This window comes from Eleginops maclovinus, chromosome 19 (genome assembly GCF_036324505.1).
Source record: "Eleginops maclovinus isolate JMC-PN-2008 ecotype Puerto Natales chromosome 19, JC_Emac_rtc_rv5, whole genome shotgun sequence".
In the NCBI taxonomy this organism is placed as follows: Eukaryota; Metazoa; Chordata; class Actinopteri; order Perciformes; family Eleginopidae; genus Eleginops; species Eleginops maclovinus.
Window position 1 is genome coordinate 19,145,464 of NC_086367.1, and position 62,714 is coordinate 19,208,177.

At 41.6% G+C, this 62,714-nt stretch overlaps 1 protein-coding gene across 3 annotated transcripts; it reads left to right on the forward strand.

Moving 5' to 3' along the window:
* The first annotated feature begins 26,149 nt into the window (after window positions 1-26,149).
* Window positions 26,150-60,036, forward strand: plekhh1 (pleckstrin homology domain containing, family H (with MyTH4 domain) member 1). 3 transcript variants are annotated; one of them, XM_063908001.1, is made up of 30 exons: window positions 26,150-26,356; window positions 30,980-31,165; window positions 38,511-38,573; window positions 39,903-40,052; window positions 40,149-40,232; window positions 40,525-40,606; window positions 41,097-41,276; window positions 41,768-42,453; window positions 43,168-43,246; window positions 44,496-44,587; window positions 44,673-44,820; window positions 45,592-45,728; window positions 46,500-46,610; window positions 46,804-46,890; window positions 47,289-47,450; window positions 49,439-49,519; window positions 49,829-50,008; window positions 50,103-50,214; window positions 51,174-51,286; window positions 52,287-52,463; window positions 52,623-52,720; window positions 52,812-52,989; window positions 53,874-54,029; window positions 55,093-55,190; window positions 55,338-55,479; window positions 55,606-55,748; window positions 56,279-56,408; window positions 56,655-56,738; window positions 57,265-57,411; window positions 58,471-60,036. In XM_063908001.1, exons 2-30 carry the CDS (start codon window positions 31,019-31,021, stop codon window positions 58,621-58,623), a joined length of 4,200 nt encoding a protein of 1,399 aa, XP_063764071.1. In that variant the 5' UTR covers window positions 26,150-26,356; window positions 30,980-31,018; the 3' UTR covers window positions 58,624-60,036. The 3 variants fall into 3 exon arrangements, with proteins under 3 accessions (XP_063764071.1, XP_063764072.1, XP_063764073.1); XM_063908002.1 differs by having other exon boundaries at window positions 26,158-26,356; window positions 30,985-31,165; XM_063908003.1 differs by lacking the exons at window positions 26,150-26,356; window positions 30,980-31,165 and adding an exon at window positions 37,510-37,695.
* Window positions 60,037-62,714: the final 2,678 nt, after the last annotated feature.

Consider the following 62,714-nt stretch of genomic DNA (forward strand, 5'->3'; position numbering starts at 1 on the left):
CAAATACTACTACTACTGAGACTACAAATGAAAACCAGAACACTCCCAATACCACCTTTCACCTGTTGCATTAAGATTCTGCAAATTAATGCGGTATCTGTTTATAGATAAACACATGCATACCTACCTTGGATATTATACATTTAGCAACATGTCCATACCAATGTCACGGTGCTGCTCAATTGTCCCTATCAATATTACAATTGATCTGGTCAGTTTAACCCCTCGTAGTGTTAGCTCAAGGTCTATTCAGAGTAGCAGGGTCATTGTCTTTCCTGCAAAAACTATGCTGCTATTTTAAGAAAGAATAATATATGGGGTGTGATCTGAAAACCCTCACCCTGTTTAATGTAATTCCGTCCTTTGTATGTAGGATATTGGATGAGTTTTAAGAAGATGGCTACATAATCTCATGGACCTTGCGCTTGATACCTACAGCACTGCCTGTTATCCTAGGTCCATGATCATGTGTTTTCATGCATTAATATGTGTTATGCTTTATTCATCAGTCTTGAGACCTTATAATTACAGTCCCAGTGTAATCTAATACTCCCACCACTCCCTGTTCAAACTGAGAGTCCTCCCTCCTCTGGGTCAAGGATTAGGATCGAGGTCGTGCTGAATGAGCTGCACATTACTCTGAGACACCCTTAACTCCTGTCAGGGAGACATCAATAATATAGCAGAGGATTGGAGTTTGTGTAAGACCAGATGATAAGGTGACGGCGCAGTTAACGACAGATGGACAGGGGTTACCTACAATAACTCACACAATTTGTCGTGAAACCATAAACAGAGAAGCAGTGATTTGAAATAATGAACAGTATTGTATATCAGCGTAATGTGGACACATTGTGCACATGCGTGGTTATAGCCTCTCTTCATATATCAGACTACAATGACGCCTTTGTTTTCTTTGCTTGTTTACTTGCAAGCTGATATTTTCCACAGTTTGAGCTGGTTTATGGTGTGAAAACGTTTCTTCCAGTGGGATAGTGAAACTGCATACGTGTTGGATGGATGTCATGTAATTATCCAGTGCAAATGAAGCTGCTCCTCCTGCCAAATCTCTCTTCTTTTTGTTAGCTATAGTCCTCTGTGCTATGTTGTGTCATAGGTCAAAGTTTACAGGGTTAGGGTGGACACTGTGTCCTCACATTCGTCTTCATCAGAGGTCTGGATGTACTCAGTGACCAGACCTCCTCCTCCTCCTCCTCCTCCTCCTCCTCCTCCTCCTCTTTCTTTTCAAAACTATCTGTCCATTTCTGATAAACAGCATCATCAGAGGACGGGGCTTAGCAGTGTCAACACATAGCTGGCTGACATGATCCACCAGTGAGATGCTCTCTGCCATAAACAACACTTACTCCATGATGCTATCTCTGTGGTGATCGAAAGATTGAATTCATCCAGATTTCCATTTGTAGTTAGTTTATTTTTGCGGGGAAACACATTCAGATGATGCACCATTGTTTAAGCCTTGGATATAAACTGCAGGCTCACTCAATATACCTAGTTGTGAATTAAAATGAAGTCTGTTAAACACCAGCAATGTGACTTATAAAGATAAAAATGTACTTCCTTAAAAGACACACATTGCAAATCATGTTTTACAAACACCAACTGGTGATGGAAAATGAGTCATAGCCAAAGAAAATAACAAACTTTTACAACCGCTTTGGTCCCTTTCTGTGCTGCAGCTCAACATATTTTACTGAAAGAACAACTTTTTAAAAGCTGGCCTACATTTAAGTAACACACATGTTTAATTGGTCAAACATTTTGGCAGATTGTCTCCTGGTTTCGTGCAGCAAAATCGTGTTTTTGACATAAACGAATGAAAATGCCTCCATTCAAATGCACAATTTCCAGAAGACACCACAGAAGATCATTGCAAACTAAATAATTATTCAACAGGGTGAGTTCTGCTATCTGCACAGCTTCTATATTACTGTGCTGTACCAACATGTACATGCACGGGTGGGAACTTGGCAAGGAAAGTTTCTGTTTTGTAACAAGATAAATATCATGCAAAAGATAAGAGCTTTTTCCCAAATCCCAAATATTTTAGAAAAAAGGTGGTCAGATGACTACAGGTTAGTGTTGAAACAGACATATTTTCTGTTCAGCATTTAGTGAGTGTTTCCAAACTAGAAAGTATTTCTGAATCATGCTTCACAAAAGTGTAAATTCTTCTGCTTTCTCTTGCAAGTGCTTATTTGGTGAGAAATGCTGCATAGATTAACTGCTTTGGACCTCTTCAAATTACTTAAAACTCCCTTTATAACAGTTTGCGATTAAACATACAAGATATAACATGATTACAGGGGGTGCATGTACTGTAGGTGAATTTAGTTTCCTTCAGACAGAGCCAGGCTAGCTGTTTCCAGTCTTTGTGCTAAACTAAGCTAACGGGCTTCAGGCTGTAACTTCATATTAACTATGCAGACATGAGAGTCATACCAATCCTTGCGTCTGTCTCTCCACAAGAAGAAAAATACAGTATAAGTATTTCCAAATTGGAAAAACATTTCATCAAAGTATTCCATTCACTGGTTATATTACGATGCAAAGCCGTCACAAAGAGCTTTAGGCTGTTGCTACTTTAGATTTCCGATCTTCACTGTTACGTGCATAAGTTCGAAACAGCTGCTGTGGGAAAAAAAAACATACACGTGTTATTTTCCAAAATGTCAAAGCAGTCCTCCAAACCCACTAAATGCAAACTTTATTCTCCTGTGAGAAACTCACTGGAACATGATTACTCTTGTCATGTGGCTTCGGGTACAGAGAACCTCCTGGGTTTCATTCCCAAAGTTTGGGAAACCAAGGCCTATGGTGGTGCATCAAACTAGATCTGAATGAGACAAAACTAGATTGACTCAGACACTCAAACCAAAACCAGACCAGACGCACACACACATGCGAGGGGACTGTCCCTCTTCCTCCCCGTGGATGTTATCAAAACAATGACATCAATGTAGTGTTGTCTGTGTGTGACATTACCAAATCTGTGGTGAGAAAAAGAGCTAAGGAGATGGACGGAGATGGAAAGAGGGATGCATTGACAGAGACAGCAGCAGCTTCAGCGAAAGAGAGGGAATAAGAGAGAGAACGCCTCAAGCTGTGTCTTGGCTGAACTCACCGTGAACCGCGGCAGATTTATTTTCTCCGGAGCCTGTTGCTCGCTCAAAGGGGGCCAGATTTACATGCCTCTCCCCTGGGCTGCTGTGAAGCTCGGCTAGGGGAGCGGAGGATGGGATAAGTGGGCTGAAGGGATGGGGATGGAGGCCGGTTATGGAAAGAAGGGACAGGGTTTCACATGGAGTGCAGTTTTCTACTCCATCATGCTGCTGCTTAATAATGCGGCCTTCAGCTTCATGCGTGCTGGTGGAGCGTTTGCCGCCTGCCAGCTTGCATCCTAATGAGAAACACTCGCTCCAATAACCGGGGTGTTTCATTTTAAACCCTGCCGCTCTTATTGACAGGCTGGGTGTGAGTCGATGGATCCCTGCCTTCACAGCTCGCTCTCTGCTTCCTTTATGTAATTTTTTTTTTTACACTATTTAGTTTATGTAAGCCGTAGCATAATGTGCTGTAATCACACATGTAGGGACGCAAAAACATTGCCATGAAAAGCAAAAGCATTACAGTTGCTTCTTGTCCTGAGGCTTTATATTACAGTCAAGTCATCCACAGCTTGGAGATATCTGGAATAAACGTTTGCCTTTTATTGCCTGGCTTTCTTAATGTTCTCTTGGGTGTTTGGCCAAGCAGCAGCAATGTGATACCAGAAGAGATAGTTAAAATATAAGTAATAAGAATGGAATTTTTATTTATTTAAAACATGTGCCGTATTAATCACAGTTTTCTGAGTGTACATTAAAGTCAAAGTCGAGACACTGATTATTAATCAAACTGAAATCCATCGCAGTGTAAAGTAATATCAGTTTCTCTGCTTACAGTGGGCTCTTGTGCCTTTGGGCAATACAGTCACAAGGTAGGATCTATTTTAAGACGTGTTGGAAGTCATAATTCACTTTTCTGTAAAAAGAAAATCCCTTTTCTCAATAGTGCAATCGTTTGTCCAATTGAAAATGGAAGTACAGACTGGATAACCGGATGTTTTCTTGGAGTCTGCTACCTAGTGCTTATAATAAATCCAGGGGTTTACAAGCCAAACGATTTAGCTTGTTGCTTAGAGCCAGATCATCTCATTAATTTCAAGCAATGATTCTGGGTAAAGCTGAAGTGGGATGAGGAAACAACAACCAGAGATGTGATGCCAATAAACCACACCGCCAAACTATTGCAAAATAGCCACAAATACAAGGAAATGAAATCAACTATTTAAATATGTCAAGCTCTTGTGAAAATGAATCACATTGTTTTTCAACAAGAATTGTGAAAGGTTTGCTTAGACACATCAATACAGGTTTTGTTGACCATTACAGGATTTGCTCCTTTTACTTCCACATTGGCGGTGGTTGCCCACTCCAAAAACCAAACAGAAGTATAAGCATGCACCAGAATGAGGTTTCTACATCAGATGATTTTATTATTACCGAAGATTTTCAGATCGGTTTGTCTTGTCTGTAAACAGGATTACAGAAAAAGGTAGTGTCCAATGTTTATGAAACTTGGTGGAATGGTGTAGCATTACCCTTAGAATAACCTATTAAAAGTTGAGCTGCTTTGAAACACAGGGCACAAACACAGCTTTGGTATGACTTTTGTTAACCTGGTAAAATAGGGAAGTTGTCGTGCATTTGTGTGAATTCGGAATATCGGAAACTTGTGAAAGAAAATAAGCTTCCAGACCGTATATCAAACTCAGAGCTAGTCAGACTCTGAGGAATATAAGGCCATACATCTTCTTTTTAGCTTCCATGTTGTTTACAGAAACGACTAAAAGCTCACAAACCCATTTAAGTCGGAAAAACTACTCCCAACTAGGAAAATGCGACCATCCAAGGAGCATGTGAATGCACCATTGGCTTGGACGAGGGGCCTGATCTCTTTAAAGCGCCATTCGAGTTAATAATGAATATAATGAAACACCTCATTACAGTATAACTTGTGTAATGCACTGCATGCTGCATCAAAGATTTTAAAACATTTTCATAGTCTCCCTTCAAGGCATACTAAAGAGCTAACATGTAACGGTTTGGAACATTGACAGCTATCCGTTTTGTATCCAAAGGTCGACTTCATTCTAATTTAAACAGGATTTCCTCTTTTCCTGCAGTTCTACCTCATGTACTGTAATTGTAGAGGATAAAACTGCATGCAAGCTCACACTGGAGCCCACTGAGGAAGAGGGGAATTAACTTGCTGTCCTGCACCTCTGACTCAACTCTCTGTGAACTGCCTGTGGAACCAGGGGTCAGCGACTCTGGGTTTGGTATCGTTTTCCCCCTCCCACTCCTCTGCTGTTTTTGCTGGGGGTGAGTTAAGGAGGGCTGGGGATGCAGGAAAGGCTCTCAGCTCCTGATCCCAGCAGATCTCAGGAGAATTTCTGGCTGCTGGCTTTTCGTCTGACAGGTAACGCTCAACACGCCTGTCGGAGCGGCCCAGCTGTGACCCAGAGAGGGAAGGGGTTGGAGGGCAGAGGGCAGACAAGAGATAGGTGTAAAGCATTCGACCTCAGCCCTGCTCACTTGATTTGTACTCATTTTGCACGTGTTTTAGATTTCACAATTAAGTGAGGAGGAAGTGGGAAAATAAAACCATAAATGATCTCCTTTCGGTGCAACAGATGTTCCCTGATCATGCTAGCAGTTGTTACGATATTTGTTTTTCAGACAATTTCCTTTTTTCCTCTCCTAGAGCGATTTGTGTGTTCCTTCCTCTATCTAAAGAATCGAGTAGTTGATTTAAAGGGGAAGCTTTTTTTTTGCATTTTGGTACAAATTTGCTTAATGCAGAGTTTTAGTTCCTCAAAGTGCAAAGGTTGTTTTTTACACCAACATTGTCATTTGATGAATCACTGTCAGTTTGTGAGGCAAAATCTAAAACAGAGAAGTTGAAGAAAAGCATTTCTGCACTCCTAACAAGCAGCTGCCTGCAGACGGGTCAGGTCAAACACATGATGTGCAGCCAAACGTCTTTAAATCTAGTTAGGCGACACAAGTTTCCAAAGAGTGTCGGCTATATTTTGGAGAAAGTTGAGGTTAGGATTTTGTACAACCCTGAACCAGCAAACATTTATTTTTGTGGCCACTTGAGGGCCGCATAAGAAGCTGTAACTTCAACATTGCAATGTAATCATAATACTTAATTTGGCAAGTTGGTTAGCATTCCAGCTAGATGCTAACTTACTCTGTCTTTCTATCCTAATATTGTCTGTTGCTTCAGTAAGCAGGAAGCAGAAAGGAAAATAAGTGCTAGTTGGAACAGAAATCGCTGCTGATGAGAGCCCTGGGACTCAACCCAAAAAAGTTGCAGGGTTAGAAACCAAAACAGTGAGCTGAAAGATGTTGAAATACTTCTTCTGGGGTTAGATTTCTATAGGTCTAAAAAGATGTCATTTATACTGTGGTTAATGTAAAAATATTTAGTCGTGCAGCTTTAAGTTTGAGTCTTTTTAAGCCTAATATATGAAACCACACATATTTGATCAAAGGCACTCTAAAGCTAAAAGGGGACAAAGAATGCTGAGGGGTTCACACATAAAGTCGGCACGTAATAATAACCATATGCAAACATGGCTTTTTGCCATATATGTATAGATGCAGGGCTTTCCCAGGTTTTGGAAGTACAGACTGGTGTGTGTAAAGAGAGTAGGAGCAGATGGAAGCCCATTTTTCAAGTGATATTTCAATTATAAAGTCGTCCAGCACCACATTATTACAGTCCTGCAGACTTCCAAAAGCCACCGAAACCACTCACATGCTGCCCTGACATTACAAGACACCGAACGTGAGCACACACACAGTAAAACCACATGTTTATGCACACATGAAGACGGTGTAGTATTTCATTTTTTATGGGTTATCAGAACTACGTGCTACACACTCACACTCCTGTACACTCGAGGCAAGAGTAGGAGGAGAGATCAAAGAAAGTGTGGTTAAAAAAAACACCCAGGGACACCCACCTCCACATAAACAAGGGATCTCCTTACCAAAAACAAAGAGGCCTGAGCAGCCAACCCACATCCAGCGGAACAGGGAGGGGTGAAAGGGGCTTCAGGAAAAGGGGGAGGGGGGGATCAGAAAACATGTTACATGGGCGGAAAGGTAGAGCAAAATCATTCATTACTGTAATTACAACCTGAGCCCACTTACTCTTTCATTCGGTGGGAGGAGAAGAGAAAAGAATAGAGGGAGCGGAGAGATTAAAGTTCCCCACAGAGGTGTTTACCTCCAACTGATCCTATTTCTCTCTTCACATGAACACACATGTACACTTTACCGGAGAGGAACACACACAACACACACTGCAGGGGTTCCCTAATCAGTCAGAGGGATGTGGTTTATGTCAGTGGATGAAATGAGCTATGAAAGGCCTGTCTAAGTGTCTTCATCACTGTATTTATCTTCCCTCCCCACTCTTGAGTCAAGCCGTCCCTCCCCACCGCGATTTATTTATTATACCTCTGAAGCAGGACAGTGTTTGACTGGCAGATAAACATTTCATACTTTGTTTTTGGTTTTTGTCTTTACGTTCCATACTTTTTAGAAAGGCGCTTCTTTGCTTCTTGTCCAGATTCACAGTGAAGATGAATGCCTATTTTCATTTATGACTGTTAAGGTCACTGCAATTGAAGTCGTTTGAGACAAAAATGGATCAAATTACAATGTGTTAGCTCTTTTAGCTCCTTTCAGGATTTTGGTTCATCTTCATAGCTCAAAGCCTGGTTTTGGTAACAGCAGGTAGATGTTTTCAGCAAACAAGCTCATACAAACCAACTCTACACAACCAATGAACACATTTAAAATATTTAAATCAAGATTAAATGGATTGTTTAACGGCTAAAGAGGCAGATATTTCCTTCAGGAGATGGTGGAGACCCAAAACAGAGCTCCAAAGAGAGAGACCTTCACCAGGTGTCACCATCCCTAAATGTTAATGTTGTGTTTCTCCTTTATGTTTAAATAAACATTTGTTAGCTGACGAGGGGTATCTGTATCAACTGAAAATAGGATACTATGTCAGTTTTGGGGTAGAAGCTGCAGTTGCAAATATTTAGCTTAGCTTAGCTTAGCTGAAAGACTGTAAAACGGGGGAAACAGCTAGTGTGCAAACCTAACAAAACCTGCATTTTAGAGACTCACTAACTGTCAAAACACATCTTATTTGTTTAATCTGTACTGTACACACAGTTTCCTGCTATTTGTAAGGCTATGCTAAGTTAGCCGGCTGCTCGCTGTAGCTTCATATAAACACAAAGACAAGAGTGGTATCAATCTTTCTAAGTGTAAGTAAAAAAATACACGAGTAGCCTTTGATTTAATACACTGAGTTTCTTCTGTGGAATACTAGAGTAACAACTTGCTTTTGTGTAGCCTTGAATTTCAAATATTACAAAGCCCACTCAACCTTTAAAATTCTAATGAGAGAAAAATATCTAACTAGGAAGGAGTTTGGCTTTCAAACACACTCCCTTTATCACTTTTACGTGACTGATTTTGGGCAGTATTCTTGTGGAACATTTTCTGAAGCAAGTTGACTCACTTTGCGACCGCAGCTTCCAAGCTTTTGTCTTTTTACAGCTTCCTTTAAATGTGTTTACCTTGCTCTCATCTCCGTGTCCCTCAGGACTTCTTAAACACCGCCCTCAGTGTGTCTCTCTCTGGGGAAGCAAACATGCTGCAGAGAGGGAGGGGAAACAGTAGCCTAATGTGATGTGACGACACCACAACAAAAAGTTCACCAGTATGATCACCAGTAGATTTCCAGTCATTCATAAGACCCACAGGTGTTTCTTTCGTGACAGGAAATACGCCTCAGGCAAGCCGTGACATTTATTTAGATGCACAATACTGTAAATGCATAGGAAATTACATAGGAGGTGTGAAACTGAGTATATACATGTATATGCATGTATGGAAATACAGTGTGTGGGGTTGCTGCTTACTGTAAGTCAATTTGGTGGAAAGGTTTGAGATTTCTCTGCAACATTTATGCTTTTTCAGGAATGACTGTGGTTGTTTTTGTTTTGGTCTTTGCTTCATCATATGTGTGTTAGTGGAGGTCATGAGTCTGAGGCAGAAATCTGATTAGTTCACAGAGCACAGGGTTTTAACTCCTCTGGAGAGCACGAGGAAATCTCTGCTGTGAAGCGGTGCAGACACAGAGCACAAGTGGCACCTAGTGGACAAAAGCAGCACTGCACCCTGTCTGGGATAAAGGCTGGGTAAGGCCCTGCTTGCTTTCTCAGTCCCTTGGTAGGACATGACCCAAATATTTTGTGTGTGTGTGAATGTGTGTCGGTCGTCGCTGTTAATTTCCTATGGTGCTGAAATGCGTGCGTTTGACTACTTTTTCCAAATCCGAGTTATTTCATTCAGAAATAAACGACACACTATGCTTATTGTAGAAGATTTATCTTTGGCGTGGGGGTGGGACATTCCACTGTTTTGAGCACCCACCGGCAGAAACATAAATTGGGGCCTACGACCCAAGCAGAAGGTCTTAACTGTTCAAACAAACTGTCCTTTGTTTCATTACGTAACAGGTTTAGGTTGCCCTGCCTAACATAGGGCAGGGCAACCTAAACCAAACCCAACCCTTTGTAAGTCTAATGTAGTTATATTTATAGAAAATAATTTGGACATGGTAGTTAAGGGATTAATATATGTTTTTAACACTAATAAGTGTCACACATCAAAACTACACATGACATGCAGCTGCAGTCGTTGCATAAACTGTAAAAGAATCCAATATATAATGGTATATACTTTATCATTATGGGATAAACACTCATTTGCTTTTTAGCCGCGTTAAATATTGTTAGCTTAGCTTAGCACCAAGACTGGAAACAAGTGGAAACAGCTAGCCTGACTCTGCCAAACATTAAATCTGACTTTTTATCTTTACTAACCTTTTGAATGAACTAGATTAGCCATTTCCCCTTGTTTACATTGTTTATGCTATAGGCAAAGATAACCCGATACTGGTTGTAACTTAATATTAAAAGGACAAAGATAAGCATGCTTATAATCCTATTTCTTAATCTCTGTTAGAAAGTGAATAAACTTATTTGCAAAATTGTCATTTAGTTCAATCACAAGCTGCAACCAAATGTGGCTGATCAAATAAAAAATAAAAACTGGAAATCTACAACCCTGTGACGCAGACACAGCTGCCTTTGAGGATCAATGATACATAACCTAATGTAAGGAGCACAAACATGAAGACAGTGTGGTCTCTGATTTACCTTTCCTTATGTAAAGATGAGCTTACTTCCGTAACCTGACAAACAAGAAGACGTCATGTTGTCTGACTGTCCCTCATGGACCTTTTTCTCTCATACAAAGATGTGTTTGCTTTTTAAGACGGACAAGTAATCCTTTAATCAACTCATGTCTCCTCTCAAACAAGGGTTTGATGCTTTTGAATGCCATCTGCAGTCATGAGATGAGTCATGAGTTAATAGATCCCCACGCTCATATAACAGCCACTCCAAATGAATCTAATGCTGCTAACTAATGCTCTGACTCGTAAAAAATTGTTCCATGAAGTCTATGATGAAGTAAGGTGCCCTCAATTGCCTCCATGCACACAAACTTTCCTCAAATTGAACTCTTTCCTTCTTGAGCATCAGTCCAATATTACATCATGCAAAGGCTTGCTGGCTTTCTTTTTATTTGACATATACATGTAGGTCTTCCTGGTCGTTGCTCCTCGTGTTTTCTTCCCTCTTTTTGTTTTTACAGAGAGTGTGTGTAGTGGTCAGAACATCTGTGTCCATGGCTGTGTTTTCCTTTCACCGACCTGAATCAACTCCTCTTCCTTCATATGTGCCGAGCCTCCACGCCTTTCCAAAAACATCCAGCTCTCAATGGCTGATTGTATTTTCTGCTGTGTAGTTACGCCTCTGACCTCTTCTTTCACACAACTGCTGCTTCTGTACGGCTCATTTACTAACATACATAGACACACGTGCAGTGGTTGAAGAAGGCTTCCCATCATGCACTTAACAGTAGCAATGTACGGGGTAGAAATACTCCAATGCAATTCCTGTATTCAAGATTTTACCGAGGTTCTGTTTAAGCACAAAAGTACTGGAATGAAGATAAACTTAGAGGTAAAAGTAATCATTATGCAGAAGGGCCCATTACAGAATAATATGTAATATATTTTTGGATTTGATCACCATACTCTATGAGGACCTATAAGATTTCCTTTTTACATTACATGTTAGAAGCTTTTATCTAAAGCAACTTACATACGTTCAATACTGTGGGCCATCCCCACAGGAGCAATTTTGGGTGAACAGGGACAGAACGACCTGCTGACTACAGTGGGACTCAAACCTGCACTCCCCTGAGCCGAAGATCAGCGCACTATCCCACTGCGCCACAGCCTCATTTATTGTAACTCTTCAAATTTATGCGCTGGAGTAAAAAGTATATTATTTCCCTCCAAGTAGTAGAAGTAGAAGGATAAAAAATAGAAATACTCAGGAACTATACCTCAGTTAATGTACTTAGTAACTCTCCTCGACTGCACACGTGTGCCTGGCCTCTTTATAAAATGTGTTCTGTTTAAATACAGTCAGTCATTCACACCAGCACCGAGGCGAGCATGCAGAACGTACAGCAGCTTCTCTTTCCTGCTGACGCCACATCTGCAGCCCAGATGTGCGCGGCGCTCCGAGGTGCTGCAGGATGTTTTGCATTCCCTTCTGAGGAACATGTGAGGCGTTCCTGCGGGCCGGCCGTCTGGCTGCATTAGTCTGTGTGTCACGGGGATCTGTTTGCCTCGGCCCCTTGTTGGCCGGCTCCAGGGGTTTGGGTACGACTGTTAACATGCTAACTCAGGACAGATGTTGGGTGCTGAATCAGGTGCTGAGAGGAAACTCTGGCCGCAGCAGGAGGGAGACACTGGCTGCCCTATGTGGCGGTCCAGCCCTGCATAAACAAAAATATTCCCAGCTTAACCTCCTCCGCTTTGGATTTTGTCATAACGGATGTGGAGAGTCTATGATGTTCTGTGTCTGCCCAACAATATTGAATTGGTATCAAATTATACATTCGTTTTTTAGGCTACAGAATGTTTTGCAGTTAATTTCAAAGTATATTTGGGTCTCTTTTTTATCTTTTTGGCTGGCGTTCCTATTAGTAATAATAACATAATAACCATCCAAGGTGATTCCAAAAACTTGGAGCCATAATGATGATAAATGTACTAATATCAGGCCAAAAGCTTGAGGATTTAGATGTTGAGACCAGAGTACACGAGCTAGACAAACTCATTAAAGCAAAACAAAGACAATAAGCCAAAGTATTACCCACATTTTGGTTTGACCTCAAGATTAAAGTATTTTAGAAAATCCAGGTTAACTGTTGTGTTGTGTTTCACCCATTCATCTGAATCAGAATACCTTTATTTATAAGGGGAAATTTACAGCAAAGAGCCAAAGGTAGCTTAATATCTTAATATATCACTCAAGAAGCATGCATAAAAACAAAGAATAAAGATAAAAAAATAGACATTACACAATTTACCAGCGATATAGCAGCCAGGTGAAAGTATAAAAAGATGGTAGTATAAATTGCACAGCTATTAATGGTAAACACTTATTGCACGTATTGCACGACAGGTGTGTTACAGTCTACCAAAAAGCTATTATTATTAGTATATATGTCAAAAAATGATGACGATAAGAACCAAATTGAAGAATTCTCGAGCCGTGTGAAGGTGAATGTGGTCTCAAAAACAAATGAAAGTCTACTTTAAGAGTTCAAGGCACACGGTAGGAATTGTTCTAAATGAATCTTACACATCAGATCCATGTAAGATAAAGGCTTTCAGTCCCTCACCCAACCAAGAAATACTTGGATTGTTTCTAGAGTAGATGGTGGTTGACAACTACCGGTTTAGAGTCTGACTATCAAGGTAATGCATTGAAATATTCTAAATATTAGCATACGCTTAGATGATTAAACTACTGTTAATTGCGCCGTCCATAGCAGTGCATTGCCTAACTCCAAACTGAGATGCCAAACAATCGCCTGTAGATAATTTACTGACTATGGAAGTACGTCCTCATGCTACCCTACTGCAAACCCTCTCTCGGTAGCATTTCTCCAGGCAGTGCTTGCCGTTGGTCAGCGTCTCCACAGCTGGCCCAGAACAGATTCCAGCCCAATCCCCAAATTGTGGCCCTCACACCACCTGCTATAGGGTCATGCTCATAGAGCGATGTGAACCTTGTGTGTGTATGTGTGTCTGCGTATGAAGGAGTAAAGGATGCTTTAACACACACACACATAACTGAAACAGCAGGAGGCCCCATTGTGTCCTAATCAGTGTACTAGGAACTGAATAACCAGTATGGCCTCCATCCTTCGCTCCAGTTGACTGAGTACGATGGAGAGAGAGACGGAGAGCTGGAATTCGCCTTTGATCAGAGTGTCCGTTATTCAATGGGATGTGGCGTTGCTGGGGGTGAGGAGCGGCGGGAGGAGGCTGAGTGCAGGGAGAGAGAGTGTTCAATTGTCTTGTCCCTTTCTTTTTCGGGATGCAAACCCCCAGCAAGAAGCCGATACTGGGGTCGTGACCTTTTGGCCCCCCCCCCCCCTTTTTGCTCAGGACGCTTTCTGTCCCGTGTAACTGCTCTACTACCCCCTTTCCAGAAACCCTAACTGTCTTACACAACTACTTACCACCCCGCTTCTTTCATGAGGTGAAGATTGAGGCGTTGGATGGGGGGTTTGGAAGCCTTTTCTTCAGGGAGGAGTAGATTAAAGACAAAAAACTGACCTGACAAATTGACTGTGTCAGTGTGTTTTAGGTCTGGCAGCATCTGTTGCTGCAAGTGTCGTGAGGTTTTTTTCAAAAGGACTTTTTCTGGGAAATGGAGGAGGGGATCAGCAGAAGCTGTTTGTTTCAAGAGTCTGGTGTTATTTACTCTATTGTTGTGTGTGTGTGTGTGTGTGTGTGTGTGTGTGTGTGTGTGTGTGTGTGTGTGTGTGTGTGTGTGTGTGTGTGTGTGTGTGTGTGTGTGTGTGTGTGTGTGTGTGTGTGTGTGTGTGTGTGTGTAGCCAAAGCCATCAAAGAGCAGAACATTTGGCCATTAACAGAACTGTTGTGTTTGACAGCTGTACAACATATTTTAGGTGATACATTGAGCAATATGTCTACATGAAAAAGCATCTGCAGTCGGTATAAAACACACTCAAGGACTTAAACATGAATCTTTTTCTAATTTAAGATGACGATACTGTATAACACCAGATATATTTCAACACAAGATATCCAGCATGTGGAAAACACGACGCGGCGTGTTACCAATTGAAGATTTTCCAAAACAGAGAAGGAAAAAGAACATACAATTATAGAAATTGTTCAAACATGTGAGGTCGTTCGTGTCCTCACTGACAATAGTGACATTGAGTAGTCAAACAGATTAAACTGGTCTGTGGTCTGCTGGAAGGAGAACAAAAATAACATCAAACTCAGAAACATGACGACACATCTAACTGCCTTACAGACCGAGACAGAAACAGTGCTGCTATTGTTTCCATAATAATATAATTTGAGTCACTCAGGAAGATGACAGTAATGGAGACATCGAATACATCTCAGATTATCTTTCTGATAAAAATGTCAAACTTTGAAGGCTGACAAACTAATTAATGACTAAGTGCATGTCGAGCATCTATCCTATTAGCTTGCTAGTACTGTAGGCACCATTTATACTCTAAAGACGACACCTAGAAAAAGCATCTGGAGGTGTGCTTAAGGGAAACCAACACAGATTTTATACATCAAAATCAGTTTTCCAGTCCTGGCTGGTACTAATCTGGATAAGCACGGGTTGTAGATATGAGAGAAACTCAGGTTTTTAAGGACAACTCAAGCAACATATAACTAAAATTGCCACCTAAATGATTGTCCCATCTTGAAACCTTGAAGGTAACAATGAGAAATTGTAGTTTAATAAAAGTTTGAAGTAGCAGAAAATAGAAAAAGCAACTCAATATTAAGCTTTAAGTAAATGTCTTTCTGTTTTACATTAATGCACACTTTTTGGACTGTACATTTCCAGTATTGTATTAATACTTCATACTGGTAACTCTTGCTCAGCACTTGTTTAATACTATGCACATTTCTGCACAAAATTCCCACTTGTTAAATCGTATAGTGCTTACAAAAGCATTTTTCTTCTTGTTATTTTATGTATTTGACCTTATTTACTTTTTGCTTAAAATGTTCTTCTTTTCTTATCATGTTTCCTGTCATGTAACACCAAAGCAAATCCCTTGTTTGTGGAAATCTTCTTGCCATAAACCAAATTCTGATTCTGAGTTGCTTTTCACCAAACATCTACAAATGAATATTACATATGCTGCACTCAGCAGATCTTCCACCTTTAAGCTTTGAGTCTTTAGTGTTGAAACAGAGAGGCTGCAGATCTGGCGGTCTCCTGTGGGGGAAATGAAAAAAGACTTGGAGAAAAGTGCAGCACCTTCACTCTCCAGCAGAGGTCAGCATGTCACCGACACAGTAAAGTTTGTGCTCCCTTCCTCCCTTCTTTCCTTCCTTCCTTCCTTCCTTTCTTCCTTCTTTCCTTCCTTCCATCCTTCCTTCCATCCTTCCTTCCTTCCTTCCTTCCTTCCTTCCTTCCTTCCTTCCTTCCTTCCCTTTTCCTCCTTTTCTTTAAGTCCCTTTTTCCTTCTATCCGTCTTTTTAAATCGCCATCTTCCCTTTTGAGCACTTTCTCTGTCAGCTTCGCTAAAGTGTCACACATTAAGCCAAACACCATATGGTCTGCTTCCTAAGTTGTGAAGCAGCGACCCATTTTTCCTCTCCTCTCCATACTGCTGTCTTCTGCTTTAGTCTGGTAAAACCATCACTCCCCCCCCCCCTTACATCCACCCTCTGTTTTTTCTCCCTCCATGAAAACGGCCTCCCTCAGTTCTTTTCTCCTCACTCATCTGTCTTCCTTTACCACCTTCTCCCACTCCAGCACTCCTCTCTCTTCATTCCTCACCTCTGAATCTATCTGTTTCTTCCTCTCTGCTGTCAGAGTCATTGCCTACATGAAGGTGACGTCAGCCCCCCGCTCACCGAGATGAAAGAAGCAGGCGTATTAAAAGACAGCTCAGGTGGGATGAGGCCAACAAGTGTGTGTGTGTGTGTGAGAGTTGGATCATTTCTCACCAGACATAATTCATATTTCTCACATTTTCCCCTGTTAAAGAAGATGCAACACTGTTAGGATACAGAGCTGATGGTTTTTACATCAGCTATTAAACTCCAGGATCAGGACTCTACTCACAACTTTGTTATTTTACTGATTGGTGCAGTCATTGGATTTATGAGGCACTACTTCATGTCTGGCTCCTTTACAAAGCTGTTTTATTTGTTGTGTGTGGGTGGTAGGAATTATTGTCCCATTATGTTTTCTATCATGAGTGCAGATTTCACACAAATTCGAAACAGTCAACTGGTGAATTTTGAGCTCATTTTAAGGGTATTTTCCTAAATAAACACACAACAAAGTGTCCAAGCCATGCTAGCAGGCTTTAGGGAGGGGATTAATTCACCACTTCGGTCCTCTTTGATTATTATATCAAGTATGGGATGGATTGACATGAAATTTGGTACTGCCATTTATGGTTTCTAGATGGTGGTTCCTAATCATCGACTTTTCATCCAGCAACAGTATGAGGTTGACAGTTTTGTCTTTTTAGGAAAGATATCTAGACAACAATTTGATTGACATAGATCCCCTGCCTTTTCTTTTAAGGCCATCTTCAGTTTTCTAATACTTTGGTTTATAATGAATAAGCTGCAAAACATGTAGCATTCTCACAACTTCAAAGCTGTACTGTTAGTCCAATGTTAGCATGGTACTGTAACATCCAGACTAAGATGGTTACCTTATACCTGCTCACATTACATCAGCATGTAACTGTTGTCATTGTAACCATAATGAAGTTAGCATGCAGCTCCAAGTACAGCTGTGCCTCATTACAGCTTCACAGAGCTGCTAGCATGTCTGTAAACTCTGTAGTTTATATTCTAAATTAACTTATTTTCAAATCATAAACTGAGTAATTGTGTTTAAAAGTTTCTAGGAGTCGGCTTCAGTGGCCAACATTAGACAGTATTTGCATTACCACAAGTTTATGGTCGGGGGTGCAGGGGATGAGTGGTGAGTATTTTTCGCCCCCCTGTCACAGCTCTGGTCCTGGTCCCTTGAAGTCCTGCGTGGTTCTCCTGCAGATCCTTTAACAACAAAGTCAGTTTGGTATGTGTTTCCTCAAAGCCGCCCTCAGTGCCTCCTCTCCTCCTCTGCAGAGGTTTGCTGGGTGATAACAAACACCTCTCAGCGCTGACTGACCGAGCAGATTTACAGCTTCATAAACGTCTGGTTTGGGGATGTGCTTCCCTCAGGAGGTCATTTTTAGCTGTTTTCTGCTCCGTCCACACATCAAACCACCAGTGACCAGTCTGCAGCAACAACATCTGGGAATGTGTGGCAGAGATGCTAAATGAGTGTTTATGTGAAGTTTACATGCCAAATCAAGACGTTGTTATTGTTAGCATGTGTGTGGTATGTTTGATGCCCCTTAAGAAAACAAGGATATGTCAATGCTAATCCTTTTGTAGGGCCTTCACACTCTTTTATGTCTTCTTCTCGAAAGACATCCCGCTTTCAAAAGGTGTCACATACAGTGGAAAGCAGTGTGTTCATGCTTTGGTTGTATGAAGGTGTGTGTGGGCCTCACACCTTCTGTTAGTGCTCACCTTTGCACCAACAACAGATGTATTCACACATTCACACAGGCATCCCCAGAGGAGCTGCAGAGGAAATGGAGTTGAGGGAAAACAGAGCTGCATCTCTAAAGCTCATCAGTGTAAGGTGTAAAAACATGTTCTGTTTTTTTAGGAGGGTGATACGCCGGACAGTTGCAAGGAAATCAGCGGGGACTCCACCAAGAAATAATCCCCTATAAATCAGAGAATTATCAAATTCCTACTTCAGTTTATGAGTCGATTACCTAAGTGAAATAAAGCTTGTTCAATACTGAGCTTTAGATGTGCTGGTTGGCACAATGCGTCCCGCTATGAGAGAGCCAGGTGAGCCGTTTCCAGTCTTTGTGCTAAGCTAAGCTAACCCTCTGCATTATACTGTAAGATCAGACTTCATGGTAGTGATTTGTTTTATTGTTTCCTTTTTGATTACTCATCACGACCCCCCAGGTGTATCTTGTGACCCTTTTAAGGTGTCCTGGCCATTAGGTTGGGAAACAACTGGACTGAACTGTGTATTAAGTTCTTGAAATTAGCTCTACCTTGAGCAGCTGTAAAAGAAATGGTGGTTATGCATTGATAAATGTTATCAATGTAACTAAGTACTTTTCTTTCTGCACACTAGAATTGAAATGCAGGACTTTTGTTGTGGGTAAAAGTGTTTTTGCTTGGGTAGAGCATATGAGTTGTTTGTCCTCCACTGGTCTCATATAAAGTTGGAAAGAAACAGCACCTATGAAAGGGATTTAAATGTTGTCAACATTGAATCCTTGCTCCTGCTTTTCTTTAAAAACGGAGCAACCTCACACATCCTTTCTGCCTGTGTCAAAACGAAACGCTTATCAAGCTGGATCTTATCATCTCTTCATGCACACCACTCTCACTCTGCGGCTGCTGACAGCGGGCCAGTCGCCGGGCAGGACGGCGGCCAAACCCTCCCCAGAGGAGCGAAGCCTTCAGGCTGCAGTCACAGTTTACAATGCTGGGTTTTCTCCATTTCATGCTCTCATACTCTCCATTGTCCCCGGGTTTTCACAGCTCCCCATCCGTAGGGCTTCAAAAGATCATGTGACATTGCCTCATCCTCTGTTTGCAAAACGCCCTGCTTTTCTACCTCCACCCTGTTTTACTGTGTTTTTTTCCCCAAATTTCACAACAAAGATTAAGCACACTATCTGGCATTGCACTCTCAAATCTCTCACTCCATCATTCTACGCCTCCTTGCGCTGTTTCCCACTTGGTTCACCATTTCCCCCCTGTAAACAGAGAGTGTATTGTGCCTGGACAGATCTTGTCTGTGCTCAGTGTTGACTGTTTTGTCTGTGGGAATCAGCATGATGGATTGAGATCCCCTCGATTCCTGCAGTGTGTGTGAGCGGATGTTCCCAATCACTCTCACTCATTCTGTTTTGACAGTCCTGCAAACAACAACAGTGTTTGGTTCAGTGCCCTCTAGTGAGGACACTGAATGTAGTGACTTACTTATAAACGTGTTTAATTTGTACTAAATATTTAATATCTGTGCATATCTTCCTAGGAATCAAAAGGCCTTCTTGTAAAGATACTTCAGTTCATGTAAAACCATCTAAACATTACAACAAGTAGTGTGACATTAACGGGAAAACACGTATTGGCTTCCGGGTGGAAAGTTGGTTGAGAAGTGTGTACCATTATTAGGCTACAGCTAGCAGCCAGTTAGCTTATCCAACTTTTGTCATTTCTGTCTCCTCATTTAATTAGGAACGTTTATATAAGATCACTTGTAAAAGTTTGACTCTTATTGGCTTTGGTGCTTGGAATTGTACGGGGAAAAAAACATGTTAAATTACAATAACATTTCAAAGGAGAACAACCAGCAGAGATTTCAGGAAGTTACTGGACCTGAGAAATAAATAATTCAGCACATAAAACCACTTAATATATAAAATACAACGTGTTAAGAGCTTTAGATGTGCTTTTTGTGTGTGCTTTAAACAGAGCCAGGCTAGCCCTTGTTGTCAGACTTCATGGTAAACTAAGCTGCTAGCTGCTAGCTGTAGCTTCATGTGAGGCTAATGTTCCTTTAAGCGTTCTGCCCTGAAACAGCTGCATACAGTATTATCTTTTTAGGAATAGCCTGATGATAAATGGGACCACCACGGCTGCAGGGTTAGAAAGTTCTTCATCTTAATGCTCCTCAGCATCGCCGCTGAACTCTTCCCTCTGCTGCACATGTAAGTTTTCTTAAAAGAAAGTCAAACTCCCAATTGCATAATCCAATAATTGGATAGAGCTCTTAAACTATTGTTTATGACACTAGGGGCTTGTCAGAGTGAAATCTTTCCTGACTGTTGCTGTGATTTTGGTAACCACAGGAAGTGAACGTGGCTAGTTTCACAGCTTTAGTCGGACTTGAAAACAGTATTCAACAATAGCGTGAGTGGTGGTTTGTGGATTGGCTGAGATTTGCTAACTTGATCACCTAGCTATATGACTCAGGACCACGTGACTCTGCTCTGTTATATAGATTTTTACAAGGCTTCATCACTCACAGACACACATGCCTATTGTTTACACATTGCAGACCGACTTTTGTCTGTTGGAGATACACACACGTGCGTGCAGTCCAACATGCAGCTTTATGAAATGAGTGTTATTGTGAAGTGGCTAAACAGTCATCACTCTCTGGACCTGTCATTTAAGGATCACAGTCTGACCACAGTCACACTGTCTGCCTCCACACTCACTTTACAGCACTCACCAGATATGTTTTTTCCAATAGCTGCAGAAGATGTTGACATCCCAAGCCCAGGCTTAAATGTCTATTACACATTCCAGTATTACATACAACAGTATGCACGTTGAAATAATTCAGTGGGTTGAAAAAGGGCCATGTTTGGGTCCATAGACTGACATAACACTGGTGTTACTTAACACAGCAGCAATAGGTTTTCAGCTAGTGTTGTTTTTTATAATGCTGTTGGGTTATTTACACAGACTTAAATATGGTTATTTTAACCCAGAGTTATACACAAAAAGCCACATTTTGACCTTAAAAGGAATGACAATGTGAATTAACTTAGATTACATTCAATTGTATTGTAATTATGCAAAGAATAGGTAAAAGCCGAAGCAAAATCAACTTCACACTACCCGCTCAACACAAAACATACAGACACTGTTAGAGACTATATTTGGGAACATTTTGGAGCATTTAAAGGGTAAAGAGACAGATATTCAGATATTTTTAGAGTTGAGTTTCTGCTCTTGCCTCTCCCAGCACTGTCCATAAGCGAGATGACCTCTTCTACCTGCAGCACCAGCGTTCGTTCACTTGGAGCCACAGTGCAGCTCATCAAGCAGACCACACAAGGAGAGAGGAGGAAGCACGCCGTTGAAGAAGAAATACAGAGGATAAAGAGGCAAAGGGGAGAGGAGTTAACGGTCTTGTTATCACAGAGGGTGAAAAATGAAATGGTGAGTAGTTTTTTCCGCCATTAAAACTCATAATGTATGTTCATGCCCCAATCCCCCCATCAGTGTCCAACATGTTATCCTTTGCATCTCTCATCCGAGCTGCTGTCCTCTGTCACACAATGTTGCTGTTAAAGTGAGTTTGGTTTATTTTCTTTTTATATAGAGTTTCCATCATGCTCCACTCCCTCTGTGGTTCCAGAGCGGCTGGCCAAATGGCAATAAAATGCTCAAAGGACATCAGAGAGGGAAAAGGAGACCTATTTGTTAGCCTAACAAAGTATCCAGTGGTTAAAGAGGCCATCAACATGCGAGAGGAAGGGACAGCGCTCTGCTCTAGTGCTGTTGTGAGGGGTAAGACAAGTGGCCGGACAACAGCCGCGGAGAAGCATCTAGACAGAGTTTGGGTCAAAAGACAGTCGACCGACCTTTGACATCTGAATTCAGACGTCTTTATTTATGTGGTGGGACGCTCTTTCTTTTTAAAAAACAAGGTCAATTCAAACTCAAAGTTCTGAAAATATGCTCTGTTCAAGACGATAAAGTAAACAAATTAAAAAACAAGAACATAACTCGAATAAAAGCAGCAATAAAAAAAAAGCATGCAAACTCATCATAAAAGCGCTTTCAACTGCTGTGTTGGCTCAAATTATGGCTTTCAACTGCGAGTGGAATGAGTGAGTCTATGTTGAGATTTTCCTTCAGCATTTCGATTTGGATGTGAAGTGAATGAAAACTAAAAGCAGATTTTCCTCGTTTTATTGTGGTGAATGGGACTTTGAAAAGTAAACAGTACTGACAAATCTATGTTAATGTCTACCCTCTGTCTCACTCGTGTCGACAAAGAAGACTTGTTTTATGAAACTGACGGACTCTATGTGTTTTATAATGGTCCAGTTTCTTATCTGACAAACAACTGAAAAAATCAAGACAGTAAGTCATAGTCAAACATCTTATTTTAATCTAAAATAGGCAGGAAAAGTAGAAGAACTAGAAGTAGAGCTCAGCTAAATAAGCAATTTGTGTACTACTTAAGAAAAGTAAAAGGATACAGCTGCCATTATTCAACTATGTTTCTGTGCGATTGGTCGATGAGATTTAATCTTGAGAAACAAACAGCCACTTTTAGTTTTGAATCAAATCTGAATATGTTCCTTAAACAGCTGGGAACTGCACTTATTAGCAAATGTTGTTTAAACGTCACTAAGAAGTGCTTTTTGGGACTATTTTCCATCACGGATTGGGCGTTTCTTTAAAGTAATTCATTAAATAATTGGATTGACATCAAATGAACAGCATTCTCATGTACATCATACTGAAGGCACATTACTTATTTGAGACAGACTCAGTTATTAGAAGAATACCACGTTTAAATAGATTTGAACTCGTCATCAGAGTTCATACTATATTTGTGTAAGTATATTGAATATTAGCTTTTTGTAAGAGCTATTGTGAATGAGGGATTTAATAGACATTCTTTTCTCAACCTGATGTCTGCGGTAACAAATATTCAGCATTATCTATGGCGTGTCTTCATATCAGTTCTGTGTTTGGTTTACGATGAGGTGAGTTTGGCCTCTGCTCAGTGACCTGGTCTTGGACTGGGTCATCACACCTTATCTCTGGAGTTTAAACCCCTGTAAGAGCCCACATTAATCTGCAAACACTTGGTGAAACTGGCCTTAAGCTCCCTCTGCTCTGTCCTGCCTCCTGCACTTGCAGTCTTGCCCGAGAATAGGCATGTAAACCATGTAGGCCTGACACCAGTTGTTTTGACTGAGAGCACTGAGGCACTGACTTATTGTGCAACACAGGGCAGAGCCTTTAGCTTCACAAGCTGGAACGATGAAATCGCTGCTGTAAACTCAGCCCTCCCACTTCCAGAACGGACCTTTTCCAAGATGGAATTTGGAAGAATTTTTCCGATGAAAGGTGCAGTCTATCATATGGGAAAATTCGCATACACACATCGGACAGTGTGTTTCTCAGCATTGTTACAGTGAGCCTGAGAAGTCCACACCCATTAAAGTCAACTTGGTAGTTCTGATAGTTTTGAGCAGGTTTAAAGAGCCGTATCAGTGCTGCGAATGAACAAACAACGCTCTAATCACCACTTTAATCACACTGACGTTTCCCATTAAAAGTCTATATTAAATAAAGCCTCTAAATAGTCTTACATTTGTTGTCTAAACTAAGTGGCACTTCACATATTGTCTAAGTAGGGTGTAACAAGGGCTGTTACATTAAAAATACAGCTTGAACCAGATGTGGTTCACCAAAGACATTGTAGAAATACTTTACCCGTGATAGCTTAATGTCAATTTGTCCGACACTTAATGTTAATGACAGATTAGCTGTGCCTTCGATGTAGTATTAAAAGGAAAATGTTAGACTTGGCATGCTCAAAAACTAAATGTATACAGCGTACAGGGCATAAGATATAATTGCTAAACATCAGGATGGTAGCATTGTTATTGTGAACCAGGTTTTAAGCTGTCAGGAAATTTGTCTTGCAACCAGGGTTTGGATAACATGTTATACAAAACATGACGACACAATGAAACCCAGAGCAAGGAATTCAAATGAATACCATGTACTAATGTACAACAGTGCAAGTGTGTGCAAGGGAATGGCACTGAATGCAGCCAAAGTGCTAAATGCTATTAGGCATATTAACGGGGTGGGAGGATTGGATGAGGATTCTTCTAGGAAACAATGTACTGAAGGCAAAAGCTGAAACTCCCTTAGGGGTGTGGTCCTGGCAGTCCAATGTTTATTAGATCTTAAATGTCCAAGAAGTTGGCCTGAACCTCTGAAAAATCTTACTAGCTATCTTCATAAGACTACAGAGTCTGTTGTCACAAATGCTGCCATGCTGACGCTAGGCAGGACTGCAGACCCTTTTTAGCATCCATACATGATAGAAAACGATCTATGCTACAGAAATACACAGATGCCCTTCGAGCGGTTTAACAGAGTATTTGTGTTGCTGAAGCTTTTATATGTGACCTTTTTCCATGTCATATACTATCCTGGTGCAGTTTTTGCAGCAGCTGAGAATAATACGTGTAGTTATTTGTGTGTTCTGTGTCTGTATTCTCTGTCTGTGTCTGGCTTCATGCATGTATTCGTGTTGCTTTTGTCAGTGACACGGCAGGGCGAGTCATAACCACGGCATGCTTGTTACATTAACACACAAACTAAAAAAAAAGAGAAAGAAATCATGCCATACTTCCATTTCACTGTATTATAATTAGATTTGAAATGTTCCCTTATTATTATTGCGCTCTGTTTTACTGCTGAGACTTAGTATCTGATGCAATGTGACGCTAAAAACATAGGCAAATTATTTATTTGCGTGGCGCTTAGACAGACATGATAAAATGTTCCAGATGGAGATGTGAGAAGGCTACAGAGGGGAAACCGATCTTCCCACCAGGCCCACAAGTCTGCCTTTTTGATTAGGCCTCATTTGTTTCTAAACTACACCACTGATTAAAACAGCTTGACAGGGAACTGTTTCTGACATTTGAGGGAATCCTTGTGAGATTTAGAGAATAAGGGTTAGGACACTGAGCCCTTAGTGCACTTGTATTTTGTTGGTTTGGTTTTAAACCTTCCTAAATTATCCCCTCACATTTCGTTTACCACCCAGATAATGATTCATTACAGTTGCAAAGCTCCACATAGGGATTTAACAACATTTGATTCCAGTAAAGCCCAGCCTGCTAGCCTTGCCAATAAACAAACATACTGTAATTAGGCTACTTAAAACCCAAAAGTTGGACTTCTCAATGCTCATGCATCATGGTGGTCTTGATTGTTAATCAGAGGTAATATAGGGATACAGACTGCTTCAAATGACCATAAAGACCCCCTCCACTCAGAAATTAGTTTAGAGTATTGTTGCTTCACTTGCATTTCCATATATTATGATTTTGTCAGTGAGGGAGAAGTGCTTTAGCCATGATAATGGAATGCTAACATATCTAAATATATAAACAACTATTGAATGGATTGCCATAAAATGTTGTACAGACTGTCATGGTTATAAGACGATGTATCCGAATACCTTTGGTGCTTCCCTGAAACTTCCTCAAGAGCCGTGGTGAGGAGACAATAGCCGTAGAGTAAAATGTCTTAAAAACTGTAAACTTTTTTAAAATTGTTTTGTTATTTTATTTTTGTATGAATTGCTAGTTCATTCAAATGTTTTAGTTATAGTTTAAAATGTGTGTTTCTTTTATATGTCTTATAAATGTTCATTTTAGTGTGTTTATCCATCCAAATCCCATTTATCGCCTGGTAGCTTGACAGAATCAAGGCATTTGTCTTGGTTTTGGGATGTATAGTGACAACGAAGTGGCATAATAAACAATAAACAAGAACATGTACAATATAAAATATGGAAAAATATAAGAACGTAAAAATTGAAGCGGTTTGAAGCTGTACGTCTTTGTGCAGGAATGTGAAATATACTGACATGGGGATGTGTAAAAGTTATAAAAGTATCCCATTTTTTAAAACTGGTTTGGATTTTTGTGTGAGTCTATAGAGCAACATACGTTTCCCTTCAGCTCAAAGAAATCCTCAGTGTTTACATCCTGAGAGAAACTCGGCCAGCCTTAATGCAATATCCTGAGCAGCTCCTGCACACAAGGGGGCCTGACTCCTGCAGAAACCTGATCCCGCATTGGGCCCTTTAAAGGAATATGGGATGAGTCTGTTGAATGGAGCTCAGAGTGAAGTCTGCACAGTAAAGCGAAGGACGAGCAGCAGCGGGACGGAGGTCGGACACAAGACATGAAACCCTGAGAGGAGGAAAAAAGGAATGAATGAGGAATGAGAGCGGAGAGAAAGTCGACGGAGTGAAGAGGAAGTTATGAGACGAATTGCGACGAATTACCGGGGAAGGTGTCTGTGAAAGCCGAGTGAAGGGGGGAGGAAGAGACAACAAAGTCACAAGGTAAAGTTTCTGTGAGGGACTTCGCTGCTGTGGAGCCCGTTTATCTCTTCGCTTCTTCCGTTTCACGCACTCATTTCATGCAGATGCGGAGGGATACATTTAACGTAGACGCGGGAGTTTGTTTGGGACTGAAGCCGCTGTGTTTCCAGAGATGTCTGAAGCCGGGTTGAGTTTTTTTTTTTCTGCTGACTGACTGTTTTACGGTTGCTACTTTCCTTCTAAGCGTCTAGCTAGCACACCTGTTCCTTCTTCTGGCCTTTTTTGCTCTTGGGGTAAGCATATATTTAAGTCTATGCAAACCCAGAAAAAAAGCCATAACCGTGGTTGCTTTTTTGAGGAAACCGTGCTTCTTTATAAGTGCCACACATGCACTTTGTCTCATCAGTATGTGCATCTGGATAAATGCTTCTGCTCCATACATCACCCTGAGCCCTCCAGCAGCAGCAGCTTTGGCTATTACTGAACACCTATCCAAGCTAAATCATGCACAGAAGATATACTCTGTCCCACAATGTATGGTTAGGGCTGTCTCTTACTATAACTCATGCAAACAAAGCCTTTTCTCCATGCCCTGAAGTGCTGCAGGAGAGGCAAGGTTTTTAAGTGTGTGTGTGTGTGTGTGTGTGTGTGTGTGTGTGTGTGTGTGTGTGTGTGTGTGTGTGTGTGTGTGTGTGTGTGTGTGTGTGTGTGTGTGTGTGTGTGTGTGTGTGTGCACGCAGGACAGGACAATTGCAGAGGTAGATGTTTACACCTCAGCACAGAAGAATGTCAGGGCCTGTATTTAAGGCTGAGACTGAAAATGAGTGTGGTCAGTTTGTCGAAGCCTGTCATTAACCTGAGCTGGGAGAGAGAGAGCCCTGCTTGCTGGCTAAAGGTAGGAGGAGAGGATGTGGAGGGTGGGAAAGGTGCTGCAGGAGGAGAGGGAAGGAGCAACGAGGGATGGAAAGTGAGAGGTGGAGGAGGAGGGGAGGAGAGGTGAGGCAGATAGACAGACGATAAGATAGATAAGGTGATATATGGCAGGCGGATAAACGGAAGGGTGTAATCATGGTTTAAGTGCTTTTGTTGTGCTGTTTGGGGGTTTCCCTTTGCTGTAATGTGTTGTATAGAGGCAGTTTGAGAAAATTAAAGCACTTTTCCAACATTAAAGCATGTAAACAGTAGAGGCACAACATAGAAATATCAACCTGAAAAGGAGCATAAAAGGGCCCCATTCATCTCAGATTTTGAGTTTGTGATGTGAGTTATTACAAGATAACAATCAAAGCAGGGCAAACTCTGTTATTCATAACGTTTAAACACTCTCCAAGTTTTCCAAGAACAGGGTCAAAGGTTAAGAAATGTATATCTGCTTTGCTGGTTCCCCCCTCGCCTTTTATTTATAGGAATACATCCCAGCTGCACCAAAATAGTGAGGCACTAATTCAAACAAAAGTATGAGGCCTATTTCAGCAGATGAGAGTCGACAGAGGTCCCCTTTGTTAAACATACGGGGCCACGGAGCAGAAGATAAGGCAATATTTAACGCACCCATACTTGACTCCTCGTGCTCTCGGATAATCTGCCTGTGTCTGCTTTCATACACACAGCGATCTGACACGACTGACCTAGATTTTCACACATGCTCCTGTGCTGTTTGATGGGAGTCTTTTTTTTATTTTGACGGGGTGTGTTTATGAGGGGGGTGATTCCATAACATAGTTGAGCCAAGTTGGACCTCAGCAGAGACAACAACAGCGGGGATTTGAAACGTCTGGTGGGGATGATATCACTGAACCACCTAATCACTTACATCATCGCAGCTGCATGCTCAGCAGTGTGTGTGTGTGTGTGTGTGTTTGTGCACATGTGTCTGTTTCCAATCTATTTCAGTGTGTATCTCCATCTGTGTCTGTCTAAACTCTGGTAAGCAGGCTCTGAAGACTTACGACCAGCCGGGGAGCGTGTGTTTGACTGTGTGGTGATTAAAGAGGTTGTAGTCAATGTAAGGACTGACTAGAGACTCACACTCGTGTGTCTTGCATCCTCTGTGTGTTTGCAACACCCAGACAGACAGAAACGCTGCATACTGTCCCATTCAAACACTTTAATAACCATCTCTGGATATCAAATGTCACTCAGTCTCGCAGTGTAGTCGATGGAAAGCAGTTTTCGGCGATGGCAGCCGTAGAAATGAGCCTGCTGGGATGGATGCGGTGGCGTTTCCATTCAGTCGTCCTCCCCAGTGTTTGCTCTGGCCACGGACACGTGTAAAGTCTCACAGCTAGATGGAAGTAGAGAATCTCCAAGGGCCTTTGCGTCTGTCTGTCTGTCTGTCTTTCCGTCTGTCCGTCTGTCCGTCCGCAGCCAGGAGACGATCCACCATTCCGGGCTGCTCATCTCTCTCTGGGTGGCCTGGGTGTTACCAAACATGGATCTAGCTTGCAGCTCCCGGAAAGCTTGTTTTTTCCCCCCTATCACATGAATGTTCCCAGAATCGGCGTGATATGTCAGACAGATAAGATACTGCAGGAGAAAGCAGTACTTATCAGATCGTATATAACATCAGACTTGACGGAAAGTTGTCTTCTTGCGTTTCTATGAACCATTCCACAATGGAGGGTTAGGCTCATGCAAATGGAGAAAATGACTCCAGCTGAAATATCAGCTGTAACAAAAGCTACATTACTCCCGCACACACACACACATCGTGAAGATGACCTCATCTGGTGTTGATGTGGGGTTGATTTGATGCTAATGCACACTGATGCAGAGAGGACATGTGGCCTTTTGTAACCTCTGCTTATCCTGCTCAGTAGAGAGTTAAACTTTACACTTCAGTTGGGTTTTTCTGCACTGGCAGTGCTAAAGGAGTTGTTTCTGGGAGAATTAGCATGGCAGTGCTGAGAGGTTTACCATCCGTTGGCTTGTTTGCACCCAGCTGTTAGCTCCTGGAGGAAAGCCTGGCCTCGTCTGTCCTTGCTTGCCCCGCTGCGGCCTGGTTCTCCCTCTTCACCAAACCGGCAAACAACTTTACTTGACCTCCATACCCTCGAGTCTGCCCCGGAAAGAGAGAGGGAGAACCTTGACTGACCGGCCTGCGTACAGCGGTCGGCTGGCGAAACCTCCACATGCATGACTTCTGTAATTTGTTTGCTAAGCCTGTATTTATGAGCATGCTAATTGTAGGGAGTGCCATGCTGCAGTTAGAGTTGCTGGACTTTGAATGTCTGCTGTTGTGCTGACGCTGTCTGTCTGCGCTTTGACTCTGTCTGTTTGGATACTGCTTAACTTTCAGAGATATTTTTCATTTTAGTTTTTACTTGTACTCCACTACACTTGGAGGCAACTATTATACTTTGTGTTTCTTTATTTGACAGCTTCAAACAATAAGATACAACCTCAAAACAGCAGGAAGTCTGTGAGTGCTTTCAATAAGCCTAACTACTTTTTTGGGAGCAATCGAAAACAGGTGGGTTTTCAATCTGACGGAAGATGTGTAGCCTTTCTGATGTCCTGATATGTTTCAAAACCTAATTTACGCATACTTTATTTGGTGTCACTTTCACTTAAGGGATTACAAGGTGTCACTCACATCTCACACATCACTGCGCTCCTGTGAGTTATAACCCCAAAGCGGATCGTTATGCTTCGTTTTATCTGGGGATGATCGGACTTTCATTGAGTCTACACAGTTGGGCCTTAACCTTTGTGAATGAGAGAAAAATAGCCACTAGTCAGCCCTCCTCAGGTAAAAATAACCTCAGCGCCCCAGTTTCCCACATTCAGGACTCAGCCCATTCATCCTCACACATTCTTTCCTCCTTTCTTTGCTGAGGCGAGCGGACCCCCCCCCCCACCTCCTCCTCTGAAGCTGTGATGGGACTGTCATGCAGAAAGACACTATTGTGCTGCGCAGGATCTTGTTTCACTCCTGCCTTGTAATTAAGAAGGGATTGCAGGGCTGGAGAGTTGTGGGTGGGGAGGGGCGAGGGACCAGGGGTTTGGGTTAGTAGGTAATTTGGCTGAAAAGCAGAGCGCTGACCTGCTTTGGAGCTGGCAGGCCTGGGAGCCGGCACGCATGAACCCAACTCCCCCGCTGACACTGAGCCTCCCTGCTGGGGTTTTGTTCAGTGTGTGTGGGCATGCGGAGAGACAGCAGAGGAAAAGGAAGAGAAAGATTTTGCTGGTGGAGATCGCTCAAAACTGTGTCCCTGCGCACATGTGAGTGCATTATTGTGGTTCAATTTCACATAGCAAAACAGAAAGTAAGAGGAAGCTTTCATTAAACTTTATGGACTCATCGTTGCTTGACTCACATGACCCCAGTGAATCATGGGAAGTGCGGTCAACAAAGGGCTTTTAAAGAGGTTGAATCACTTTCTCTCCTCTTGAGTTGTAAATGAAAAGCTGGACTACTTGAGTGTCCTGTGTGGGCTGAGAGATTTAGATTCAAGTTGAATGAGATTAAGCTAGTTTCACAATAGTCGATTCAATACACCGCTGACTTTGTGATTAATCCTTTATTATTTTATTTGTACTTTACTTACCTATATGTTCCAAATATCCTTGTGGGAACTCTTACCTGTCCCATTCTCTGTTTCTGCCTTCTCCTATCTTATGTTTTTTCTTTCTGTCTTCCAGTGCAGTCTGAGTAAGGAGGCAGATTTCTGAATCCTCGCCATGGCCGACGTGCTGGAGAGCGGCGGCGGTCCGGGGGCCGTCAGAGTAGCCAGCGTGGATTGGCAGAAGCGCTGCATGGCTCTGGAGATGCAGCTGCTGAGGTTCAGGCTGCAGGCGGGGAAAATACGAGAGCTGCTGGCAGAGAAGGTAAGAGAAAAAGTATGCATGCTGAACGGAGCTTGCAGTTGCACAAACTCTTTACAAGTTCAAATGTAGCTTAGTTATAATGTTTTAACTAAGTGGAGATTTACAGGTCACACTACACTGATTAGTTATATAAAAATGAGTTACTGCTAAATATTCACATTTATAAACTCAGGTGTAACTGTTGTATAAGCTATGAGCTAACCACCCTTTTAGAAAAGGTTACATGGAACATGGAGGATAATCTGACCTGAAACGTAATCAAAATACTGTATAACAATAAAACATGGCAAGATTTAAAGTTTTATTCTACAGAACAAAATAACTTGTGGCAACAATTAGGTTATCATAGTTGTATATTTTTACCACCAATCTGAATTTGAAATATTTTTACTCGTTTGCATATAAAAAAAGAACAGTCATACCAACATTCATGAAGGAATGGGCGAAGTTGTGTAATTCCTTTGCCCTGCAACTGTAGATTTTGAGGCTATGGTGACCTTTGGTTTACATAGTTGGAGTTTTTGTTTCCTATGGGCCAGTCACATCCCAAAATGTGACTGGAAAAAAGACTGAAGACAATGTGCTCGAGCATTCAAACCTGGGTCTACTCTTTCTTTTTCCATATATTTCACCTGGAGCATTTTAAGTCTTTATTCAAAGCAATAGTGGAGAGGTAACAGGAAATGAGAGAAAGAGATGCAGCCGAGGTCAAACCAGGGCTCTGCAGTTCATGATCTAAACCTGAGGGATTCAAATATTTGATCACACGTTTCAAATGTACACGTTATAGATTTAATGGTCTCAAACCAGTCCCTGTGAGAGTAGATTACTGAAGTGTAAGGAGAGCAGTTCAGATTCAGTTTGACTCAGAAACTACCTCCAGCTCCTCTTGGACGAACATGACATTCCCCAAGCAGATGGGAAATGCAGTTCATCCAAAGAGTTTGCAGATTTTCCCAAAACCTTTGGAAAGCTTTGTCTCTAATCAGAGAAACTGTGCTTTCAGTCTCCTCTTTCACCTCACTACCAAGAGGTTGAGACTGTAGCTGAGAGTCAGAAGAAAGACAGCTATTACACCTGACGGGTTTATCATAAAACACTTACATTAATAGATAGAAGGTTCAGAAATGTAAGAGTTATCTGGTTTTGAGGGACATTTGGCTTGTTTAGTTGACCTAAACTACAGCATGTGCCAGTGATTTGGACTGCATAATGCTTCAATGTTTAAGCATGCCATAGTACTGTAAGGATTAGTCATGCCGGCCCACTCTCATCTGCAAAACACTGTGCAGGTCCCACTGCCTCATCATCCCCTACTCCTCCTGGCCTTGTGTTTAAGTTTTTTACACACGAGAAGACGATTAAAGCATGTGAATCAGTCAGGAGTACAGGTGTGGATGACTGTGTGTTTATGTGTGTGCGTAAAGACAGATGGGATTACTCTGCGTATTTGGTAAACATTTTTGCTCCACTCATTCTGTGTCATCAGAGGCTGGATACAGTTTGAGGCAAGAGGAATATTTAACTCATCACTTCTGTTGCTTCCCCTCAAAGTCGGGGGGAAAATAAGCACCGGCCGTCGGCCAAACGCTTGTAAAGTTGTGGCTGTTGTAAAGCCGGACTACCAGACATTTTGGAAAGCAATCGGCTGTCATCGGAACATCAGCTCTGTTAAGAGAAAGTGTGTGGATTAGAGGTAGGAGGAGTGGGTGTAGTAGCTAAAAAACAAATCTCCCGTCTTGACTTTTTACAGTTTTTACTTATCTTCTTTGTAAACTTGTATAGCTCGGAGCGGATTTTGATTGCAGCATCGAGCGTTTTAACTTTCTGCATCATCTCTAGTGCGAGAGAGGTTCAATCAGTCAGCCAGCCGGATGTTTACAGTCCAAACAGAACCCATGTCTGATAAGAGCAGGACGACTCCCTGCTGTGTCCTCTGTCAGGTCCTGACAAACACACACACACACACACACACACACACACACACACACACACACACCCAATACACTTACTGGTTCTTACACCAAAATAGTCTGGGAGGAGGTTCCAAAAGGTTCTTCTGTCTTATCACTGATCTATAAAACATTGCAGAATTACTTTTTAAAAGATGCTTCTGGTGATATGGCCGCTTTTTCTTACTGTGAAACATCCTATTAAAATACTTAAAGCCAGCAAGCAAGGGCTCCTATAATAACAGCTACAGATGACTGAAGATGTGGAACAAATACATCATTTCTGATTGATTGATTGGTTTAAAATGAGTGAAATACATGGAGACAAAAAGGCAATAAAGGTTAATTATAAGTCTAATGAGCAAATACTGTTTATTTTGGACAAGTCCTACACATACTATCATGGCACTTAGTTATATTGGTATATATTATATGGTATGTACAGAAAATAGTGCCCAATAAAATCACAGTTGTATTCCTTTTGAGTGACATTTAATAAAATCTGCAGCACCAAGGTTACTTAACCCTTTCCAAAAAAAATGAAAGTATATATTTGTGAGCTTTTTCTTAATATATGAAGTGCTCAGTATGAGGTAATGGTTAGCGTGTACTCAGAGGTGGACTAATGTAAACGAGTTTTGGTCTTTTCATGGAATCTTTTTCAATAAAAATGTAGAATAATGTCGGGATTATCCCTTAACCGCTCTTAAAGCCATGGTTTCATGTTGCCTTATTAAGAAGTGGTACCCAGAGTCACACACACACACACACACACACACACACACACACACACACACACACACACACACACACACACACACACACACACACACACACACACACACACACACACACACACTTGTACAAAGTAGTGTTTGTTCATACATGTTATATTTTAAACTCCGTGATGATGCCAAGAATAGAGAGGAGTTGAAGCTTCCTGAAAATTAACTAATTACTTTCCAGTTAACAGCCGGCACACACAGTGAGGATTGTTGGACGTCCTTTTAGGCATGGTGCCAAGAAATAGGCCGATTCATCTCTCACTTTTTCTTTTACTCTTCTCATAAACACACATGCATACACTCTCTGTAACACACAGCACTAAGTGGAGGCCCGTGCTGCAGAGTGTGTGTGTGTGTGTGTGTGTGTGTGTGTGTGTGTGTGTTGGTTTGCTGAGTGACTGCCATGCCGTCATGTTATTACTTTTAGGAAAGTCTGCTTCACGCTCTTCATCTCCTCCTTTGCCAAGTTAGGAGTGTTTTACGCATTGACCCACTTTGGTATGGAAAAACATGGGGAAAAAAAGAGAAGGTTGACGTGGTAGCCTGTGACATGGCGTCCATCCCCCAGAGACCGACTGTGTGTGAGGGAGAGGAGAGAAGGAGATGCCCCATTTGCCTTGTGAGGAGTTTAACAGGACGAGTACTCCCTTCAAGAGTGTTTACTGCGGATTAAGAAGAGTGCAATCGACAGCTGTCAGCTGCTGGATATGAGTGCAGGAACTTCTCCAAACAGGAGGAACTAGGAACGTGGCTCGGAGAAGATGTAGTCTTTGGGGCTAAAGGGATGCAACTCAATAATTTAAGGGGCCCTATAATGCTTTTTGGGGTTTCCCTTTCCTGAAGTGTGTTTTTTTTTGTGTAAATGGTCTGCAAAGGCTTGAATCCCAAAGTTTTTCTCCCACACGTCTCTCCCCAAGCCTGAAACGCCTCCGTTGGACTCCTTTTATTAACATCTGTAACATAATGAAATCACTATGTAACACTCTCGCTTCTGTTGGCTAGCACTCCAACACATTGTACGTGATAGGCTAAGGAGCAAGACATCCTAACCAGCCAGCTAACCAATCAGAGCAGACTGGACTCTGGTTTCAGTCAGAGGGTGAAAAGAGGTGCTGCAGCACAGGCAGTGTGAGGAAAATAAAGAGCTTTTTGAAGAATAAAACACTATAATACTCGCCATCTTACTTTCTCAGGGAATGACTACATAAGAAGACGCTCTATATCCAAAAGCAAAGAGGAAGTAGTAACCAAAAGGCTTTTTAAAAAAATGTTTGAATGTCTTAAGGCTGTGCGACGATATAAAAGTACCTTGCATAGAGGAATAAGAATTGGGTGGTATTCCCACTCCCAAGTTTTCCCTTTCACTACTTGGATAATATAATAGAGGACAGATTAGATGAATTTGCTCCATGAGTCTCACATGGCTAGAGCAGCAACACACTGCAGTTTGACTCTGAGGTCACCAGGTTCATGTGTGTGTCTGTGTGTGTGTCTGTGTGTGTGTGTGTGTAAACATTTATTTTCATGACAGGATTTGTTTGGATCAGCTCCTACTTAAAAAGCCTTGGTCAGTCTTTTTGTTCGGGTTGGTTGTCTCGTGTGCAGCCCTTATGAGGAAGAGTGAGGAGCTTTTGTTTGACCACCTTATCGGCTTGCTCAATTATTAAAATCCCCTCCTATTTGTCTTTAAATTAATGATTAAAGTTTATTTAATAGACAATCCCTGAGACATTAGGGTTATAGGAGCATTATAGGTCACTTGTAGGAGTGCAATTTTCAAGATGTAAATGTTGATGTACGAAATAGTATTTTTTTTACCCTTTCTCTACTAGCCTGTTATTTATCCTTCCCTTATGTGTCCACCCTCCCCTCTTTTGTACGGGGATTCTTTAACATTTAATGATTGAGCTCCTGTTATTGCTAACCATCAGCTCTGCTCAGGGGTTAATGATTAAAGTCCAGAGCAGGTAGAAAACTCAATGAACTATTTTCAGTAAAACCTACTACTCCTTTCCTTTTTACCATTAGATTTTTGTATCCAGATTTTTGTATCCAAATGGTGACGGATTCAAACAATCAAGTCACCAGGATAATCTGATCCGTCAGATGTGTGTGTCAGTGTTTATCTGTGACAGATGTGATGATGATCTGGTGTCTGTGGCCGCTCTCATCTTATCTCCTCTCCTCTGATATGATCAGTCCCTCTGGAATCCATACTGACACGGAGGAGGCCGAAAACTCTGCGCTCCCCACAAGATAATCCTGCAAATCTCTAATGAAGCTTAAAGGAGGAGAGAATCTGTAGTTTTGTCATACAAGAGACCAAAACCAACAAAGCATTAGTCTCTCTCTCTCTTCTTTGGGGGATGTATTTGATGGTCTTTGTTCATACTGAATATGTAAATCCTTAACACTCACAAGTATATAATTTCAATTTAAGAATGGCTCAATAATTTAATGACACAGCTGGACTGGTTTTTAGCAAAAGTTATTGATACAAGAATAAATAGTGCATTTGTTTGGGACTATTTTCTTGTGGATTTGGTGCTGTATTGATTATGTACCGCAGCAGGAGAAGGAAAATATTCAGGATATCATGAAGTCTGCCACTCAAACTGCTAATTGAGAGCTCTCCGTAACGTGACACACACCCCCCCCCCCCCCTCAACTCCTCAGTTTCCAGCCTCTCAGCAGCAGCACAGGCCAACAGATGCTGGATTGCAGACATATTTGTTTCATGCCGGCTCAGCGACTCTGTCTCAACAGTTGGGTTCTGCTGCGACTAAACAGACAGAGATAAAGTGGCAGCACGAGTTTACACAGTCTCAAAGGAAAAATAGACCGCCAAAAGTACTGCGGTTTCAAAGGTTATTTGGAGGTGTATTAAATCTTTAGGGTACTGGAGATTTAAACTTGAATAAATCATCCTGAAAGACTGACCTTCAGAAGAAGATAGAAACTACATCAAGTTCACATTCCCCAGTCGTCCTCTTCTCCTTTTAATAAACTTTGATGGATTTACAGTTTTAATAGTTAGCTGGAATCAATGGATTAAAAAAGTGAGCGAACTATAAAGCATAAACAGATAAATCAAATCTTGGATGGATAATAAAATGGTTTATGGTATTGTACAGGCGGTGTTGAGTTCAGCTAATGATGCTACATCTTAAAAAATGTTGCTAACTTCTGATTTTTATTATTGACTTGTCTTTCTACCCACAACAAAATCCCCTTAATGAAACCACTTGAATCCCAATTGTGATGCTAAAGCTGTTCTTTTCAGTCCTGATATCTCCACCATTTGTTTTTGTGAACTACGTAAGGTCAAGTTCACACAGCCCCCACCTCCTGACCTCTAACCCGTCCTTAAACTGGATGTAGAAGCTCTTTACTCTGATGGTTCTGAAGACTCCTCTCACATCTGTTCTATATTTTTGACTTTTTCCCTACTCTGTATTCTCCTCCAGTGCTGCTCCCCTCTCCTTCTTGTTGTTTTTGAACAGAGGACAAAGTGCTGTTTGCTCTCGGGCTCAGGCTCGGTGAAACCTTTGACTCACAATGAAGGTTTTTGACCTCAAGGTGAGGAGTCATCCAACCACTAACCATCAACATGCACTCCGGCTTTAGGGAGTGTTAATCTGGCTGTGAGGAAGCGTTCAAATGTCGAGAGTGGAGGATTCTGGGAATCAGAGGGGCCTTTTATGGTGACGACGTGAAGGGAGAGAGAAAAGAAAGGGAAACAAAGATGACGGGAGGAATTCAAATACATCTCTGCCGCAGTGTGGATCCATTAGTGTGTTTGTTCTCCTGTCACCTGGGTCACTGAACTCACAAGAAAGGGAGTCCTGTGTGTGTGTGTGTGTGTGTGTGTGTGTGTGTGTGTGTGTGTGTGTGTGTGTGTGTGTGTGTGTGTGTGTGTGTGTGTGTGTGTGTGTGTGTGTGTGTGTGTGTGTGTGTGTGTGTGTGTGTGTGTGTGTGTGTGTGTTGCTGCGAGAGAGGGTACTTGCAGATGTGTGCATACTTGCAGGATGGACAGTGTTGGCCTTTGAAAGCATGAGTATGCATGCTTGCACAAAAGGTGACGCAAGCTTGTGCACACACACATAGTGGCATTCTTCCATCTCTGCTGTTTGAGCAGCGCTGCAAAGATCCTCTCAGGGCCTCTCCGCTCTCTGTGCCCTTCTGCTTAAAGAGCCACTTCTTGTTAAAGAGTCACTTATTGGATTTGTACACAGGATTACCCTTCTTGAGCTGCTTCTTCTCTCTGACTCAGGCTAATGCTTAACCCTCTTATTCCTGCAAAAGTCGTATTTCCACTTTCATTCATCAAGATGTTCTTCATAAGAATTGTGTTCCTCCTCACCTAAGTTGGTTTCCCACGACATTAATCTTTTATATATCTTCCTATGCCAACACTGATTGTGAAGGATTAAGTGTGTCTGCGTGCATGTGTAGCTGTGTGTGTGAGCCTGGTGGTCTATCTGAGTAATATGGCTTTCTGTAGCAGGTTATGGGATGTGCCTTGCAGGAACCTGTCGCTCTTGGCTCTAGAGTAGGTGTTTCTCTTTCCTTAAATGAAATGTTACTCTTTTGTCCTCTCTCTCCCAGATGCAGGAGCTGGAGCAGAGGGTGATAGAGTCTGACCAGCGAGCTGAGAGCGCTGAGAAACAGGTGCAGAGATGCTGCTCATCTATTACTGCTTGTAAAATATTAAAGGATAATTCCACAATATCAGTAAAAAAGAAGTCCAATAGGGAAGACAACATGAGTGGTGATCACACAGGTTTCTAACAGACTTCCAAATTAGCTTAGCGTACTTTCTAACCTTTTTTCTAAAAATGTTAATCATTGACACTATTCTGCTCTTTTTACTTGTCAATGTGATAATTTGACTATAAACTATTAGCTTGTTTACAACTTGTATACACTGCTTGTGTTTTTACCCTGTTGGACTATGTATGTATTTTATAGTACACACATACATATATATATATATATATTATACACATCTGCCATACATATCTGTTTATAGTACACATATCTATATATTATACATATCTGCCATATACATCTGCTATACATAATATATGCATCTGTCCATACCTCCTCATTCAACAGTGTAAAGTGTTTAAATACTCTCAATGTATTCCAAATATGTATATATTTCACATCCTCAAATCTTTATTGTTGTTATTGTAAATATTCTTCTCTCTTTTTGCACTATTTTATTTATCTTATTTGCACCATGTATGTGGAGTTGTTGGAGGAGCACGCGACATACGATTTTCATTGCCAACATATACGTTGTATCTGCTGTGCATATGACCAATAAAACCTTGAAACCTTGAAACCTTGACACTTTTACTAAATTCTTAGATTGTATTAAATATGTTGGTAATTTATCATGGCTAATAGAAACCATAACCCAAAACGACATAAATTGGAAATGTCATTCAAAAGTTAAATTTATACCATTAAGACGGTTGAGTGCTCTAGAAAAAACTACTAAGTGGACTTCAACTTTAACCTTTTTTTTGCCAAGCTGTGGATTCCAAGACCAAAAACGAATTGTCATGGAAAGCTGATTGGTATAAGAGAATCCTAAAATTGGGATCCAGAAGTCAGGAAGTAGATTCAGTGTTTTTTTTTTCTAGAATCAAGAAGAAGTCAAATTAGGACTCAACAAAGGATAGGAAATGGCCTCCAGTAGATATCACACACACGCTGTCTCTCTTGCTGTTGTGTTTATTCTCCCATTTGCTGTCATTACTGGCCACTCCAGGTGTTTTCTGTAGGTGGTAAATTAATGGTGCCCTGTCTTTGAAAACAACACATACCTGAAGGCTTAGGAAACCGTTTCTTGTCAGAGTTATCAAAAAGTGTTTTTCCTACCCAACTTTGTCTGGTGCCTATCAAAAGTTAACGGACCATGCTAATTGGAGCTTTCTTTTGGCCGTGCAGCGTGCTCGTGAATTAACTCATCTGATTATGCATTTTCAGATCCATGTCATGGAAGAAAAGCTGAAGTCTGCAAACATACAAACCAGCGAATCAGAGAGCTCGTTGTACAGAAAGTATCAAGAGCTGACCAATCAGGTTCAAGAAAAAGATGCTGTGATAAAGAGATTGGAGGTGCAGCTGGAAAAACAGGTATGGATGAAGCAAAGGATTAAGGACAGAAATGTCCATTTATGTTCATGAAATGTAGGTTATATAATCAAAAAAACCTGTTTCCTCTGACTGCAGATCTTAGTCAGAGCCCAGGAGGCCAAGATTATCGAAGAGAAGGCGGCCAAGATTAAAGACTGGGTCACCTTTAAGCTCAAAGAGGTAAGATCACACGTACAGACACACCCCCAACTCAGGGAAGCCCTCAGCCTGCTCAGTGACGATCTGTGGAAACAAGACATGCTTAATGTTGGAAATGTTTAATAATAGCTGCTTATAAACAGTCAGAAATTAGAAACGTTTCCCTATAACTGTACAGTTTTAAGAGCCATAACACTTACATAACCATCAAATTACAATATGAACTTCAAAATGAGAAACGAATGTTATTGTTTCAGTTATTAACGTTGTGTAAAAGCTGTTGTTTGAGACTATTACATGTGCTTTGTTGCAGATGGAGCAAGAAAACCAGCTGCTGAAAATGGCCAACCTGAAGCAGACAGAGCAGATAATGCTGCTGCAGGACAAAGTACAAGGTAAAAAACAACAGAATATACTTTATTTAGAAAGAATCAAAGACTTTTAGGCTTTCATTTTCATTCATGTCTTGTCAAGTCTGAATATTCTATACAAGGTGCTACTTTAAAATAAATAAATATGTACTCTTTCTTTTGTATGATTGGAGTGTTGCATCCAAAAGATAAAATGTTCTCTCTAAGCTTTTCCCATCCACATTGTTGAGTTCAACACTCGTAAATTAAACAAAGTAAACACATTTACCATGCTGTTAATGGAGCCAGTAGTGAAGTATTAGATTATAATTCATAAATTAATTTAAGGATTTGATTTACATGAATTTTTGCACTGTATATTTGGTCATAGCACTCCTACTTCTTCTCAAATAAAGCAGATATTTTAAGTATTTCTTTAGCAGTTGTACAGTAAAAGGTCATGTAGACGCGTAAGGAATGAATGTTTCTGTTACGATATATTCCCAGAGTGACAGGTGTTGTGTTTCTCCTGCAGCTCTCTTAGAGAAACATGCTTCCTCTGGATCTCCTGCCACCTCCCCTGTAATAGATACCCACCTGGTGCCCAGCAACCCGCTGTTTCCTCCCAGCTGCCCTGACACACCACCTGCACAGGACGACAGCTGGAGACAGGCCGGTCCCCGAGGAGCCTCTAATATCAAGACCTCGCCGACAGGTGTGCTGCACTTCATTTATAGTATCTGGGGAGGGGAAGCAGGAAGCTTTTGAAGCACTTCTGCCTGGTCAGACTGGAACAGAACTGGCAATAATGAAAGCCAGTTGAAGATTTCCCAAGTTTTGTTTTGCTTTTTCTACAGAATTCTGCTCATAAGGAAGTAAATAACTAGCAAACAGATTCAGTGTTTTTAAATCACGTTTTTACACATTTGTTGTCTCAAACTATAGCAAACTGGCATGAATCCTGGTGCACTCCTTATAAATGACTTACTGTCGGATATGTTGATCCTTTGTGTGGGTATTCTGCTTGGATTTATTAAATTACTCAAGCAATACAGCAATAAAACCAATATCAACCATTTTTTATCCATATTTACTTCATATAGTGATGTGACACCTTGCTTCTCATAAGATTTAACGTATATATTCCTTGAACATTGTTCTGTCCATGTTAGCTCATTCTGAAATGTTATGATTGTGTCTCCTCAGACGTGAAAAGGACCCCTGAGCAGAGCGGTAAAGCGGTTTGTCTCGGGGACAATGTTTCTGTCAGTGGACCTGAGCTGCTGGTGGTCCCCGAGGGTCCGGCTGGGGGCTCGGATAGAGACAACTCCTCCGACGAGCTCAACAGCAAGTTCCGCTCTCAGTGCCTCCACTCGTCCTCTTCCTCCTCTTCTTCCTCCTCAGCCTACGAGATGGCCCACGGCCCGAGCTCCCCGGAATTGTCCCTCAGGATAACCCCTAAAAGCCCCCTCCTGTCGCGCTCCCCCTCCACCAACAACCCCTTCCCCAATCCTTCAGTCCACCAATCGGGCGCTAGCATGACGCTCCCTAAAGTCCGGACCCCCCTCACCCCTAGGGACAGCATCCAGCTGGTGAAGAAGCACTATAGCCAGCCGCAGCCCAGCCTGGACCGCCTGCACCACCTCAACGTCAACATCGACATCATGAGCCCCTCCTCCACCTGCTCCACCCTCAAGAGCTCGGGCACCTCGCCCTTCTCGCAGGTGGTGGAGGAGACGGACATTGACGACGGGCTCCCTGACAGCATGGACGGGGTGGTGGAGGGGTCGGGGTTGGAGGACCTGTGCCGGGGGGGAGACTCCTTCTTGGGAGAAGAACTGGAGCAGCTCGATCCTCCACCGACACCTCCGTTACACCGCTTCCCTTCATGGGTATGACGAGATAATTATCTATTGAACTTCCGTTTCAGTTTTTTGTTTAAATCTTATCTGCAAGCATGAGCAATGCAGTTGGATACATTCTCTCGTGTCCGTCATTGCCTGAGACTCAGGGCTTGGATGATTAAAGGACATTTTGAGAGAAGGTAGAATATTGTTACCGCTTTATATCTGTGCAGTAAATATGAAGCAACCAGCAGCAGGCAGTAGCACAAAGACTGGAAACAGGGGGAACAGCTAGACTGGCTCGGTCCAAAGATGGAAAAAAATCTGCCTACGAACATCTCTTAAGCTCATCATTGACATCAGTATACAAACTGAGGAGTAAAACACAGAGTTAAGATAACTCGCAATTCTATAAATAGATAGTCCAAGATATAACCTACCGTAAAATGACAGATTGTTTTTACGACAGATTAAGCACACAATATATTTCCTGTATGTGAGCTGCACAGAGCTGTTTTCCTCTAAAATAGCTGGTATAGTTCAAACCTATTGCTGTATCGATATAGAGTCAATAATGATTTCCCTCTTCCTTCTCTTGGCAAAACTGTGTATAAATGTATTTCCAGAAACGTCAAACTTTTCCTTAAATTGTGTATTTCGCAAAAGTGAAAAAAGCCTTTCTGTCGTAATGCATTTATCATGAATGTTGAAGTACACTGAAAGGTAATTGGAGAGGAATATCACTCCCTTTGTTCTCTGCAGGAGAGTCGGATCTACGCTGTGGCAAAGTCAGGAATGAGAGTTTCAGAGGCGAGTCCTGGAGCCAGGGGCCCCGGGCGAGGTGAGTCCCCCGCAGACAGAAACGATAAATCTAGCCGTCCACTCCTCCTTCACGTGCAGTACATACACTTTTCAGCGATATCCATTTATTGTCAGTTTAATGTAGATAGCAAAGAAGAAAGCAAAAGCTGATTTCCACGTGTAAAGGCAATTCAAATACCCTTCATTTAATATATTAGAATCATCAAAAGAAAAACATTATTAAGGGCAAATAAAGGACAATTAAAAAAGCCCTTAAAGAGCTATGAATATATGAAATTCAAACAAGCTAAAATAAAACAAACAGCCGTGAGTAACTCTGGGTGTGTGTGTGTCCGTCTTCATGAGCCTAGGTGGTGCAGAGAGGACTCATTACTGTGAAGTGACATGTCATTCAGCTGCTGCTGTGGTTGGCTTGAATCTGTCAGAGCCGCCTTTGATGTCACTTCCTCTGGCCCGAGGCTCCACACACCTGCACAGGTGTGGGCCGCTCTTTCTCTCTTTAAAGAGCCGAGGACGAGCGGGGAAGTAAAGAGGAGCTGAGGAGAGGCAGCTTTTTAATCAGCCGTGATGAAAGGAGGGGGTCTGGGTGTAATTACTGCGGTGCTTTCTGTCCCGACATCTTCCCTCGTGTCAGGATGCAGACAGCGAGGTCTGACAGCTCCCTGACTGCCAAGTGGCTTATTCAGCTTCCTCTCATGTTTGTGCCTTAAGGTGCATCTGTTGGAGCGTTTAGATCTCAATGAATACCAAGGGCCAGTGCTCAAAACCACTTATCTGTCTTTACCCCCATGTTCTTGTCTCCTGCTGCAAATCTGTGTACTTTTCTTCTGGGCACTCTGAGAGCAAAGACCCCTACCAACACCAAATGCCCTATCTTTTCAATATAATTGAAAAATATAATTATTGTTTCCGCCTCCTGATTTAAATCCACCATAAAATCTAATGTGTTCTTAATTGGCCCATATGACATCATTTCACCAACTTTCATGACAATTTAGCCGCTAGTTCTTCTGTTATCCTGTTTTGGAAACCAACAACATAACCTCCTGGGTGTATGTAACTTCAAATAGATGCATATTATCTGCTTTATTTTCCTGCTTAGCAACTATTCAGACTCTTTTCTGTAATTGCCATTTGTGACCACTGCCATTATTTACACATTCTAAATCATGTACATAAATGCTTTGCTTTGTTTTTTGTACATTTCGTAACAAAATAACAGTAAAGACGTATAAATTCTGAATAGAAACGTCCTGTGTATGTTGCAGGGTCTAACTTACCCCAATATCCAGCGGCAGGTCCGTTCATCCAGTTGATCTACAAGAATATCAACGTACCGGTCTACACCACACTGAAAGGGGTGAGTGAAATATTCTTTGTTGTTGTTATATTATTGTTTTAGGTTGTGTGTTACTCAACAGTACACTTTCCAATGTTTGTTTCAGAAAGCCACTCAGATCAGCAGCGTTCCTCTGCCTGACGATGACTCCGGGTCTGAGGACGACAGCAGCTCTCTGGCCAGCTTACGCACCTCCATCCTGAGCCCCGACAAGAAGGGCAGCGTCCCTGGGAGCCCCAGAGCCGTCAAGAGAGGTGAGGAGGAACTTCACAGAGCAGACAAATGAAGAGATTGAAAACCACCAACCTTTGAAATCTTGGAGATAAAGGACAAGACATGTTTAGATTACGTGTTTTATCACCTGCTTAAAGGTAGGACTTCCAGCATGAACTGAAATCAAACATTTTATCAGCAAGGGGTAATGTTGTTCCAACAATCAGAGGGTCAATGGTTCAGTCAGCACATTAAAAAGTCCTTGCGCAAGATACTGAACCCCTCATTGCTCCTGAAGTCTTTGATAAAGGTGTATGACCACTGTAGAAGTCTTAGGATAAAAGATAATGAAATGTAAAGTCATTAAGACAGGCCGAGCACCGTTCTGCCCCATTATTTTCCATTCAAACAGAGAGATAACCAGCACGGAGTAGGCAGCATGTCGTCTGCTCACCAGAATGGTATGCAGCAAGAATCTGCATTGGAAGGACAGAAAGTACCACTTTGACATCCCTACTGAATCAGCAGTAGATAATGATGCAGCTTAATGGAAGCAGACTACAGCACTCAGTAGCTGCAGACACTCACCACTCCAGCTCAATGCAGAGTGACTGCTGGAATGCATGGAGCATCACGTACTGATCATATCTAAAAGTGACTTCAGAGTCTGGATTTTCCATTTGTCTCAAACCTCCTGTTCCCCGCTGGCTCTGAATCAAGAAATGTATAATTTATTTTCGGTGTTTTTATCCCTTTGTTTGCTTTTCTAACTCTCTGGTCCTTTACATATGCGCTGTCTCCTGTTTTCTTAGGTGTGTCCATGTCCTCCATCAGCTCAGAGAGCGATTATGCCATTCCCCCTGATGCGTACTCCCTGGACAGCGACTACTCTGAACCAGAACATAAAGTCCAGCGGACCTCCGCCTACTCCTGCGAGAGCATCGGGCCTGTGAGTGCAGCCTTTAGCTGTCATTTCCACATTATTACTCTACTACCAAATGGCTGAAAGCACCAATAACTTGCCATTTTACAGAAGAAACATTATTATGATAAGATAAGAACTTAAAGGAACCCACACCGGGGAAATTCAATGTTTCAGCAGCTAAAAGTCAAAAGAAGCAAAGGAAAACAATGACAGAAAAATAAATAAATGAAGCAAGACAAAGCTCCAAATAAAATAAATGAACCTATATACACTTTATTCATATCGCACTGCTAAAACTATTTTACGTATTTATATATGTTTAGGGGCGGCAGTGGCTCAGTCAGTAGGGACTTGGTCTTGGGACCGAAGGGTCGCCGGTTCACGTCCCGATCGGACCAAAACAAATATGGATTGAGCTGGTAGCTGGAGAGGTGCCAGTTCTCCTCCTAGGCCACTGCCGAGGTGCCCTTGAGCAAGGCACCTAACCTCTATCTGCTCCCTTGGCGCCGGGTACCTGGCTGCCTCTCTGCATGTGGTTGTGTGTGCATGTATATCCTCTGTGTGTGTAACACAACAGAGTAAAGAAAAGCAATTTCCCTGTAAGGGGTTAATAAAAGTATGTCTTCTTCTTATATGTACATATTTTGCTCAAGATTTCCGTTGCCAAACTTATGCTGTAGCTATTATTTGCACATGACAAATAAAGCTTGTGAATATATATAAAGCAATGTGAGTTAGGCAGATCCAGTATCAGCAGTCTGGTGTGTTTGACCTCTGAGCCGTCTATGTGTGCAGGAGATGCTGGAGAAGTCGGGGTACCTGCTGAAGATGGGCAGTCAGGTGAAGGCCTGGAAACGCCGCTGGTTCATCCTGAGGAACGGAGAGATCCTCTACTACAAATCTCCAGTGAGTGTCAGCCGGCCGCTGCTTCCTTCTTGGGTTCTGCCGTCTGCACAGAAAAACATTGCAGGAATATTTCAGAATGTTGTGTGTTTGCGTGCAAGTTGAAACTCCTGTGACATTGCTGTAGTTACACATTCTGTGATTGTATTTATAATTATAATTTTGGACAGAAATGAATTTACTTGTGTGTTTTTAGAGTGACGTGATCAGGAAACCTCAGGGTCAGATCGAGCTGAACTCGTCCTGCAATATAATCCGGGGAGAAGGAGCGCAGACATTTCAAGTGAGTGGAAAACAAACATTAAAACACGAGAAAAAATATCCATACACTTGTTGAAGTTGTGTAAGAACGCTCTGAGACGGAGGGCATGATTTACGCTGAGGCCTTCTACAGGCTAAGAATTACAATAGATATAGGATTCATAAGACTTAAGCATGAGTAGTAATCGGACACACACAGCTACACACACCCCAGCACTCTTATTATAGCGCTGCATCACAGTGGAGCTTTACTACTGCATACCAAAAGAGCAGCTTAAAATGATATCAGGTGTAGCGTTGGTCTGTAATGTTTTCCTGGCTCTCCGAACGCTGATTCTCATCTCCTCTGACATGATGATGCTATCTCAGTGTCGGCTGATGCACTTTCCCCTTATTTCTCCCTATTTTTCGTCCACTCAGCTGATCACAGAGAAGAAGACCTTCTATCTGACCGCCGACTCTCCCAACATCCTGGAGGAGTGGATCCGGGTCCTGCAGAACATCCTCAGAGTCCAGGCCAGCAGCCCCGTTACCGTGGAGACCACCACCGCCAAGCCCACTGTGAGGGGCTGGCTCACAAAGGTCAGTTAGAGAAACATTAGTGCTTTTATCTAGTGTCAGATGAGAAGATCAATATATCAAGAGTCTAAAAGCTTAATATGTAACTACTGCTGGTGGACAATTAGCTTAGCTTTGCTTAGCTTAGCATTAAGACTGGAAAAAGGAGGATGTAGTGTCATTGTGTGAGTAATCTTCTTGTTATTCTCATTAAAAAAAACTACTATGTTCGTGTAATATAAAATATTTTAATGAAAGTTAGTACAAAACAAGTCTTGAGTCAATATTCAATTGGAATATAATGCTCAAAAATGATTAGATTTGGAGAAACTGGTTTTTCAGAGACCAGAATATTTATTATTAGGACATTTAAAGGTTTTGTCCCATGCCCACACAATTTCCCAGAATGCAATTTCACATCTTAAAATGGTTTTGTCCAACCAAAGAAACAATAATGATAAACGATATTTAGTCTTAAAAACACAAATGAAATGAAAATAGTCTTTTGAAAAGCTGGAACTAGCTTATTTTTTACATTTCGGCTTAAAAAGTGACTTTATCAATTAATAAATTAGGAAAAAAATAATTCTGCTGATTGAAAAAACAATTGTTTAAGCTCAAATTCAGACTTGCTACAATCATTTTTCCCTAAAACTTCCCTTTAGTGTGTTCTTGTTTGTTTTTACTGACATAATGTAGTTCACTTTAATTGGTTTAACTGATCTGTAACTCTAGGTGAAGAATCCTTACTTCGATACACCCCTTTCATTGCAGAGTTGCATGATAGATTAGCCGACTCTCTCCCTGAAGGGGATGGCGGAAATAGCTCATTTTCAGATCCAACATCTCTTTCAGACAGATATAGAAGTGTCTGTCGTTGGGGTGGGGAGGGTTTGCCGGAGCACTTGAGGCAGATTCTTGAAAACCTCCTTCACGTCGGGACACGGTTGTTAAGCCTGAGCTGCTGGAATGCTTGAGACCTCCTTCCCTTCCTCCCTCCTCTGCTCCCTGCCTTCCCTTAGCCTCGCCGTCTGTTGGTTAAGTTAAGACACTTAAACATCTGACGGGTGTGAGTGATGTGTCTCTGATGGATGACTGACAGCACATGTCCTCTCCCCAAACCCCAAATCCCTTCCTGAGAGTCGTCTTTGATCTGCTGCTCATGACGTGATCTCCGTCCAGACAGGACACTCAGCGCTGTTAACCCGCTGACCCTCTGAGTGATGCACAGCTGGCATCCACCAGTGACGACATAGCCCCATTCACCTTTTTGTTAAACTCTCTGAAAGAGGACTGTTGCAGAAAGTGAGGTTTAATGATCACCAGAAGCTGCATTCCTGGGTAAAGGGGCCCAATTATGCTCATTTTCAAAATCATATTTGTGCTAAGTGCCTCTACTGTGACATGTCTCCATGTTGAAAAAGCTCTTTAATTTTTCTCAAACTGCCTGTCCTCTTTTCACCCTCTGTCTGAAACCAGAGCCCAGTCTGCTCTGATTGGACAGCTGGCCTGCTCTGTTGCAACTGGTCAACCGCTTAGAAATGTCCCGCCCCTTAGCCTATCATGTACAATGTATTGGAGCGCTAGTCAATAGAAGCGGGAGTGTTACATAGTGACATCATTGTGTTACAGAAGTACTGTAAACAAAGGAGTCCAACGGAGGCATTTCAGGCAGGGGGAGTGTGTGGGAGAGAAGAACTTCGGGATTTAAGTCTTTGCAGACCATTTACATGCACAAAAAACATATGACACACTACAGGAGAGGTGTGTGTGTGGATATTGAGTGAGCTGTCACTCTGCACTCTTTACTGCACACATCGGGTCATCTGCTGATCAGATGTGGACTTACATCTGTCAAGCTTTTAAAAATATATATATTTTGTCTGAGTTTCAAAGGATGTAAAACAATAAAAGCATGGTCACGTTTTAACTTCTGTTTTGTAAATCGGCAGGTAGTGTTGGGCTTTATTTCCTGATACTTTTCTCATACCATCGTCTGATTCTTGTTCCAGGTCAAACACGGACACTCGAAGCTGGTGTGGTGTTCTCTGGTTGGAAAATCCTTCTACTACTATCGTAATCAGGAAGACAAGGTATATATAACTTTCTCCTAACATGCCTCGCTTGCTTCCAATTTTGTCTTTTGTTGGTAGATGTTAAAACCTTCTTCTAAAGCATTTCTTTAAATAAATACTCCTTAGTGGTTGTCTTAATCTGCACAGAACACAATGCTTTTCACAATAGAGGACTGGTGTTTACAGCGTTTGCTTGGACAAGAAAAAGAAGGTGCAAATTATGTCCATTGAATTTATTTATTTTTTAAAACTCAGTTAAAGTTATTTCTATTATCCACCACTTTTGAAGTGATTCCTTGTTGAGTGAGTTTCTTCTTTTCCTCTCAGTTGCCTCTGGGTCAGCTGCAGATCCGTGCCGCCTCGGTACAGGAAGTGGACCGTTCCTGTGACTCGGATGAGGACTACGAAGCCGGCAGTCGAGGTTTCCTCTCCTCACACTGCACCTTAGTGGTCCAACCGCGAGACCAGAGTCCTACCTACCTGCTCATCGGCACCAAGCAGGAGAAGGTAAAGTTACTTACAAATGTCATGAATTTGATCTGTAATTCACCCTTAGGCATGGGGTTGATTTACTTAAGTCATGTTTCTTTTCCCCCCTCAGGACACATGGCTTTATCACCTGACGGTGGCTGCCGGCAGCTGTGCGACCTTCAAAGTGGGAACAGAGTACGAGCAGCTGATCGGTAAACTCCTAGATGCAGAGGGAGACCCAGGTGAGAAATACCTGTTGTAATCATAGGTCATGTTTATTCATGTATAAGCAATAACCTACTTTGCTCTATTATTCAACCAAGTAAATTCAAGTAGCTAGTAATATTTCAAAGTTCCCTAATGCAAACCTCATCCCTCTTATTTTGTAGACATGCTTAGTGATCGGCTCATCTGTACTTGATGCAAATTGTATTTCCAACCAGTCTAAATGCTGATTAAAGTCCTGTATATAGCTCGGTGTCAAGCGAGTCTATAAGCTAAATCTGTCTTCAATATTGAGAATCCAACATATTGAAAGTTAGAGTATATTGTAGCAGATATTTAAAAATGTATTAGTGACTGATACAGTTTAATGTGTTTATAAAAGAAAGAAATTAATCTTCAACATATATTTATACACCCTACAGTAAATGGTTCATATGCACTAATATTAAAACCTAGCTGTATTTAGTTTGTAAATCAGGTTTGAAACTTCTTAAATCCGCCTGTAAATAACCACCAGTTGTGTGTTTAATTCTCCATCTTTAAAACCTACAACTTCTCCCAAAAAAGACATCACAACACGCCCTCAGCGTCCTCAGTTGTAGCTTTGACTCTGAAATAGAAGTGACACTTACAGTAATTTATAACTGTCGGTGCAGAGTACATGAAAACATTTGATCACATTTTAACACAGAGTCAGCCCTGGAGATATTTATACCCCTCACACACAGTAGATGCGTAGTAGACTGAAAGGCTCTCTCTATAAGTGGAGACATTGCAGTCAGTAGCCTGCTCCGTGTTATTCTGACCCGCTGTGTGTGACGGTCCTGATCCACGCTGCAGACTGTGTTTACGACGGCAGTGCGGTGTGTGTGAATTTTTGATTTTCAGCTGTCCACAGTCATTACGGCTTTGAAACTCAATCTGTATGTTGGTGTGTGTGTTTTAAATGTGTATGTGCTTCTCCTTCTTTTCCCAGAATCCTCCTTGTGGAAGAACGAGGCCTTGAGCTTCTGTAAGGAGGGTCTGCGCTCGCCCCTCAGCACTCTGCCCTCTGAAGCTCTGCAGACTGAAGCTCTCAAACTTTTCAAGGTGCGTCTCCCCCCCCTCCTTCTGTCTCTCTTGTGATATTCCACTTACTTTCATCCCTTTCTCCGAATCCCTCTCTCCTCCTCTGCGAGAGTCTGTGCAAAGCATCGTCCAGCCTCCCTTCCATTATCCCCTCCCACTCCTGGATGTGCCCCTCTGCCTCTGAAGCAGATCAAAGGCTTGAGGACGAGGGCCCCCTGCTCATTAAAAGTGTGGAACAGAGATAATGGTCTTGATTATGTGCTCTGATTGAGGCTAACCGGTCCTCCGGTTTACAGGCAGTGCGAAAGGCAGCCCTTTAAAGCAGAGACATAGGAGGTCAGGGTCCTCAGAGTGGCAGCAATGGATATGGAAGCTGGGGGGGGGGAATAAGATCAGAGCAGAACAGGGGCCCTGGTAGGAAAGATGGCAGATCCTTTTCCTCTCTTTTCAACTCTGTGGCCCTCAGTGCGCCCACCCAGGAGCCTGCTCCACTGCAAACGCTCCACTGCAGGATGGAAAGTTGAATGGATCGGCTCTCTCTTTGACCAGCCAGCCTTAAAAAACTGAGCGAACACACACAGAGACACAGAGAATGGAAGGGACACTCTTTTGTGGACTTTGAAGTATTAATGAATGTGACGAGTCTGATAAAAAACGTTTGAATCTTTGTTGTTTTGTCTTCAACAGTCCCACTGGATAAAGATAAATATGCGGACACATTAGAGCTTTACTGACCATATCATGTGTTGTTGTTGTTTTAGCATCACCTGGAGTTTTAGCATTTCTGTAGTACTTCTGGTGTGTATTTGCCTCCCCCTGCTGGTAGGTTCAAAGGAGACTCTTAGGCTTTATTGTCATATGTAGAGAAATTTGTCAAATGAAGTAAACTATCTTAATGTAAAGTCAAATGAAATAAAACTGAATGTTAAATAAAATCCAATTATATTTAATAATATGTAATAATGAGGACTAACCAGTTAGTGCTGAAGTAAAATATTAAGAAGTCTTTTGTTCTCTGCAGTCCTGTCAGCTCTTCATCAATGTCCTGGTTGAGTCTCCGTCAATCGACTACCACACCTCGCTGGCCCAGAATGCTTTGCAGGTGTGTCTGACGCACCCCGAGCTGCAGAACGAAGTGTACTGTCAGCTGATCAAGCAGACCAACCGCCGGACGCCTCACAACTACTCCCTCACACAGGTCAGCCTGCAGATTGTTTTCAACATTTATTCTAACCATTTAAATAATATGTTATACATTATAATATTTAAAATGTTGCATCCTGACAAGGTTTTCAAAAATGTAAAAAATAGATCCTGTATATAAAAAATTGTCCCCTTCTCCCATGTCCTCCTGCAGTGCTGGCAGCTGTTGTCTCTGTGCGTGGCTCTGTTCCTCCCTCAGCAGCATTTCCTGTGGTACCTGAGACAGTACCTGCAGCGCAACGCCGACCCAAAGTAAGGTCTCAAAGCCTCTAGCTGCCCTATGAATCTTCAAAGTATATAAATTCGATTGTTTACACCTCTATCCCTTTTTCCCCCCACACAGGAGTGAGGTGGGGAAGTACGCTGTGTACTGTCAGAGGTCTTTGGAGCGAACGCTGCAGAACGGGGAGCGGGAGGCCAAACCCTCACGCATGGAGATCGTCTCCATCCTGCTGAGGAACCCCTACCACCACTCACTGCCCTTCAGCATCCCAGTGCACTTCATGAACAATACCTACCAGGTAAACACACAAGCACAACACACTGTCATACCGAAGAAGTAGCTACATTATATTTTTATATTTACATTTTCTATTATTTAGAAGCAAATCCCCTCATAACTCACACACTTTGAGCAGCAGGTGTCCTTAAGAGAGAGGATTGTTGTGTATCTTATCCTACAAGTTACAGGGTCATTTTATACCTGCAGATGTGAAGGTATGCTTATGTTCCTACCATATTAAAAGCTGGAGTTTGCTTTATTTGTCTCCTCCCTCTGGTAGTGAGAGTAATTACCGTTTAGGATTGACCACAGCAGCAGTTATCTAGACAAGAGGAAAAAGAAACTGGGGGTTCAGAGAAATGATCCAATTCAATACATTTGGACAGGAAGAGATGCAGGTAAAAATGTGCAGGAGAACTTGCCCAAGTCTCTACGACTCCGCAGCAAAATCCAGAGCGTTTCCCTGGCAGTGATGGGCTTAATCAGGATAGTGTGAACTTGATGGAGAGGTTAGATGCAACAGATGTTTATTTTTATGTCAAGCAATAAAAAGGTTTTGCTGGAATGCCACGTCATCTGGGAAAACCTACAATAAAATCAATCCTGGCATAGTGACTTTCAAAGAGTTGTAAAGTCCTGACGCATAATATCCTTGGCACTGAACTCATGGATCGATTACCTAGCCTGGATGTCCTGGATCATATTTTATCATCTCCCCAGTACCTGAAACAACACGACTCTTATTGCGTGGCTGTTTTTCATCTCAACTCCTTCTTACAGCTGCAGTAAACAATACATCTGCAGATCTGATCCACTGCTGCACTTGCTATTCGGTTGCAGGATCATTTAGGCTGGCTCTGGTTAATCTCATCAATCAGACATGTCGTTTTTTCTCCCATGAAGGTGGTGGGTTTCGACGGCTCCGCCACAGTGGAAGAGTTCCTGAACACGCTGAACCAGAGGATCTGTGTGAGGAAGCCTCAGCTGTCGGGCTTTGCTCTCTTCACTGATGATCCATCCGGCAAAGACCTGGAGCACTGCCTGCAGCCGTCTGCCAAGGTGAGACTGAGGGTCGCTGAGCAGAGGTTCAATTCTTTTGTCTCTTGTTTCTAAACATTACAGAGGAACAACAGAGGGTTTTAAAATAGTGTTTTCACAAATGAAAGCTATCCAAACCATTTTGGGACCTCGGTTTTTAAACTCCAGCATACCAAAACCTTACACTGTAATTTAATTCCACTCAATCACAGTAAAAGTGGTGCTTTCTCCTCATTATCATTCTGTTTACTGAAATTATTCCATTGTGTTTAACCAGCCCAAAGAGACCAGGCCACCACACAATACAGACTGTAACACTGCTGACAGTCATCTATAGTATTTACTCATGTTTCTACCGGCTGCTCCTGCGGTACTCAGACTTTAAAGAGGCCCTATTATGCTCATTTTCAGGTTCATGTGTATTTCTTGTCTCTACTTTGACATGTCTCCATGCTTTAATGTTCAAAAAGCTCTTTATTTTTCTCATACTGTCTGAGCTGCTGCACCTCTTTTCACCCTCTGTCTGAAACCAGAGCCCAGTCTGCTCTGATTGGTCAGCTGGCCAGCTCTGTTGTGATTGGTCAACCTCTCAGAGATGTCCCGCCCCTTAGCACTTCATGTACTTTGTGTTGGAGAGTTAAGCAATAGTTAATGTGTTACATAGTGATGTCACTTTTTTTTTGTAATTCAAGTTTTTATTTCTTTCTTTGGTGTTTGACAGTACAACATTTTACATTGTGAGACATTTCTTATCATATGCATTACATGTAGTATCAGTGTCATAGCAAAACTAAAATAAAAGTACAGTATGAACGATACTGTTCATAAAGAGGACATATTGATGGTCACATAGCTGGAGAGCATATCCATACAATAGATTATAGTGCTGGATACAGGATACAATCAGAGGGAGGTATTCATACTGTAGGCTCATCAGGCAATGTGATGTAAGCCCAGAACAAGTCCCAGGCTGGCGCCTTGGTCTTGTTTGTATTGTTCAACCTGTTGAGCATACGTTCATATGAAGCTGTCTATATGATGTCACTTTGTCTCACTAGACAATGACTTGTGTCCATTTTACCAGATCTGTGATGTCATTTCCAAGTGGGAGCAGGCCCTGAAGGAGTTGCATCCTGGGAAAAATGAGGGGACGCGGATTGTGCGTCTCACATACAAAAGCAGGTAGGATTTCCTTTTGCTAAAACCTCCGCACCTTTTATTATTAGTCACACTCATTTGTCTTCAGAGCTAACAAAGGATGAGTGTGAGTGTATAATTCCAGCCTTTTCCAGGAACGTTTCTTGACATGTTCTCTTCCTTTGTTCACAGGTTGTGTTTCAGAGCTCAGGTGAAAGGAGAGACGGAGCGAGAGCGCCTCCTGCTGGCGTACCAGGTGAACGATGAGGTTCAGCAAGGCCACTTCCCTGTGAACAAAGAGCTGGCTCTGGAGGTGGCCGCCCTCATGGCACAGGTCTGTAAACATGTGGAGGGACGGCAAAGACTTCCATCTATGGAAAACTTTTGAATGCATACTGAGATTTCTGTGTGTTGAAACCATCTTCCTCACATCTCCCTACTTTTGTTTTCCTTCCACCAGGTTGAACACGGTGACCTGGAGAAACCCGCTGCCTCCTCTCCTGTTGCCTCTCCTCAGCCGAAGTCCCAGCTGATTCTCTTGCAGGCCTTAGAGCGCTTCTACCCCAAACGCTACAAGCAGGACTGCAGCTCAGAGCAGCTCAGGTAAAACAAACACTGCTGATGTAAAAAATCTTTATCTTGTTTTATCTAGAACAACATGTCCTTCAGATACAGATTTGTTTGATGTATTTTGCACTATCCCCTTGCGTCAAAAGTCTGACGAACATTGTGGTGGGATTTAGTCATGAGGACCGCAGTATAACTTTTGAAGGGGAGCTAGTTGGTGCCCTTGAGCTTGGCACTAGATGGGTTAAAAACAGGGTCTGCATTTCACTGTGTGTGCTTTCAGAACAATTCATTAAGCTGCTGGATGCTCCTATTGGCTTCAAATAAGATTTAAACTTAATCAAATGTTCCTCTTCTTGGTGGCCTGGTAACTAACGTGGTTCTGCAAAAGCCTCATGTGTTAAGGCTTTGCAGCAGCGCCTGGGTTTAAAATCAACTAGAGCCCCCTGCTGAATGTCATCCCCTCTCTCTCAGCCTTACCTTTGACTGTTTTATTCAATAAAGCCAAAAGACCCCCATTAAAAACGATCTGTAAGAAAATCAACATGTCCTTTTTGTCCTTTCAGAGGTCTGACTGAGCGTCTGGCCACTAAGTGGTCTATACTACGTGGGTGCAGTGCACCTGAGTGTGTGAGAATATATCTGACTGTGGCTCGGAAGTGGCCTCTGTTTGGAGCCAAACTCTTCAGCGCCAAGGTAAAAAACAAAAATCAATTCTTTTCTCGTTTATTGATTAATGTTACGTTTGTCTTAAGCAGGATTTACACTCGTTTGAAGTCTGACTCTTTGTTCAAAAAGTCAAAAATTCACTTCTCTTATCCCTTGAGGTTTCCGGCACAGGTTGGACCAGTCTGAGACCTCGAAGGAGCTTTAGAGATGAAACTGTATTGTTTACCGGGATAGATTTGTCACATGAGCTCTCTTTGTTTCCCCTACCCACAGCCTGTCCCCCCCTCTCCTGTCGAGCAGAGCCAGGTGTGGCTGGCGGTCAATGAAGACGGACTGTGTGTGCTGGACTACACCATGGTGAATACATCAACACCATCTCTGTGCTGTGTTGTTACGTTAAACACTTCAGGCTTTACATTTGTTCCAGTTCAGCTGAGAAGTGAACCTCTTCTTTATAGCTCAGCTGGTCGGATCACAACTGCACAGCTCTGTGGCCGACTGGTCTGAAGTGCTTCAAACGTCAGAAATCCACTGGAAAATGAAATTGCCGGCTTCTGATTTAACATTGTTAGCCCTGAAATACAGCTGTTTGAACATGTAAACAACATTAACGCTCTGTAATTTGCAGCAGGCCATGCAGATCATTTCATTTTTGGTCTGGCGGGAAGCGTTGCTTGTGCAGCTACATTAAAGTCAGAGAGAAACAAACAGAGTGAAAGTCACTGGACATTATGTCACGCTCATTCACGCTCAGTTAGCCTTTAAAAAAAGGCTGAAACCAAAACAATTTTCCTAAAAGAAATCCACGCTGTATTTTGGGATCAACGTGCTCCCTGTTTTATATCCCTTCTCCTTTAACACTGGCCATGCTTCCACCCCTCAGCACACGCTGGTCACATACTCCTACCAGTCTGTGATCACCTTTGGAGGTTGCCGGGATGATTTCATGGTGGTCACGAGCCAGCAGAGGGAGCCTGGAGTCGGGAAGAAGAGCGTGGAGAAGCTGGTCTTTGTGATGGCCAAACCAAAGGTAAGGGTCAGGAGAAAATCTCAGTCTGAATGATCCACACATGAGAGGTTCTCACTTTATAAAGATGATCTCAAGCAGGATTCAGAACTTGGATTACTTGTTACAACTGTTTGAATTTTCTTTTTTTAAGAATTAAAATGTATCCACAGAGTTGACACAGTTAGCTTAACTGAAAGGAGAAAGAGTTTAAAGTTAGCTTATTGCCACAAATTGAAATATTTGGATTAAGGTAATGTATAACAGTTTAAATAGTTGGCTAAGTAATAGATAAAAAGTGGAACTAGTTAGCTGAAAAAAGGTTAACTTTATTAAAAGTAATAGATCCAAGTTTGAATTATAGCTAAAAGTGACGGTTAAACACCATAAATTAGCTAAATGAAGATAAAGAGAGAGGATAAAGAGTTTAAATAGTCAGCTTGTAGTTATTGATAAGTTGCTGAATAGTTAGCTCAAGTAATGGGTAAACACTTTAAATAGTTGGTTAAAGTAAAAGATACAGCTGACACCAGTAGCTTCTGCCCCTAGTGGTACAAATCTAAGCCTGACCAAACCAACCTAAACATCGACCAGGCAATCGTATGAAAAGATGTTTTAACAATGTCCACTTTTCCATGGTTGATGGTGTCGAATAACACCCAGTGTAAGTGACGGTGGGGAGGGAGGGGTGTTTGAGTTCTTCTGATAGCACTGTAGGGGAACGAGGTTAGGAGCCACTGAAGTAAACCATTAGCGCTGAGGCGTGAAGGAAACGGCGGTCGATGAATTAAATGTTGGAGGTGTTGAAGTCGTTGAAGATAAGGGAGACTTACTCACACTCACCTGTTGAGAGCTAATGCATAAAACAGGTAAAGCCTTTCGTTTATGTGCAGGATCTCAGTGCAGCTCGTGTTACAGCGGAGGGGGAAGCTAATGAGAGTGACGCCACGCTTGATCGCACGACAGTTTGATGTCTCAGGTTTTCAGGTTTCCACGCCGGGCCCCCGGCTCCCTGCGATCAAATGAAACATCATCTCGTAATGTTGAATCCATTAATCCGAGCTGTTTGTGCTCCGCTCTCAGATTCTGGAGCTCACTCTGCTCATGGCCAGCTACATCAACCACTGGACCCCCGGCCCCCCGTTGGCCGCACAGCAGCCCCTCGGCCACTGGGACGTAGACAGCCGCCACTTCCCCGCCATGAACTACACCACCAAGGGCCCCACACTACTGTGAAATACGCAAACAGCCAGACTGTTAAACTGCAGGGAGGCTCAATAACAGAGAGCGTCAGCTAAATGCATCGGGTTGCATGTCAGAGTTTTTACAGGACAGATACTAGGAGATTATTTTTTCATTTTTTTATGAAGATTTAGAAATGTTAGAAAGTCTTGTTAGACTTTTTATTTCTACAACAAAAGAGTGTTTCAACTCTGCTTCATTTAGATGTAAGGTTTGAATACACAGGTGGCTCAGAGGACCCATCCTGTTAGTCGCCTTCATGTTGACAGTTGTGCTTTCAGACTCCTCCTGTCATGAGCTGAGGGCTGGTTGGACTGGAACACAATGTTCTGTGTCACTGTGTCACTGTACCAGGGTTAATAACTCATACTTGACAATGAACCAGAGTTTAGATCATTCAGGAGATACTGTGCAAACAGAAAGGGAATGATATTTCATAGTTTGACATGTTTTAGCATCTTAATTTGAACACACCTAATATTAATTTAATGCAGAGATTAAACCAACAGATATTTGTATTATTGAATAATCCAATTTTTTTCTCAGTATTGATGAATTTATTGGTTTGTAAAATATCAGAAGAAAATGTCACGTTGAAATACTGTGTTTGAGACAGTCTGACACCAAAAGATATTGTAAATCTTTCCAAAAAAGAGCACAAATATTAGCATTAAGAGGATGACTTAAATAATAAATCAATTGTTTAAATAGTTACAGATTATTTTCTGTCAGTAAACTAATCAATAAAGCAACTCATTGCTTAAAACGTCGACTACATCTTTAGTAAGTAGTTGGACTGTTTCCCCCCCCTACAAAAAAAGGCTATATTTAAGAAACCTTTTTTAATCCTATTATCATTTATTTTGAACGATAATCTACTATTTAGCCCCACTTATTTAGCATAAAGCAGTCCCAGTAAAGGTGAAGTTTGTGATCTGCAGTACGATGATAATGTTACTGAGGTACAGTTACACAACAGGCTGTAAAATGCTGTATGACAGTGAAGTACTGTGAGTTTAGAGTTAACTTTTCTCTCATAACACATACAGCATATTAGTAATAGTAAAGTCCCTCAGTGTTGCAATAATCAACACAAAAGGAGAAAACAAATCAATGAAATAAAAGAGATACCAAAATATTTGAATGACTTGAACTGTTTTGGATCAAACCACTTTCTTGCTCATGTCCATATTAGTTATTTATTTTATTTCCAACATGTTTGGGTTTTGCTTCATAGAGTAATGTTTTCCACATGAATATTTTGGGAGATGTTCAGCTTCCTTTATGTAGAGTAATTTAAGAGCAGAGTATGTTTGGTTTCCGAGTCTGTGCTGCGATGTGTCACAAATGTCTGAAAGATGGTGTCTTTATGTTTGTGTGTGTGTTCATAAAAGAAATGGTACAATATGTTTGATTGTTTCATTACGTTATTTTACCCTACCTTGACACGTGTCTTAATTGAGCGTGTTATACCTAACAGCGGTGGAAGGTAAGTACATAACTTATAGAGATATTCAGTATAACTTTTCATTCAAAACTCACATGCTGCTTAGACAGCCTTTGTTTTAAATCATCCTGGTTATTAATCGAGTTTCAAATATACTATCCAGTTTTTCAGAATTTAACTATAAAACAAAATGTCATTAAGTATTTAAACTATTGTTCCATATACTGAACTATGTTCCACTGCTCAGGATAAAAAAGTTGTTTAAAATATATATATTTAAAAATCTGCAATATGTATACTTTGAGTAAATGCTGTATATTTCTATATATATTTTATAAAGTATCAAAGTGCTTAACATGGCACACATCACAACAACCAGATGATAACATGATATAACAGTGTAACACACAGCAGTAAAAGGTATGATAATAAAAGACAAAACACAATGAAATGCTGATCCCTCTCGGTAAGATAAAGAAAGACAAACTCAATAAATAGGATACAATATAAATACCTATGAAATAAATAAATAGAATAAAACAATAATAAAAGTGAGATAATCATTAATGAATTAATAAAGGTCAAATGATTCAAATACCAACTTAAAAGGGAATCTTGCTCATAAAATAAAATGGTGAAATAAATAATAATTGTGTATCGGTCTAAACCTATAAAACCTATCAAATTAATCAAATATTAGTTGGGTGTCGCTAATGAAAAGCTCATTTAAAAAGATGTGTCTTTAACTGTCGTTTAAAAATGTCCACAAATGCAGCAAAAGTGTTTTATGCATTATTATATTTTACTCATGGAACAGAGACGTTAAAGAGTCCTACACGTATTTCCCTCACTGATTGTTGTGTTGAATGTCTGTTTCCTTTTTCCTCGTCTTAAATATGTGTCCTTGTTGATGTTTCAAATGAAGCTGCTGCGATGCAAGAACAAATTCAAACCCGACCTGACAAAGTGTTATTGTTTTGTAAAAGGAAAACTGATCACTGTGCTGGTAAATTTCCAATATTGTTTTTGGGGGGGGTGAGCATGCTTCTCAGTAACAACCAAAAGTGATGCAACATTTTTAAGGCACGTCAAAACTTGAAAATCTTAAAATGGCGACAGAACCCCCTTTGTTTGTCCCTCAATAAGCACAGTTTGTAACTTAATCTAATCAGGAAACACATGACTCCCGTGACAGTAACGAATCTCCTCTTAGAAAAGAACAGCACTGTTTCTATGTTCCTAAAAACGCTCTCATCCAACACCTCCATAAACGCTGTGTTGCTCGTACACAGCCTCCACTCTGCTGTTTTACTGCAGTCCAGGTTTTTTTTTTGGTGTGGAAGCTGTTCTGCTTTTTCTTATCCAAGGGGGTCAAAGTGGTAATGGCATTTTCCTGCCAAATATATGCAGTAAATCCCACTTTTTATAGCTCGTCTGAAGCGTTTGTTGTTCCAAAGCTGCTCTGACACAAAATGAAATGCTTGTTATAAGCCTCACTGCTGAAGTTCTGCTTGCCTTCATTGCTCATCAAAAAAGAAAATAACTTCTTTAATTTTTCCGTGGTGCATTATGGCTCAGGCCGCATGCTTTATAAGACTTTAAATCACATTTAATTTACAGTAACATATGCCAGTGTTGGTGGATAGATGGGCATAATGCAGGTTTATGAATTATGAAAGAGGCATGATTTTAAAAAACAATAATTTTTATATATCAGACGAGGGATGTATGTCAGAACTTTAAGACTTATTTAAATCATGAAAAGCCTTCTGTTCTTTCTTATGAGCATGTGATTGCGTTTTCCAAATGGTTGTAACACTTTATTTTAGGGCGTTCGTCTAACAGTTAATTGAATTATTAATCTACTGCTGGTTATTTTATATGAATTTATTTTTAACTTTTATTTTGTTTTTTACTTCTGTGGTAATGAATGTGTCATACTTTATTCTCTTTGTAAAGTACTTTGGTCGACACGTGTTCTTTTTAAATGTGCTAGATAAGTATTTCGACTTGACCTGACTAGAAATATGGAAAATGTAGTCCCTGCAGTACTCGAGTGTCTTCAGTTAAACTGCAAACCTTTTTGTCAGAGTCAAGGGGCAAGTAGGTTTGTCATTTTTCTTGAAAATTAAACAATTACAGTATTTGATTACTAATTACATTTCTGGAGATTGACTATAATATGTTAATTGACTTAAATGTTCATTTTGACCTCAAATCCTGTACGAACTCACTCTCTTTTTGTGCTTAGTGAAGGCATGAATTCCTTTCTACAGTTCACATAAACCACACATAAATCTACTGACACATCCCTGTTACATAACAAAATAGTGATGTCACATGTGTAACTAGTAAAGAGTAAGTAGTGCTTTGTGTTAGGGTTGGATTTAAACTTTTAGAGGCGTGTCTGTAAATCTATTAAGGTGACCTTCATGCTTTTTTTTGCTGTTTGATCTAACACAATATTGACGATAACAGTATCAGTAATGTAAAACAGGATATTCGCATTACATAACATGGGATGAGAAGGGGGACAGTGGAGGTATGTGGTTTATGTTAGAAGGCCTGTAGCTAATGCAAACCTGCCGACGCTGGGAGCCATTTATAGACATTTTGTTCAAGGGTGAATAGCAGCCAC

What these genes read in the sequence shown, in the direction of transcription:
- plekhh1 (XM_063908001.1), top strand. Translation starts at nt 31,019, where the DNA reads ATGGCCGACGTGCTGGAGAGCGGCGGCGGTCCGGGGGCCGTCAGAGTA. An exon ending in AAGCTCTCAAACTTTTCAAG is followed by an intron (nt 51,287 to 52,286) that starts GTGCGTCTCCCC and finishes TGTTCTCTGCAG; the next exon opens with TCCTGTCAGCTCTTCATCAA. An exon ending in CAGCGCAACGCCGACCCAAA is followed by an intron (nt 52,721 to 52,811) that starts GTAAGGTCTCAA and finishes CCCCCCACACAG; the next exon opens with GAGTGAGGTGGGGAAGTACG.